General features: G+C 43.5%; 4 protein-coding genes across 4 annotated transcripts; all 4 read left to right on the top strand.

Annotated features, from left to right (window-relative positions):
• The first annotated feature begins 34,319 nt into the window (after positions 1 to 34,319).
• LOC136632351 (cornifelin homolog B-like) lies at positions 34,320 to 38,212 on the top strand. Its single transcript, XM_066607155.1, has 4 exons — positions 34,320 to 34,456; positions 35,894 to 36,008; positions 36,507 to 36,643; positions 37,578 to 38,212. The coding sequence occupies exons 2-4, from the start codon at positions 35,900 to 35,902 to the stop codon at positions 37,668 to 37,670; spliced, it is 339 nt and encodes a 112-aa protein (XP_066463252.1). The 5' UTR covers positions 34,320 to 34,456; positions 35,894 to 35,899; the 3' UTR covers positions 37,671 to 38,212.
• A 3,350-nt stretch (positions 38,213 to 41,562) lies between these two features.
• Positions 41,563 to 45,785, top strand: LOC136632352 (cornifelin homolog B-like). The gene is made up of 4 exons (XM_066607156.1): positions 41,563 to 41,682; positions 42,776 to 42,890; positions 43,542 to 43,678; positions 45,216 to 45,785. Exons 2-4 carry the CDS (start codon positions 42,782 to 42,784, stop codon positions 45,306 to 45,308), a joined length of 339 nt encoding a protein of 112 aa, XP_066463253.1. The 5' UTR covers positions 41,563 to 41,682; positions 42,776 to 42,781; the 3' UTR covers positions 45,309 to 45,785.
• Positions 45,786 to 50,140: 4,355 nt separating this feature from the next.
• LOC136632353 (cornifelin homolog) lies at positions 50,141 to 54,397 on the top strand. Its single transcript, XM_066607157.1, has 4 exons — positions 50,141 to 50,156; positions 51,570 to 51,684; positions 52,337 to 52,473; positions 53,826 to 54,397. The coding sequence occupies exons 2-4, from the start codon at positions 51,576 to 51,578 to the stop codon at positions 53,916 to 53,918; spliced, it is 339 nt and encodes a 112-aa protein (XP_066463254.1). The 5' UTR covers positions 50,141 to 50,156; positions 51,570 to 51,575; the 3' UTR covers positions 53,919 to 54,397.
• A 4,479-nt stretch (positions 54,398 to 58,876) lies between these two features.
• On the top strand, positions 58,877 to 63,041 carry LOC136631388 (cornifelin homolog). The gene is made up of 4 exons (XM_066605667.1): positions 58,877 to 59,006; positions 60,366 to 60,480; positions 61,133 to 61,269; positions 62,834 to 63,041. Exons 2-4 carry the CDS (start codon positions 60,372 to 60,374, stop codon positions 62,924 to 62,926), a joined length of 339 nt encoding a protein of 112 aa, XP_066461764.1. The 5' UTR covers positions 58,877 to 59,006; positions 60,366 to 60,371; the 3' UTR covers positions 62,927 to 63,041.
• The last annotated feature ends 8,598 nt before the right edge of the window (positions 63,042 to 71,639 follow it).

Genomic DNA, 71,639 nt, shown 5'->3' with positions numbered 1-71,639 from the left:
TTCCTCAGACTCGTAAGCTTGCTGGGATGCGGTGGTCTGATACAGAAGGTGACAGCTCTAAGGGTTTAAAGGAACTGCTTGAGATATATCTAGCGTATCTCCTCACATCCAAATTTGAACCAATCAAAATTCAGTGAAGGTCTCGTATTCACTTCTTTTTTCTTTTTAACTGTTTTAGCTTTGTATTGTGCTTCGTTTTTACATCCCCTTTTTTAACTTTAGTCCCTGTTACTCTATGAGAGCCTTTAGTCCCTGATAAAAGTTTCAACGTTGACGAGTACGATGCTTAGACATCTAGCTCACTCTGCAATGAGCAGTGCTAATTTTAAAAAATATTTCTCAAATGATTAATGCCTTGTTTTTGGTAAAATTCACCTTTTTTTTAGCTTTTTTTCATATTTGGAAATTGTTACATTTTGCTACATTTAGTTCCATAAGGGGACTTGAAGATGCAATCATTTGATCTTTTGCCTAATACAGGTCCATTTAAGGACATCGTTGGTTTATCAGAAACATCTGCATGACAACTGCACAGGAATCTCCTCACATAGGTCACATTTTTTACTTGTTTGCAACTATTTCAAAAACGATTCTCGCGAAGAGTATTCAGTGATTCATTAATAAAACATTAGGCTAAAATTACCAATGGCTCAATGTCACTCAACAATCTCAGTATAACAAATGTTTGATTAATGTATCATTCATTACTATGTATTGCGCAATCAAGTAATGCCCTGAAACTGAGAAGAATTCCTTTTGCCCATTATGCTGGCAACACACAGGAATAGTCATAATGTGGAAAATTGTATTGCATAACATAAAATAACACACCATAGAAATAGATAAGAGGGTGGGCTAACAAAGTGGACTATAGAGTACCCTGGTGTCAAAAAAATAAATTAACAGTCTTGTGTCTTGAGCAAGTCCTATCCTTGAGCTAAGACACATCCAGCCTTATCACTTCTTTTTGGTAGAAAAGAAGTGCCAAGCACTCTGGGCACCACAAGATGGCAGCCAGTCATCCCAGTTTTATAGAATAAGCAATATAGTGTGGGTAATACCATATCATACGCTCCATGTTGTATAACCTGAATTACAGTATACCTACATGCATTATATATACAACCAGATGGAGGAGCTGTATTACTATATGCTTAATGCATGTCAAATGGGTATTATAGTGGCAGCCATCATTTGTTATAGCTGGAAGACAGAGATCAAATTACTTTCAAATTCGAATTCAAAGACATTAAAATAAAATTCCTGAGATTCGAATACCCCTTTATATACTCCATAGGACCTTGGCTGTTACCACGCACCCCCTAGTAGTTAGCAGAATCCAAACAGGCAGCCAGCAACAAGATGCAGGGCAGCAAGTAGACAGCTGAGAATGCTGGAGGGGGATGCAATGTAGAAGAGATGGCATGGTGCGGTGTGTTGACAGGTTGGCGGGTTCAAACCTGTATAGATTGGAAGCGCCGGTCTGCCAGGAACACATGACCATCGGCCCCCTTATCTCTAACTGTGCATGATACATGCCAACTGGATGGCTAATAATGATCAGTGTATTAGTACTATTTCAGGTGGATTAGCCGTCGGGCAGCTGCCCAAGCTACTATTTTATAATTTGCCACTGCTGGAAGAGACCAAGGAGACTCAAGGCACTGAATAAAATATTAAACAGATCAAACTTAGTAATTTTGTGAGCTCTGAAGTAACAAAAGTTTATTGGTTACTATTACTACTGGGACTACTGTAGGGGTCACTGTTACTACTGGGGTCCATATATAGGGGACACTATTAGCAATAGTGCCCCTTATATGAGCCCCAGTAGTAATAGTATTACCACTCAGGCCACTGTGGGAGTCACTATTACTACTGAGGCCACTGTGGGGGGTCACTATTACTACTGGGGCCAACATAGGGGACACTATTACTACTGGGGCCTACATAGGGGACACTATTACTACTGCACGTGGTAGCATACCTGAAACTGACTTAGGATATGTTTACACATGGCAAAAATGCTGTGGAATATCTACTGTGTAAATTTCCGCACCAAATTTCACAACATTTCCACATCTACAAACCATTTTGCTGGTATGCATCTGATTTTATACTAAGCGGTGCTCCCCCTAACCTCCTCCGTGGGCTTCCTGCAGTCAGCGCTCCCTGGCTTCTAGTTCCCAGTAGCTTGGTCAGCTGCGGTGCCGTTAGTCAGGTGGGGCTTGTCATGTGTGACCACTACAGACCGCTGGGAATAGGAAGGAATGAAGCCTTTGGAGTAGGTGAGAGGGAGCGCCGCATGATGTGTGGATATGCAGCGGATTTCCAGTCAATGCGTGAAACTGTATGGGATCCCTCCTGGCTTTGATCTACGTATGTTAGCCACCTAAGGGCGGCTAGTGGTGCCCCTGAGCCTGTTGGTACAGTTGGGAGCAAGGTTCTATTAAGTATTTTAAGCACCAGATCTTTGGGGCTCTAAGGACCTCCCTCTGGTTTTTATATTGTAGGTTAAACTGCGGTTATTATTATAATTTTTACTGTTAGTTTGTTAATAAAATGTCTGCTGTGGCCAACTTATCCAAAAGAAATCTTTTGTTTGTGTTTTACTGGGTGGTAAGGGGGTGGTTGACTACAGTGAGTCTACTCTAACCTACCGGGTCATGTAGCTACTGTGTATTTGTGTACCACTTAAAATAACAGCAACAGCAACTTCAGCCGAAAATCCCAACCATCTGAACTATTCCAATGCATTAACCCCTTAACGACCAGCCCATAGTCTTTTTACGTCCTGCTCAAGTGGGCTTTATTCTCTGAGGACGTAAAAACATGCGTCCTACAGAGAATAAAGCCCCGTGGGCTATGGACGTGACAGCTCCATGCTGTCGGTGCCCGCAGGTAGCCGACAGCATGAAGCTGTCATCCCAGGCTGCGGGCAGTCCCCCCCGACATTGCGATCGGCGCTATCCAATGGATAGCACCGATCGCAAAAAAGTAAACAAAAGTGCAAAAAAAGTTAAAGATTCAGCTGCCCTGATGGATTGGATCCATCAGGGCAGCTGAAAGTACTTACCCGGTTTCCCCGATGTCTGACGCGGAGAATGGGTCCTCCGGGACCCGGCGCGGCTCTTCTGCGCATGCGCGCCAGACGAATGACGTCACGCGCATGCGCAGAAGAATGGGAGCCCCGGGGAGTTTAAAATCTCCTGGTTTCCAGCTCCTGAAGGTAGCCGGGAACCAGGGGATATCCCTGGGGACCGCGGCGAGCGGTCCCCAGGCCCGCAATCGCCGCTTTCCAGTAGAGAGCGGCGATCGAGAAAAAGTTTTTTAAAAAGTAAAAATAAGGTTAATTTCACCTCCCCTCATCGATCGGATCCATGAGGGGAGGTGAAAATACTCACCCCCGGTCCTCAGCGGTGTCCCGGTCTTCCGGGACCTGAGTCCCCCTCTGCGCATGCGCGCCCGGTGATTGACATCGGGCGCGTGCACAGAGAGGCTCAGGACCTGGGAAATTTAAAATCCCTCTGCTCCTGGCTGCCATGTGTAGCCAGGAGCAGAGGGATGTCACTGCAAATATGATCACTGTTATCCAATGGATAGCAGTGATCATTTAAAGTAAAAAAAAGTGTAAAAAAGTAATAAAGTGTAAAAAAGTTTAAAAAAAAGTTTAAAACGCTTACATTTCATCTCCCCTCACGGATAATATCCGTGAGGGAAGATGAAATTACGTACCTAAGGCCCCCAGATTTATCCACGGACCTTACCACAGCTTCTCCGCACGTGGCCGTCGCCAAAGCGGTGGACGCATGCGCAAAAGCCGTGGATTGCCAGGATAATTTAAAATCTCCCTGCTCCTGGCTACAAAACTTAGCCAAGAGCCTGGAGATTTCACGGGGGGCCGCGGTGAGCGGTTCCTGATCACGTGTTCGCCGTTATCCAATGGATAATGGCGATCACATAAAAGTTTTTAAAAAAAAGTTAGTTTCATCTCCCCTCACCGATGCGATCGGTGAGAGGAGATGAAACTTTTTACCGGAGGCCTCCGTATTTGCACCCCGACGCGATCCTCATCCGTGAACTTACCCGGATTCTGCGCATGCGACCGTCGGCAAAACACCAGACACATGCGCAGGAGTCGGGGAGCCCAGGAAATCTAAAATCTCCTTGCTCTCGGCGACCAACAGTCACCGAGAGCCTGGAGCAGTGACAGGTCGCCTCGTTGAGCGGTCCCCGGTCACGTAATAAAAAAGTAGCGATCTACCTTAGGCCGGTCTCACATGACCGGATAGGAATTATGGATTCCGCATGTGTCTGATCCGCGGTAATACGCAGATCAATCGCATTGGATTACACATTTCCGCTCCCATTAGTGGGTTGGAATTGCATAATCCACTCGCAGAAAAGAGAACGCAGCAGGTTCTATTTTACCGCGGATATCCGCAGCATAGAGCCTATTGTGCTCCATGGTCGTGGATATACGCGCTGCCCATATGCAACTACGTTGTGTACGGGCTGCGGGTACCCGCGTCATCGCTAAGCGACGGTGCGGGAAATACAAACAAAAAAAAGATGTACTGCGAATGACCGCCTGCGTGAGTAGGCAGTTATGCGCAGTACATTACGCGTCCGTACACAGGGTCACAGCCGAGCTCACAGCTGGGATCCGCTGCGGGCCTCCGCAAGCAGATTCCACCTACAGCTGCGTGAGCCCAGCGTTATTCAGACCGCTACCTGTGATACGTATTTTACAAGAAGCCCCGGGAACGCTCGCCTTCCTGCAGTTCCAGGAGCAGCTTGTTGAGCGTCTTCTGTGTGAGACCACTGCACCTCCGCAAGCTTACAAAGACTCACAGAACGCTACTTTTTACACCCCATACCCGCTACTGAGGTCACGAAATACCCCCCAAAAAGCATAAGAGGAGGGGGGATACCCGGTTTTCTTCCCCCATGTGCCTAACCCAACCAGCCTCCGTAATTTCCCCTGTCTTCGGACATAAAACGCAGTTTATATTATTACCTTTATCTAATAATTAGGGAATGCCAAAAAATGGGGATGGCGGGGGGGGGATTATTTTTAGGAAGTCAATTTTTTTCCCGTATAAGTGGGCAATGGGGCCTGGAATTTATTCAGTTCTGCCCTGAAATCCAGAGGGCATTCCCTCCATTACAGGCCTTGCCATGTGTCCTGTAAGTAGATTAGGGCCACAATGGGTATGTTTCTGAACACGGGGCAAACGGGGGTATCCATTTTTGGGTGAACCTTTTTTATTCCTATGTACGCTGTACAAAAAAACCTGTTTTTAAATTGACAAAATTGCCAAAAAAATGAAAATCGTAATTTTTTCCTTCTGCTTTGCTTAGATTCATTCAAATACTGTGGGGTCAAAATACGCAGTACACCCCTAGATGAATTTGTTAAGGGGTCTAGTTTTCAAAATGGGGTCATTTGTGGGTGTTCTCTATCGTTTTGGCCACTCAATGGCTCTACAAGTGGGCAATGGGGCCTGGAATTTATTCCGTTGTACACTGAAATCCAACGGGTGCTCCTTCCATTATAGGCCTAGCCATGTTTCCTTTAAGCAGATTAGGGCCACAATGGGTATATTTCTGAACACAGGACAAACAGGGGGACCCATTTTGGGGTGAACGTCTTCATTCCTATGTACACTGTACAAAAAAACCTGTTTTTAAATTGACACAATTGCCAAAAAAATAAAAATCATAATTTTTTCCTTCTGCTTGGCTTAGATTCATTCAAAAACTGTGAAGTCAAAAAAGTCATCGTACCCCTAGATAAATTCGTTATGGGGTCTACTTTTCAAAATGGAGTCACTTGTGGGGGTTCTCCATCGTTTTGGTCACTCAATGGCTCTACAAGTGGGCAATGGGGACTAAATCTGCTTCAAGCAAAATTTCTGTTCCGAAAGCCACCGGTTGCTCCTTTCATTTTGGGCCCCATTGTGCATCCCGACATAAGATTAGGGCCACAATGGGTATGTTTCTGAGCACAGGACAAACAGGGGTATCCATTTTGGGGTGCAAGTCTTCATTCATATATGTGCTGTACAAAAAAACTGTTTTTAAAATGACAGAATTACCAAAAAAATGAAAATCGTAATTTTTTTCCTTCGGCTTGGCTTAAATTCATTCAAAAACTGTGAAGTCAAAAAAGTCATTGTACCCCTAGATAAATTCGTTATGGGGTCTACTTTTTAAAATGGGGTCACTTGTGGGGGTTCTCCATCGCTTTGGTCACTCAATGGCTCTACAAGTGGGCAATAGGGCCTAAATCTCCTTCCAGCAAAATTTCTGTTCCAAAAGCCACCGGTTGCTCTTTTAATTTTGGGCCCCATTGTGCATCCAGACATAATACTAGGGCTACAATGGGTATGTTTCTGAGCACAGAACAAACAGGGGTATCCATTCTGGGGTGCAAATCCTCATTTTCATGTGTACTATAGAAAAAAGTCCTGTCTTTAAAATGACATATTTGCAAAAATATGAAATTTTAGTTTTTCTCCTCTAAATTGCATTGACTCCTAAAAAAAACCTGTGGGGTCAAAATACTCATGACAGTAGTCTTTAAAATGGGGTCATTTGTGGGGGTATCTATCATTCTGACTACTATGAGCCTTTCCAATCTTGGCTTGGTGTAGGAAAACAAAGTGTTCCTCAAAATGCTGAAAAGTACTGTTAAATTTGTACGTCTCCTAAATGGTTAAAAAAAATGAAAGTTTTTCCAATGTGCGCCCAAAATAAAGTAAACGGATGGAAATATATATCTCAGCAAAAATTTCTATATTATGTTTGCACATATTTTAGATATTGCAGTTGGAGATGTGAAAAAAATGACGATTTTTTCAAAATTTTCCCAATTTTGGCGCTTTTAATAAATAAACACAAATTCTATCGGTCTTTTTTTTCCGCCTAAATGAAGTACAACATGTGGTGAAAAAACAATGTCAGAATCGCTTGGATATGCAAAACCTTTCTGGTGTTTTTCCATGTTAAAGTGACACGTGTCAGATTTGCAAAATTTGGCCTGGTCATTAAGGCGCAAACAGGCTTGGTCACTAAGGGGTTAATATAGAAAGACGCCTTTTAGCCACGCGTCAAAACATTGTGGCCACGATGATAGGACATTGCGGCCGAATACGCTGGTCAGGTAGGATCTGTCTTGCCCTATTTTTCTGCCGTAATCAGCTGGCGGCTTCCATAGGCAAAAGGCGTAGAAATGAGTTTAGTAGCGGCCAGTGTTGCTAAACCATGTTAGCTGGCTCTATTTAAATGACTAAATTGACCTGATGTTCGCTACGAACATAAAATGTTTTAAAAGTGGTGGCTGTGAACTTCTAAATTTGTGTCACTTTGTATTTGGAGCAGATATCTAATATAAAAAAGCCTACAGGTCTCTCTCTGTCTGTCTTTCTCTCTGTTTGTTTGTCTCTCTCAGTGTTTGTCTCTGTCTGTTTGTATCTCTCTATCTGTCTCTTTCTGTCTTGATATCGCTCTGCCTCTTTCATTCTCTGTCTTTCTCTGTCTGTCTCTCGCTCTCTCTTTCTGTCTCTATTGCTCTCTCTCTGTCTCTCTATCACTCTTTCTATGTTTATCGCTTTCTCTGGGTCTCTATCGCTCTCTCTCTCTCACTGTCTTTCTATTGCTCTCTCTGTCTGTCTATCACTCTCGTTCTGTCTGCCTATCTCTCTCTGTCTATTGCTCTCTATCGCTCTCTGTCTATAGCTCTCTCGCTGTCTTTCTATCGCTCTATGTCTGTTTCTCTCTGTCTCTCTATTGCTATCTCTCTATTTGTCTCTCTATCACTCTCTGTGTTTCTCTACGCTGTTTATCTGTCTCTCTGTCGCTATCTCTGTCTCTCTATTGCTCTCTCTTTCTCTCTGTCTAGGCTTCTATGGGAGCTTATATTGCCACGACCAGTCAGCAAAGGGAGGGAGTTTAGCAATCGCTAACCTCTCTCTCCCCAGACTGATAGAATTTTGGGCTGTGTCGTGCCCCCCATCTTCTGAATGGCAGGAAAACGCGATATTTAGCAGCAACTTGTTTGTGGCTTCCTGTCAGCCATGCGATTTTCGACCACGGGCAGCCAGAAAATCGCAACACCCATGTGAAAAAGACCTGAGAGGGTTGTGCATCTACGTGAGAAAAGAAATAGTTCCTGTTTGCCCTAACAAGTGTCATTCCAACAGGACACACTCTGTTTATCCCAGAACAGAAGGGCCCGGGCAGGTCTGCGAACCCAGAGAAAAGGACAGCATGACCATAGGGCTGAATGCCATCACATTTACCCATGTTGTAGTGACTGGCACGGAGGTATTAAGGGCCCATGTGACCTGCCCCATCCTCTCCAGGATTTACAGAATATATAATCTTTTACAGAAGCAAGGTGGTTTCCCCAAGGACAAGTCCCAACACAAACTGCATGTCTGTAGGTTTTATCAGGAGCTGATTAATTTCTTATTAAAGGCGTTATACAACCAATTGCAATATTAGAGAGACTTCAATCTACTATTGGTCATTCATGCAAATGAGGATGTTGTATCAAGTAATGAGTCACAAGATTGCAGTCCTGATAACTTTTGTTAACGTAATCACTTAATTTAGGCGATACTCAAGGGGTATCATAGCCTTATCAATCAGGTATGCCTAATTATTATTATGATGCATCAGACAGAGGTTTTATGCACACGGGCGTATATATGCAGCTATTAATCCATGTAAATATGCCGGCCATCTGAATGAATGCATTGGATTCAATGTATTCACTCAGATGGCCCGGCGTATTTAGGCAGGTGAATAGTGGCATATATATGCTCCCATGAATAAAGCCTGAGGCTAGTTTCACACAAGCGTTTATCGCGGTGATTTTGCCAAAATAAAATGCCAGACAAAAATTGTGACCATCGGATCGGACCATTGGATGCCAATGCATTTCTTCAGATGGGCGATTTTTGGGTGCATCCGGTTGGGAAAGATAGCGCATACAGTGCGCATTCCGGGCATCCGCTTGTACGCCGACTGGAAAAGATAGGTATTGTCCTATCTTTGGCCAGAATACGATGGCTGTTCACATAGGCTCCTATGGGAGTCTATGAGGGTCATCAGGAAAGGGAAGGGGAAGGGAGTTTAGCAGCCGTTAAAGTCCATCCCCTTGCTGGAAGCTCCCATAAGCTGTGGAAGAAGTTTAGCACGAGTAGCTCTGCTAAGCTCCTGCCCCCTCCCTTTATTGGCAGCCAGCAATAGGTAGAGAGGGGGAAGGTATGGGGGAGGGGGTTTAGCAGAGCTCAACTCTCTCCCCCGGCTGGAAGTGGAGGTATTCCGGGCTGAGGCATATATATGCCGCAGCCTGGAATACCACTGGCCAGGGGAAAAGAGTCTATCTGATTGGGAGAGAAAACGGGAGATGCAGCCATGGCGGCCTCTCATGCATGCGATTTTCATCTGCGATTTGGGTGGCTGAAAATTGCAGCACCCGTGTGAAAGAAGCCTTAGAAACACTCAAGTGATGTTTTCGAGCTCTTCCGTTTTATTGTTGCAATGTGAGAGGTTATATAGTAAAACAACCCCCACATCCCCTACATTCCCCACAAGGTTAAACAGTTCAAAGTCTACAGCAGTTGTGATTACAAAGGTTAATTATGACAAAGCTGCATGCTCTGCATCTGGGACCCTGTTAGTAAAACTACAATATGTGTCTTTTGTTCACGTACTTTTTGCTATGCACACAACACAAATATTATGCACACAACACTACTGCATAAAATATAATTCAATACTTTCGCATTTTCAGCTATTTTCTTGGAGTTTATGTTTCTCCTTATCTTGTAGCTATTTCAGTAGTACAAGCATAATCTATACTGAAAGGTATCACTGCATGAAATAAATTGCATATAACTTATCAGATCTAAATAATGCATCTATCATTCAGGATGTTCTACCGTCACTGGTCTCTGGTTGTGTCACATACAGTCACAAGTAGGGTGTGCCGCATTATAGCACTGGGTGTGTGTATGAGTAGTCTTATAGATAAGGAATACATCAGATCTGCCACGTGAAATAAATAAACTATTGAATGCTTATGCGTTGATGAGAGTCCTACAATAGTCATAACCATATCCACCATGATTTTGGGTGTTCCTTAAAACCTATGAGTGCGTTAGGGACCTTCCACACAAGACGGAATATGCTGTCCCTGAATTCTGCACCAAAATCTGCATGATTAACTGCAGATGTTGCTGCGCAATTGCGGGCAGGATTTTATCATTTTCAATCCCACGCCAAAATCCATATATTTGCAGTGCGGAGTTTGGTGCCAAATATTCTGCAACGCTGTTACGCAATATTCCGTCCTGTGTGGAAGGTCCCTTATATCCCCCATCTTATAGTAAAACTGTTTTTCCCCCTTTTACCTTGCCTATTGAGATTTTGTTGTGGGATCCCCACGCCATTATTCTGTTGTCTGCGCAAGACTTTGGGGGTGGCCATCTTTCCTAAGCTACATTTAACAGTATATAGAGCATTTAGAAGATATGCTTTACAGCAGCCTTAGGGCTCCTGCCCAACTTGCGTTTGTTTGACGTTGCGTTTTTTTTAATGTGAACGTCAATGGGACTTTCTAATGTTAAAAACGCATCGCATAAAAATCGCAAAGCACAAACTTGCGATGCGTTTTTAACATTAGAAAGTCCCATTGACATTTGTGTTAAGTTAACGCAGCCTTAAAAAAAATGCAAGTGGTTAGAAGCCCTTAGGCTTCTTTCACATGAGCGTATATCGGCCCTTGTTTTCATGGCTTCATCGCTCATCATTTATGCAGCATGAAAGATCAGCGGTGAAGCTCATCGCTCATTGTGCAGTTTAAACAGCGGCTGGTTAGTAGCGAACGGCCGCTGTGTATCTCTATGGAGAGGGGTGGGGGAGCGAGAGGAGAGAACTCTCCTGCACTGCCCAGCCCCCCTGCTGGTCACTCCATGAACAAGCCTGGTGAGCTAGCTCCCGTGCAGGAGCATGGGAGCGCGGAGACACAGGGACGAGTGTCAAGCATCTTTTTCCCGACACTCGTCCTCTCTAAACGGGCCTTTATGGGCAAAATAGGCCGAGTTAACAAAAGGCGGTACCAACTTGCTTAGGCATCCTCTTAAAGGTTGGGGGGCATGCCAAACATAGTCAGCGCTGTGTGGCTATAGGTTGGGGAAGGATTAGCAGGACATATGCTGGCCTTTCAAGTACGGGGGAGGGTGCATGCACACACCATACAGGTAAAGGCTACAGATTAGGTGCTGGGAAGAACACCGTGGCTGACATGTCCTACTACGGTGACTGGCAGCTAGAGGGCTCGTCTCTTGTCCGCTAAAGGTCGGTACAAGAGTCAGGGTAGGCCCAGGCATGGAAGCACCTGTGTGATTGTGATGCTGGAGTGCTTGCCCACAATGCTTATAGGAAAGGCAGAAAGGGAGTGATTAAAGGTTGTGGTTTTGGCCCTGAGGGGCTGAGCGCTGATGATTTGCATGAGGAGCATGGAAAGCTGTGATTGGCCTACATGATGGTTAGGCCTGAGTTTGTCCATCGCGAAAGTGTTTGTGTTCTGGATGCCAGGAAAAGTGTAATGTAGACCCTATTGGAATACTGTGTGGTGGGTCACCTGGTGATCTATAGGAAGATCCATTGGTGAGGGGAGCCATCATGGTGATCTGGAGAAAGTTTACATTCTACACTTTAGTGACAGGGAATTGTTGCTGCTTAGAGAAGTGGACCGAGATTGCCTTCAGATGTGGAAAAGGACATCTTGTAGCCTTCTGTGGAGTATTTTGCTTAACGGGAACCTGTCACATCCTATAAGAACCATAAAATAACTTATGATATGTATAGAATATGAGTCAAAGAGTCTGGTGTATACTTCTTATAGTTACCTCCCCATTCGTGCATGGTCGTGCTGCAAAGTTCACATTCCACTGCTCTCTTTGGGACTGTGCGCACACGGACTGAAGAAAAGGGTCACACTGACAGACTGAGTGCCGACTTCTTGGGGTGACAGAATAGCAGCGAATTGGGAGCATGGGAATTTTATGAGAATAAAAGTATACCCTCAGACTACTCAGCCCCTGTACTGTAATTTATGGTGCTTATAGGACATGACAAGGTGGGCCTGGGCTGAGCATGTTGTCAGCCCCTGGAGGAGTCAAGAGGACTATGAAAGATGTCCTCCCAGATCGGGTGTCATAATGAAATATATACCCAGTACACTGAAACAACGACAGAATGCGTCAGGTCTTCGCAGTAAGCGCAACTTATAGAGAAGCTGCATGCAAACACAGCGCCCATTGCCAGGCAGACATAAACAGTGACAGGTGCCTTTAGTGAGGCGTTTAAAAGTGTTTATTAGTAGTTCTGCCGACCAAGAGTTTTCGGGGCTGCGTGTATTTTACCTGCAATACGCCGCAGCCGGCCATGTGAATGGCCAAAAAAATTGTAACTAATAGTCACAGCTATTCTTCGTTCTTGTGATTTTCGGCAGAGATATGGGTAGCATTAAAACGCAACGGCCATGTGAAAGAGGCCTTATAGGGATAACATTGTGATGCAGGAATGTTCATGTGGACTAATTTGGAATGAAAGTGGGGGAGACAGCCTGGCCCGGTCGCAGTGTGTGATCTCCCCATTGAGTAATTTTTACCTCATTGGTTTATAGCAAAATTACAGACTTTGGTGTCTGGTAGGACTGGGAATTGAAGAAAAGGTGCCGTTACGCTTGTCTTCATAGCCTTCACCACTGGTTGTCATATGTATGAGGAAAAATGTGCATGGCGGCTTTGCTTAGAGATGTTCTTGTCTGCACGTAGCGGAGGCAGCTCCTGCGAGGTACAGTGACCAGTGAGGCATGTAAGGAATCTGTCTTCAGAAACAAGTAGTCTCGGCTGAGAAGTCATTTACATGGATTTCCTCACTTAAACCTGTTTGAATACAGACAGAAATAGACATACATTTACATTCCAGTTCCAAGTAACCTCCCAACTACAACCGATGCTCTGATGAGCGTCATACAGCAACCTCACATGCAGGCTGTGTAGAGCACTGGGGCCCAGGAGCTTTAGGGGGCATATAAGGCCTCTTTTCTCCATATAGGGAGCCCAGTACTATGAATAAAGCATTAAAGTTGGGGGCCCTGTTACAGGTTTTGCATTGGGACCCAGGATCTTGAAGTTATGCCTCTGACGTAGACACTCTGGTGAAGGGATTCTCCAAAGTGCATGGAATCATATATTGAGAACTGAGAAGCAATTCCTTAAATAGCACGGAGTTTGGATATAGTTCATTGACCACTAGCATTCTGTTTCCGCACTCATCTGTCATTGCCCCTCTTCAATCATGAATTATTGATCACTGAATTTAGGTTTCACCATTCATCAATCTTATTTAACGCTTTACATTCTGCTTACAGCAATTTATTAATACAATTGTCCCCCCCCCCCTTCCATATTCTCAGTATCTCCCATTTCTTGCAGTTTACACACAGCCAGAGACATTTCCCAGAGCTGCCCCTGCAGCACAACAAGTTTTCGCAAGAATTTATGATTGCCAGATTTGGAGCTGGAAATGATTTAATTTCTTCCCCCCCCCCCCCCTTCACTACCTCCCCTAAGAGGGGGCAACATATTTTGCTCTTTGGCTGGGCTCACCCGAGAGGGTCAGATTCCATGTGCGAATATCTTCGGTGGAAGACCTGTGAATGGTCGCGGAAGCAAATCAAGTATGGTTGCGTATGCATGCTGATTCAACATTGTAGGATACTACGCTGCCACTGGATGAACTTATGTCCTTTATTTTTCGGCTTACAACTGAAAACAAGCGTGCAGAGTTTGGGTATTGTGAGTTCTTCACCTTTAACCCCCCTGGATGTACTCTATATGTACGCCCTAGGTGCGTGGGGTTTATACGGCACAGGTTTAGAAGCCAAGACCACTCCAACACGGCTGGTGTCTGCAGTCTTTGACAATTGGCCACAATAGCCACAATAAGTGTTCATGCCAATCACGGTTGTTAACCCTTTAAAGGGGGTTTTCTGCCCTCTTTTTCATGGATGACCTATCCTCTAGATAGGTCATCAGCATTTGATAGACAGGGGGTCCGCTGCTCAGGACCCTCAGCTAACCTGCTGTTCAGTGCAGCGGGCTGGATGTTGTTATCAGCGGACAGGAGAGGAAGTGATCTCCTCACCAGCAGAGAAGCAGGGCAGCTTTCCCATTGATTTCAATGGGAGTGAAGCCAGTGCCCGCCTTTCCTCCTGTGTCAGCTGATGGCAACATTTGGCCCACTGCACTGGATAGTGGGCTGGACAATCAGCTGATGGATGGGGGTCTAGATAGCTCATCAGTGAAAAAGAGGGCAGACAATCCCTTTAAAGGCCACTTTTAATTCTGAGGTCCCGAACAGTCCGCCTGCAATGAGATCGCAAGGTGCCATCTAGGTGTCAAGGCAGCTGGGGGGCTTTCTCAAAGTCCCAAGGGCTGCCATAGATTTCTGCCTGTTAAGACATGCCTGCGGCAGATCTTTATATATTCCGTAGAAATACATGGTGTAAACCACAAGTTCAAGTCCCCTTAGGGGCTTAAAAAATTATTTCATTAAAAAGGCTGTTGTTGTACTAAAAGTAAAAAAAAAATTCACATATTTATAATAAAAATATCAAAATGAAAATAATTTGATATCGCAGAATCTGTAAAATACTAATCTATCAAAATAACGCATTATTTATCTCACATGTTGAATATTGTCATTTAAAAAATGCCAGAACTCCGCTTTTTTGGTCACTCCAAAAGAAAAAAATTAATAAGCAATCAAAAAGTCATATGTGCTCCAAAAATGATACCAAGAGAAACCACAGATTGTCCAACAAAAACAATCCCCTACACAACCCCATCAGCAAGGATAAAGTTCTGATAACTTATGTTTTGAAAATAGTACAGCAGAAAAGAACTAAATAATCTTGCTATTGCCATAATCATGTTGAGCCACAGAATAAAGTTATCATGTCACTTTTGTCACGGTCTGTACACCATAAAAACAAGACCACGCTAAAGATGGCACAAATATACTTTTTTTGCTTTCCACTCCACTTACATTTTTTTAAAGTTTTTTTTTAAGTACATCATATGCTACATTAAATGGTTCTGGTTAAAAATACAACTTGTTTCGCAAAAATAAAGCCCTCAGGCAGCTTCATCAACAGGAAAATAAAAGGGGCTATGATTTTTTGAAAGTGGGGAGAAAAAACAAAAATGAAGAAAGAAACGTTGGTGTTCTTAAAGGGTTAATGTCTGCAAGAGGTTGTAGACTTTCCCACAGGGATTTCCCAGATTGCCACCTTCATTTAAACAGTGGTTATACCACTATTGATCTAATATTTATCACCCAGCCAGTGGTTAGGTGATGATAACCTATTACCGGAACACCCCATTAAGTCTGCTGACTATATCACAATCAAGAGATAATCTAATGTGAATGGGATTGTCCAGATTGACCCCCGTTGGGCAACAGCTGATACTGTAGAGTTTCAAAGTTGCGACTTAAAGGCAGAAGGCAGGAAATATAGTCAGCACAGCATGGGGCGAGGCCGGCAGAGGTTCGGGTAGATGGCAAACAAGATGATGAGGTCAGGAACATAAATGCATGGAGCAAGAAGCAACGGACTGTTGCAGATATCAGATATGTCAACCTAATGGACCTTAATGCTAAGAGTGCTATGGGAAGTACAGGGCAGATGGGCCCTGGTTGAATTCAGGAGCTTTCATTGTGTACTGGCCCTTTAAGTCTACCTTCTCACAAGGCAGAATCGCTGCAGTCGCTCTGCAATGGAACTCCCGCAGAAAATCCCCGATGGCCAAATTCACGTTTTGAATTGTGGAGCAGATGCAGAATTTAATTCAAGGGTTGAATATGCAGCCTAGATATGCTATAAATTTAGAATCTGTAGCATTAAGGGCGCCCACCCACTGGCGTTTGCGATTTCCGTGCGTGAAAAACGCTGCGTTTTTTGCGGCGTTTTCGCGGCTTTTCCGTTAATTTCCATTGCCATTCATGGGTGCATTAAGAGAAAAATAAGGACACATGCAACTGACAGTTCCTATGTTAAAAATCGCAACGGACCGAAAAAAAAAACGCCAGTGGACAGGAACACATGTTATCTCTATGCCTGTGCAGGAAAAACGCAAAACGCAAAACGCAAACGCAGGTAAAAAAAACGCCAGTGGGTGGGCGCCCTAAAAAATAGAAAAAATGCCGCGGATTCGTCGTGGAAAATTTCCACACCATATGAAGGACGTTTCTGATATTTCCTCCACACGGCTTGCACTATAAACACTGCAGAATTCTACAGCAATTTTGCTAGTGGAAATTTGGCAGAATTTCTAGCCTATGGGACATCTGCCTTAGAAATGGGATCCAGCACAAGTGTGTTATCCAGAAGCTGAGTGGCAATATAACTGGCAGCAGCTAAACTCCCATAGGAACAATCAAACATGTCTGAGCGATCTCACCCCCACCCTCTGACATCACAACAACCTGTTTTTGTCCACCCTCTGACATCACATCAGGGGTCAGTCTAGATAATCCCATGTCATCTGCACCTTTTCTGCATGTAAATTGACCTGTGATACAGATTCTGAATCTGCAACATGTCAATTCTTTCTGCTGATTTTCACCACGACGTTCACCCTTTGCAAAGCATGAGATGGATTTCACAGCAAATCCGTGAAAAATTCTGTTTGCTGGAGAAAAATCGCACCAAATCTGATGTGCACGTACCCCAGGGCATCCAGATCAGTTTAATATCTGATTATAAATTGGTCTGATTTTTTGTCTTAAACAGTCGAACGTGTTAGGGTGGAGTCAGACGAGCGTGTTTATGTGCGCACAAAACCACGCGTCTATTAGAACCATTGGTTCTCTATGGTGTGTTCACATGTCCGTGTTTTACAGGTGTGCAAACGCACATACCTGTAAAACATAGGACATGTGTGCACCATAGGTCCGTGGTGCGTGTCAATATTCCCTTGGGGAAGTCTCCTTGTCACTGAACACTGAGACAGCATAGTCACAGTGTTCAGTGACAAGGGGACTCCCCATGGGGAATAAAGAATCTGCTGACACAGCTGTGCAGGGAGAAGACAGGCTGGATGCGCCTGATCCCCGGCAGCTGAGGAGAGGTGGGTATATTTTTTATTTTTAACACATTCTATGGATGATTTTCCGTTTTGTGCGCACCTACGTACAGCACACGCACACGCTCGTGTGAATGCACCCTTAAGCTGTACTGCTGTGCAAGGGATTTTCCCGTAAACGTAATAGTAACATAGAAACATAGAATGTAAGGCTGAAAAAAGACACATGTCCATCTAGTTCAGCCTATTACCCCCCAATGTTGATCCAGAAAAAAGAAACATGGAGGCAGACGCCAATTTTTCCAATTTAAGGGGGAAAAAAATCCTCCAACTCTAATCTGACAATCGGAACAATCCCCTGATCACCGACCGTTCTGAAGTAATCAGTGACTATATGATGTAATATTGTTACACACAAAAGGCGTCTAGGCTTCTCTTGAATTCTTTTATTGAGTTCTCCATCATCCAAGTGTAATTGCGTATGGGCTGCAGGTTCATCAGTGACCATAGAGAACAAGGGGCATTATGTCGCAGATATATATGGTAAAATAGAATATGCTGCGTTTTGTGATCGGAACTATGTAATTCATTGCATTCGATTGAATCGTGTATTACCGCGGATCATACGCACGTGGAATCTGCAATTCAAATACGGTCATGTCAGACCGGCCTACTTCTGATGAAAAAAAAAAAAGTTGAAACATTTGTTGGATTGTGTCCATATTTATGCCTATGCAGTGGCAGAACTATAGGCGGTGCAGAGGTAGTAGTTGCAGCCAGGCCATTTAAATCCAATACAGCAAGAACATTCTAAGCCTTCCTGTGTGTTTACCCTAATGTTACGTGGGTTCATCAGGGAACCCTAGAAGGGACTATCCCAAATCGCAGATCTAAGCAAAGGAAATGCCTCTAAACCAATTCAGATAATAGCGCATGAATCAGTAAAAAAAAAGGTGTGCTGTAACAATCAATTATGAATTCTAAGAAGCCGAAAACAAAAAACAAAAAGACGTGATGTCACTGCCATATAATTACTCCCAATTACTACTCAAAAGAGCTGCTACTGTCAATTCCCACCGGCGTTACTATCCATATGGGAGCAAGACCTTTCTGCACCTGAGATCTTGTGCGAACATCTTCTCGCACTAATGACTTGGCAGCATTGAAACCTTGGCGGCAGCATCTCCGTGATGGCAGTATTGGTTTCCTGAATCACAGACGGCAGCCATACAAACTGATGAACAACCCCTCACCAGACCGACTCACAAGCCCAGTCGAATCAAGAGGATAGGGATGATCCTTAGCTCAAGCCCTGGTCCTTCCCAAAAAATACAAATTGCTATATGGAGGAGCATTGCATGGGTGCAATATACTGTGAACCACCGCTCACATACTTATCATATATTGATGGAGTGGCTGCTTAGGAAGTCCAGGACAGCCTGCTAGGATTTAGTTTATGGGGTGTTATAGGCTGTAAGCCTGCAACATGTGCTACATGTATTGATGGGATTGGCACCCTTTGTATGCCTTCTCTATGTTGTTGTTGGCCGTCTAGTTGTTCATGATCCCCAGCGACCCTAAAGGTGAGCTCTCTCCATGTTTTTCGGTTTTGCACTGCTTCTTTCAGTTATGTGATATCCATGCCAGTATCAGCTTTGACAGTATCAGCCATCGTGTTTTTTTTGGCAGTCGGGTCTTCTTTTGCCACTGATCTGTCCAAGCATTATAGATTTTTCTAGTGACTCTGCTCACAATTCTTGGCCAAAATCCGTGAGTCTGAGTCCGGTCATCTTCCCCTCCAGTGATATATATTGGGTCTTATACGATTCAGGACTTCTCTGTCTGTTCCTCTCGCCATCCAGGGTATATGCAGCAGCTTTCCCCAGCACCACAGCTCAAACACATCAATCCTCCTTCTATCAGCTTTTTTTCGCAGTCCAGCTTTCACATCCATACATGGCTATGGGGAAAACGATGGTTTGCACTATCCTGTGTTTATTTGCTATGCCGATATCCCTACTTTTCCAGATTTTGTCCATGTTTAGCATCGCGCTTCGCCCCAATACTATCCTATGTTTTATCTCTGGCATAGATTCTCCAGCCTGGTCAGTTTTTGAATCAAGGAAGATGAAGTCTCACACACATTCTATGCCTCATTGATTTGATTTGAATTTGGCCATTTTTTGTAGTCAACATGATTTTAGTCTTCTTTAAACACAGGTAGAGGCTCATTTTTTCACTTTCAGTTTTTGAAACTGCTTCAGACCTGCTTCTGTTTCTGCAACAAGTGTAATACTAAGTAGCCACTCTCCCCCCCAACATGTGGTAGGTATGTGAGTGGTTGTTCACAGTATTTGTACCTGTGCAATGCTCTTCCATATAACAATTTGTCTCTATTGGGAAGGCCCGGGGGTTAAGCTAGTGATCATCCCTGTCTTCTTGATTGGATCGGGCTGGTAAGTTGGTCTGGTGAGGGGTTAGGAACGAAAGGCATACCTCAATTTGGGACACAGTGAGTCAGGGCTGGAGCCATGGTGGCCTTATGCTCATAACTTGGCAGCAATAGTAATAAACTCTCCTATGCCCTGGATCTAGCCATGCAAGGTTGGCCATGGGTTGGGATCACTGTTTGTTGTAATAAGCATGTGGTGAACTATATACCAGAGTCCTCAAGTAAACACAACATAGCCAGACATTGTGGTTTGGATGCTCAACAGAATTTCTAGTAAACTTCTCAGGAACAAAGAATAGCCAGAATACAATCAGGTCTGGCACTTTCCCATGCAATGGGTGCTGACAATAGGAAAAGGGCCAAGTCTTTTGTTATTAAGGTTTTAGTAAACCAAAAGCCTTAACACCAATGTAACCAGCCTAAACAATATCTATACACCTGTGTTCCAAGTACTACTCGGTCTCCGTAACGGTTAGGCTCTGAGCAGTCACTATATCATGCTCTTTTCATGTTTTCTGCTTGTCATAGCACACGCCTTTTTTTTAAAGTATTTATTGTTTTGAAGCATTTTCTTTGCTCATATTTGTGATTGTCTAATTTTTAGCTTGGGGATAGACCCTTTTATAATTCCCTGATGAACCTGTGTATCTATCACTGGGGGAAACATGTAGGAACTTCTAGAACTTGCTTGCTGATTTGGACTTCATTATCTTTTTTTAATCCAGTGCATGTTATTTATTTGATCAATGACTTTTACCTCTGTATTCATGCATCGGCTAGGCGATCTGGGTGGCCCGACTGTGTGTATAATTATTATATGACTGTATCTGATAGTTCTTATACCATATCCTCCCACTTGATATAGATTTCTGCCTCATATAGAAACTTCTAGGGGTTTACAGGAATAGATCGTTGTCACCCTTGTCAGGGCGAGTGCTCTGCTTAGGTGGTAATATAACAGAGACACATTATAATATTTTTTTTCTTAATTCATGCTTAATCCGTTTTATATATAAAAATAAAGGATAGATACTCTGTGATTACTCAAAATGTCATGAACCTTATTGATTAATAGCCAGGGGTTGCATTTTAATGATAAAGTTGTTTAAGATATACACATAAGAAAGAAGTTCCATAAATGGTACATGGCAGGCCGGCATCTGTTAGAGATGATGTTTTGAGGCTCAGAAATGTGAAGTTACAGCTCTGCATCTCTGGCAAATTTTAGAAATCTATGCATCTAAATGTAACTTAATGCTGCTCATAACTCCCATATAAATATAATACATATAGTCAAGCATTCAGTTGACAGCAAATATTATATGTAGAACCAGCTAGTATATAATAAATTAATATTTTCAATTTTAATCACATAACATCATATTTCCTAGCATTGTAGCACATAAGTATGGTGACATGTTTTTAATCTCTTAATGTCACAGGACATAGGTTTATGTCCTGGATAAGTGGTGCTTAACGCAACAGGATGTTTAACGCTGCAGGATGGCACAGGTTTAGAAGTAAGCCATCCTGCAGCGGAAGCCTGCTGCGACTGACTGACGGTCTCATGCTACAACAGCTGGGATGGGTAAGAACACAGCCCCCTGCTGTTAACTCCTTACATGCCACAATAAAAGTAGATTGCAGCATGTGTAGGGTTCACAAAGGGAGCATACTCTGCTATGTAATAGCAGAGGGCCTATGAGTTGTCAGGGCCTATGTTTGCTATTGTAAGCTATATTGCATTGCAATACAAAAGTACTGCAATACATTATCTTAGCGATCATAGCCTTTCTGGTTCAAATCCCCTAGAGGGACAAAGCTACACTTTGTCGCTCAAAAGACAAGCCCTCACAGAGTTCTGTCGATTGAAAAAGTAAACAGAACCTGGTATCCCAAAAAAATAATAATTTCCCAAAAACTTTTATTGGGCAAAAGTGGAAAAACCTAAAAAATATATATCATTTTGGTATCATCATAATCGTACCAATTATACAGAAAATTTAGGTAATTTAGGGTGACTACACATTACAGCTTTTTTTCACTGCGAAAATTCGCAGCATTTTTTTTTTTGCAGGGGTCTATGGGACTTGTAATGTTAAAATCGCGATCGCACAAAATCACAGTTTTGCGGTAAACTGCGATTTTGCGCGATCGCGATTTTAACATTACAAGTCCCATAGACCCATGCAGAAAAAAAAACGCTGCGAATTTCGCAGTGAAAAAAAACTGTAGTGGGTAGTCACTAGAGATGAGCGAACACGTTCGGCTCCGCCCCTTTTTCGCCCGAACACCGAACTTTGCGAACACTTCAGTGTTCGGGCGAAAAAGTTCGGGGGCCGCCGTGGCAGCGCGGGGGGGTGCGGCGGGGAGTGGGGGGGAGAGGGAGAGAGAGAGGGCTCCCCCCTGTTCCCCGCTACTGCCGCCCGCGCCGCCGCGCATCTCCCCGCCCCCCGGCGGCACCCGGACACTTACGCGCGAACACTGCAGTGTTCGGCAAAGCCGGTGTCCGGGTGCGGATGTGTCCGTAACGGACACGTTCGCTCATCCCTAGTAGTCACCCTTATGCTGTCATGTTTTCAGTACTGTCTGCTGAAATGTCTTTATACAGGCAGAAGGGTTTTTTTTTCTGTTCAATCAGTTGTAAATTTCTTGACCTCTTATATTGAGGTTCTTTCCTGAAAGATCTCTACTAGCATGTGAGTTTTTATATTTCTTTATGAGCATCTGATAATGCAAACTATTTAATCATTTGCCAACTATCAAACCCAATTGACAAAGGACTGAAAAACTGTTACTGCCTAGTGTTAGCAATACACTCCTATCAGACAGGACATGAAAGATTTCATTGTACAGCTGGTAACGGACATTCGGGGACAAAGCGGGACATTCATTAAATGTAGTTTTTTGTCAGTTTCTGGAGTAAAAAAGTTGCAAAATTTAGTGTAAAGTTTGCGCAAAACTTTTGTGACTGTTGGCATTCTGGGCCATCATCCGTAACTTACCCAAAAAGGGGTAAATTGTGCTTCGACCAACACATTTATGTATAATTTATGCTGGAAACGTGCGTAAATTACACCAGAAATGTACGCCAGGTCGGACCTGGAAGGTGTAATCCTCTTTATATATCAGGCACGCCATGTAATGGGAAAATATTAAGACCAGCTTTTGAAATGCTGATGTTAATTAATTCACCCCAAAATTTTAGAAAAACGTTCTTCAAACTCCTTGGCCCAGAAATTACAGACCCTTGACTAACAGTGTTGTAACATGTTGCACTGACCAAGAACAACATCTGCACGGGGTTTATGTTCTCCCCGTGTTTGCATGATGTTCATTCCAGGCACTCATTCCCCCCCCCCCCCCACACACACACACACACACAGTAAATACATGCTCAAAGATGTAATTGGCTTCCTATTAAGGAAATTTAGTCCGTGAGCCACAACAGGGACAGGAACTGATGTTAATAGTGACAAGTTCTTCACAGCACTTTGGATATCTTGGAACCCTAAAGGAAATGCAAAGTTGGCAGCCCAGAATGTAGGCAGATGCGGTGACACTTACAGATTGATCTTTGTACTTAAATATGTTTCGCCTCAAAAACAGATTTCACAATGCAGTCAGTTCCGAGGGAAACATTTCGTTGTACAGTAAATGCAAATAAGCATCAAGTAAAACGTGACTGCCCTATAGAGGAGGAATGCATGGCACCTACACACCTGCAAGAGCATTTCCATTATGTGAAGCTAGACTCCCACGTACAGGGAAGTGTCTCGTGTCAGGACGCCACCCAGGATGTTATCAGACAACTTTACTACGTTGCAATCCTGCAATTCCAGTTATTCTGAATCATTTGTACTTTCTTAGTGCCGGGGGTTCAATGCAATCTAGAAAAGTTTTGTAACATCGGAATAGGTTACAACATGTAAAGTCCATTATTGCTTTCTGTATTCTGCGTTTGTCTTCTAGTGTTCACAAAAAAACCCATCAAGACGATGTACATTCTAACTCATGTACTATAGTTATGGGAAGCCACAATTCTCTGGTCTCTGGCTGTTCACCTTAGGTAACCGATAGACAAACTCTTATTTGGCCAACGGCTATTCCTCCTGACTGCTGTCGTGCGAGCAGGTTTGTGTTCTCAATAGCGGGAGGGCAATAAACCCCTGCCAGACACCACTGGCGACGGCATATCTCCCGTGAGAATAAAAGATTGGAAATGTTAATATTCAACACGTCCACTTCTCCTCTCTCCTGGCATTGGAGGAGAGTTGAGACACCCCAATACACACTGGATATTGGCTTGTCCTCCCAGAATTATCTGGTTTGGCTGATGTCAGTCTAATGCGTATTGGCAATTAAATCAAAGCAGGAAGAAAATGCTGAATACAATAAGTCAATCCTATTCAGGCACTAAAGGCCCTTTGATACACAATGAATATCACTCAAAATTCGCTCAAAAGCCATCTTTTGAGCAATAATCGTTGTGTGTAAATGTGTGCCTATCGTGCACTTACCGTGCACTTTTTGTCCATCACTGACTTCAGGTCAGCATGGAATCCTTGTCCCCGATAAGAGAGATGGGCAACACTGATAATTTTCTTTAACAGCTTTTAACAGCTGATGTCCTGCTGGAGAACAATAGCGGTGTATTTAGAGAACAGACCACCCAATGTTCTCTAAATATATGCAAATGAAGTACTAAAGAGCTGATTAGCCCATTAGTACCTATGCCAAATAATAGTTTCTGGTGAATTTTGAGCGACCATCTGCGTGTGTAAATGCACCTTAAGAGTGCTAACTACCCCTAAATCATCAGGGGTATTATCATTAGATCTTTCAACCTCCATAGACCACCAGAGATAAAAATGCAATAACCCCTAAAGGTGGCCATCTTGGATAGATTTTGGCCGAATGCTTGTTCAGTCAACAGCTATTTCTTCAGACCTTCCATCCCCATACACATTCGACCTGCTCTGGTCAGCAAACATGTTTTTTTCAACCAGGAGAGGAGCACAGACACCTTTTGGCAGTGTATTATATCCCGCGGAGACAAAGGAATGGCCATGCTGTGGGGAAGGTCTTGTAATCCCTATACACACTGGACAGTTGGACAATGCTGCCAAGATTGGAGGGATTGGCCAACTTTTAGCTATTCTGAAAACCTCAAAATCCTATCATGCCAGAAAGCTCATTATTGAAATAAATGGATTTACTAGAGATAGGGAATTTCTGTTCATGAGATTCTTCATGCTTACTCACTATCAGTATCGCTTGGTTTAGATGTAGGAATGCTTCCATGAGCACTGCTGACAACATCCACATTCCCTATGGTTGCCATGAGACTGCATCAGCATACTACAGGCTGCAGTATATGAGATCTGTAAGATTACAGACTGCCATAAAATATTCTGTTCCCAGAATCACTAATATACAGTTCCCAGGAGCAAGATTATACAATTGCTTTTTATTCTGTACAATCGTCCGTCTAGATCCAAACTAAAGAATACAAGTGAATTTCCTACAACAATCTAGTTGTAACTATCAACGATGTGGCAATATCCACACTAAAACAAAAAAAAAAACTTGTCTTTTTCTCATCTTGGCCAGAATCCAAAATAGAACTCAGGGAGTAGTTACAACCTATTTGCAATACAAGGAAATTCATAAAGAGGGAGGTGCAGAAACGGTTAATGACACATGAATTTTATTGGTACTGTACCTTGTAAAAGATTAAACCTATTTTGACCTCAAGGATATGAAGTATTTCACTTGTCCGCATGCCAAGAGCTATAACAATTTTTATTTTTGTCTGCGCAACTTTATGGGGTTTATTTTTTTGTGGTCACAGCAACCTGCGACTTGCAGTGCAACTCCATTGAGTTCAATGGTATATGTGGTCGTAGGGCTACAGAGAAACCTTTGGGCGTGCAACCCCTATTGTTGCCAAAGTCTCCATTCAGCCTTCAGGGCCCTTTTACATAAGCCAATGAATTGTCCAGGAATTCCGCACTCTGAATCTGAATGCGTATAGTTCAGTGTAAATGCATGCCCCGACTGAACGAGGAACAAGAATTTGTTTGCTTTTTGCTTGTGCAGTTTCTGCATGACGAAAACTGAATGACGGATCGTTCCATGTAAACAGGCAGTTGTTCACTTATGAACGACTGCCTGTTTATTGTGAATGGAGATGGGTGGGCCGAAACGATCCCCATCCTGCTTCCATTCACTAGTGATGATCGTATTAAAGCACAGGAATGGGTATCGCTGAGATGACCTGTTGGGCTTCTGCCCCCCACAGGTCATCCTATGTAAAAGGGCCCTCAGCCTTATTGAGAGACAGCATTGTTATTAGACCATTCCACCAATCAGCCATAACAGTAAAGCTCTTTTCACACCCTGTTTTTACAATCCAGCATTTGTTCGATTCCAGTTTCCGTCTGGAAACTGCATAGATGATAACTAGGCCAGAAGCATAGGTGTCAATATTTGAGACGGACATCTTTCATATCTGTTTCATATAGTTTCTGTCCCTGACGGTCCGTTAAACTGGATAGAAAAGTGCCGAAGACACTGTATAGGGTTGTATCACCGTATAATGCACAATGTGGCAGGTGCTTTTGATGTTATAGATGATTGGTATTTATGAATGTAGCTGTTGTTTGATTACTGCATGTTGGCATTTGGGCTCTGCATAATGGTATTTACTTTGGTATTGTGTGGCACGGCTACTTAAGCACTGTACGACATATTTGTGGAGTGTGCAATGATTATATTGATTAGCTACTATGTAGAAGTGTTTTGCAAACATAAGGCATTAATGATGAAATCACACTGGGTGAAACTTACAATAACAGTACAGCATGTTGGAGGAAAGGGGGGTGGGGGAAGCTATTGTACAGATCATCATCCAACATAAAGTGCTTGAGGACTAAGGACTTGCCTGTAAACTGTGGAATTCATGGGTGGTTGAATTTTTCCTGAACTAGCCAATAAGAAATACCTTAACAGAAGTTTTCTAATGAGCAGCAGAGATAAGGTGTGGACCATTCAGTAAACAGCATTAGTCAGTGTTTGCCTCTTTTGTTGAGGCGTATCTGGTAGAAGACAGTAGTCTATAAAGAGTTATTACTCCTTCAGACAATGCAACTGAAAATTGCGTAAATAACAAATCTGTGCGAGACGTGTTCCATTATTTGTTGAGGGAACATGAATGGCGGGTCAAGCACAAGGCCTTCACAGAGTAGACTTAAAAAATATATATCTTTATTAATGCACAGATTAAAAGCATACAAATGGGCTGACGAACTAACAAAAATACAACAATGACAAAAATATTAACTGGGGGGGGGGTTGGGGGAGAGTAACTGATTGCTGAATAGCAACCAGAATCGGTGGGAGCCAAGGAGTTGCCCTGTGGGCCAATAAGGACCTTCCAGGTCCACGAGATAACAATGATGCTACTGATAGTGTCAAAAGGACCACCCAACACATAGGAGGTTCAGAAATGATATATCTGAAGCAACACAAGATACACAGTCCAAATTAAAAAGGACGACCTCTATACAGTTGTGCTTATCTTCATATGAGAGGGGCACAACAAGGTGCATAGAGACAGAGATTCATTGATGGAGGCTATGTCTCTCCTTGTAAAAGAATTAGAGAAGAAGGATATATTTATATTCAGTCTGTAATTCTAGCCCTGAACGAATCTAAAACTAGACTCAACTCAGGTGAACAGTTCATTGATAGTTGTAAATGGTATAATTATCAATATATTTATAAGCATTCAGATGTCTATTCAATATTAGAAACCACTTAGTGTTAATTCGATATTTAGGAAAGCTCAGATGTCTATTCAATGTTAAGAACAACTTGATGTTTATTAGATATTTAGAACGGCTCAACGTGTTTCCTTGTCTTATTTCAGACTGTTCATCAGGAACCAATGTTCTAAAGCTTCTATCTATAAGAGTGCCCAGATGTATCAGCAATGAACTGGAAAGGAAGGCCAACACGGCCGAAACGTCGCTGTTCTGTGTAATGGGGCAATAAAAAGTCTTTATACTTTTCTACATCCGCTTATGCTGCCAGTCATTGCTCTTGTGGACGGTTGTTGGGAACCTTTCTGGTTTAGGTTCCAATCTGGCTCTTGCATTTACTGGCCTGACCCTGGAACAGGAATACTTTGTGCTGCTGGTGGGACTTGTTATATTCTCATGAACTGGAAAATGGTTGACACAGACTTCCGTCAAAGAGGGATCATGAACTAGTCTGAACCACTTGTATCAACCATAGTATCTTATTTCTTGTTCGTTTATGTCAGGGTAAACTACTTGTGCTTGTGTTTAGATGTAGATATCATAGGTAAGATGTCCAGCAATAGTTGCCCAAACCAGCGTGTGTTAGAGCCTGATTTGAGTCTCCGCATGGGTATAGATGCCGAGTAAAACCAAACTGCTATATTGCAGGTTCAGTATTGTGAAAAGATGACAGACTGAGGGTCAAGTACAAGCCCAAGCTTCAAGGAGTCCATCATTACTTTCCAGATCCTAAAACATATGAAGCAGTATGTGGTTGTGTACCTAGAAGATGTGCCAAGTGTTAGGGCGCTTCTGGACAGAACCATTAGTGTTCAAAAAATGATTCAAACGAGCGAAAGTGATATCATCGTCCAGTCTAAACGCAGGCCAACAAATGAATGACAAATTAGAATTGTTCACTTTTTGTTTGTCGTTCATTTCATGCAGGCATAAAATTAATCATTGGCTCGTTCGATTTAAACAGCCCTTGTTCAGTCCCTTTCATTCACCCATACAGGAAATATGAAAGATTATGAACAATTTCTCATTTGAACGAGGCAACGATGTATCTGCTTTTATAAACAGGCTGCGTGAGACCAAATGAGCCAGCGGTGACATCACTCACCTGTTTGCTTGTTGAAATGATAATTGGCTCATCTAAAAGGACTCAGGTCTTCTTTAGACGGACATATTTGTGCGCAATACGCAGAGAATAGAACCTATTGATGTTAATGAGTTCTCTCACATGAATTGGACCTGCTTTTTCTTTCTGCGTATTTGTACAGCAAAGGTCTCCATTGATTGCAATTTTCATAATTGCGGAAAGGTCGTGGGATCCGCATCATCCCCTAGAGACAGCGCCGCCTATTCTGTACTGCGCATGCGTGCCAGCCCCCACATCCGCAGAGCAGGATAGAAGATGCCGGACAGGTACGCCGGAGTCACAGTGTGCAGGCAGCCTTACTCAGTAAAACCATTATATATGTTTTTGTTAAAAAGATACATGGTATCACTACCATCATAACAACCCATAAAGGGGAAAAAGCACTTTATTTAAACTGCATCCACTGGAAAAAATGTATAAACAATGGCAATATTGCTGTTTACTTCCCAGTCTCTCATAAAAAATGAATATTAGTTATAATGTACTCTAAAGCAATGCCGAAAGAAAACGAGAACCTGTCCTGCAAAACACAAAACCCCATATGGCTAAGTCAGGAAGGAATTTTTTTTCATCAAATGGGCTAAATTGGCTCTTTGGGGGGTTTTTTTGGCTTCCTCTGGACCAACAAGGAGGGGAAGGGGGTTAAAACAGGCTGAACTAGATGGACATTGTCTTCATTCAGCCTAACATACTATGTTACTAAAATCTAAAATAATGCACAGTTTTGATACTCACATTAAGAAATAAACGTTGTAAACTGCACTGTTCTATTTCTATTGTTTGTAAATGATTTGGGTCGGCACTGCTAACATGGAAGAACAACTCCGGTGGATGGCTAGGTCCAGCATAAATGGTCATGGTCGGGCTCAGCATGAAAGGCCACTTGTAAATCTAGAGTAGGAAAGAGAAGCAGCACTCAACAATCAATAAAAACACAGTGTTTACGGTGCAAATAAAAGCAACAGCTCTTCGCATGCAGCCATGCTTCCGCTATGCTCATGTGTCAAACTCAAGCCCCGCAGGCAGAATCCAGGCCACCATGTCATTTTATGTAGTCCTGATGCAGAAGTACCAGCTCTCCTATTTCCCCGAAGGACGCTGCCAGCACTTGGCCAAGGGGGGGACACCAGCACAGGGAGAGGGTGCTATCTCGGGTAGTGAGCTTCAGCGTATACCTGCACTCCGCTCTAACAGCCCTACGCAGACACCATAGTCACCTTTGAAGGTAGAAAGCTCGGTGCTAAAGAGGTAGAAGGGGAGAAACACCATCATAGTGCATAGAGCTCCATAGCCATATTAAGGAGTGGTTACAACAAGGGCTCATTCACACAGACATATACAGTTTTGGTCCATGAAATACGCAGCATTTTTACAGACCAAAACTGTGTACTTGGACCTTCTTGTATTTTTCACATGTGTAAAAATTGTGTTTTGCGCAAAAAATGCATTTTTTCCGTACATGTAAAATACATGTGTAAAACATGCATGACTCAATACTCCAATGCAAATCACTTGTGATTAAGCTTTCCATATTATGCACATAAAAATATGCGCGTAATACAGAGAACAGATACGCTAGTGTGAATGAGCCCTTACAAATAGCCTCCTTTCAACAAAAGTCAGAAAAAACTGTCAGAGACTATCAAAAAACACGATAGATGTGGCGCAAGCATTTAAGACAGTTTACTGTTGTAATTTGTGCCGTGTTTGAAGCCCCTTTCTGTTTATGGATTGGGTGCCACTTCTTATCTTCTACTCTGGATCTGCTTTCATCATTATTGTATCATCAAAGAGAACTCCCTCCTCTACTCATTGGGAGACCTGATGCTCCATGTGATGGGTCTATCCGTAGAATGGTCTAGACTTCCATAAAACTCAACATTTCCCCTGCCCCCATCACATCAATTCATGTAATCAATCCTTCCTTTGCGATGTAACATAGCCTGTGTCACACTGAGACTCCTTTACCTGTTTGACCAGTTTGCTGCAATGCTGAGAAGTACTAAACTATGAAAATAAACTATTTTTAGACTTCAGAAGTTTAAAGTAATGTTTTATTCATAAGGAAGTTGAAAATAGGACAATGACTACACGGCATTCTATGCTGTCACAATCCTGCTCCATCAAACCACTGGCTATTTCCACTACATTGATGACATCCTAATCATCTGGATCAGCTCTGAACAAGAACTAATAAAATTCCATGAAAGATTCATTGCATTCTACCCCACCATAAACATAACATCCAACTACTTGTACGCAGAAATCAACTTTTTGGACACCCCCATAAAAATTTTAAAACACTCAATACAGACATCCCTATACGGAAAACCCATTAGTCAACCCTCAAACCTCAGATGGGACAGTATCCACCCCAAACACAATTAAAAGTGAATAGACAGGGATGAATATTTACAGCATCTTAAAAGAACATGCTTAAATCAGGGCCACCATTCTACCTTAACCCCTTGAGTGGCACGCCCGGAAAATTTCCGGGGACGAGCTCCACTGCTCATAGCAACATAGCCCGGAAGATTTCCGGGCTATGTATCACTATGGGAGCTGCAGAGTACAATGCCACAAGCTGTGACAGTGTGCTCTGCCTGCACAGACCCACACAGAGCAGTGCAAGGGCTTTGAAAAACCAGCAGAAGATATTGCCGACATGTCGGCAACCTCCTGCTTTGTTTACAGGTTGCCATAGAGACCATCGGCTTGTCAGAAGCAAGCCGATGGTCTCTGTGGCAGGGAGAGCTGGTTGTTAGCTGTCAGAGGACAGCTAGGTACCAGCTCTTACAGCAGAGATCAGAGAAAACCTTCGATCTCTGCTGTGTTAACCCTTTACATGCTGCAGTCTATGTGACTGCAGCATGTAAAGGGTTGTCACTGCAGCATGTAAAGGGCTGTCACCATCGGACCCCCGGAATGTGATCAGGGGTCCTGATGGGTCCCTGTGGAAGTCCACTAAAGGGACAAAAAAAAAAATGTAAAATTTTTTTTTTAAAAAAGTTAAAAAATTATTAAAAAAATAAAAAAAACACTTGTCTCCCTTTACTTTGTAAAAAATCAAAAATACAATCACACATGTGGTATCCATGCATCGTAATGACCCAGAGAAGGAAGTTAATACATTATTTAACCCCTTAATGACATGGCCCCTTTTTTTCTTTTTTCCCCATTTCTTTTTTTCCTCCCCCCTGTTTAAAAAATCACAACTTGTCCCGCAAAAAACAAGCCCTAATATGGCTTTGTCAATGGAAAAATGAAAAAGTTATGGCTCTTGAGACGCAACTGCAAAACTAGTTGAAATTCAATGATTAGATCATTTTAAAAAACCTGCCCTGGTGGGCACGACAGGGTGGTAGGAAACCTGCCACTCAAGGGGTTAATTGATGATAACATGACCAGAGCCACCAGGAAAGAATAAAACAATTGTGTACCTCTAGTATGGATCTTCAAATCAAGTGGCTATAGATACTAAAGGAAAACTGCAAGGAAACTCCATCATACCCTACACAAGGATGACCATCTGAAAACCATATTCCCGGACCCTTCCCTCCTATGTTACAGCCAACTTCCAAATTTGAGGAACTTAATGATTGGGAGTGCAACACATTAAAAGGAACGTATCCCTGCAAAAAGGTGCTGCAAAACCTGCTCACATGTACTAACTACTGACAGGATACAAATCCTCAACACATAACATTTAATTAGAAATCATACAGAAAATAGGACAACCTTTCCAAATCGGTTCATGGTCATGCCGGTGGGGAAAAGTATACACCAAAAAAGACAAAGAACTGTCCACAGGAGCTCAATGCATAAAGCCTGTCATAGGTAGAATAGCTTTTCATCTAGTCATTTTGTCAATAATCATCTACAGTATAAGAATCAATACATTTATTGTATCTAAGGAACCGGATCCAGCAGTTCAAAATATTCTAGGTATTGCATCTATGGCCAGCTCAAGAGCAAAGTTTACATGAATATTAAAACAATGTTAATTGATGCAAGTACAGAAATTCTTCTGCATAATATTACCTTAAGTTATAATAGTTGGGCGAGTGAAGAGTGGTAGTGGGGGGGGGGGGGGAATACCAAGAAACAACTCTTTTTAAAGATACTTCAGGAAGGGTGGTCCATGATCAACCATGTGTGTAGAAGATACCGCAGAACTACTTCAGGGTTAATTCATAACGGGACAATTCAAAAACAGACTTTGACTTTCGTGAATCGTAGAATTCTAGTCTTTGGATTAGTGATATAAATACAGATATCTAACGTTTCTGTCATGTATGTGGGGAATTTTCTCATCTTTCTTTATAGTAAGAAATTAACAAAGTCCTTACGGGTTTACTTACATAGCTATTTACTCTCCAAGTATTTTTTTGACCAAATCCAGAATGAATCTTAGGTGATCCTCTTCTTTTCTGCAAAGATGTGCATAGTAGTGTGTTCATACCATTGCAGAGGTTAGAATGACGCACATTCTTGGCTACCCAAGATCTGACGACTAGGTGCTTGTTTGCCACATCTCCTTTCCATGATCCTTTGGTCAGGGAAGTTGTCCCATAAAAATGAAGTTCTCTCTTATCCATATAGTATGCGATAACTAGCCAATCAGTGGGGTTCTGACCATTGAACTCCTATGATCATCAGAATGGGGTCCTAAATGAATGGAATGGTGGTCACGCATGTGCCCTACAGCTCCATTAATTGTAATGGGATGCTGGAGATTGAAGAGCACTTGAACGCTATTATCTCCAGTCCTATTGAAATGAGATGCACAGTGGTGTGTATGCTTGACCATCACTCCATTCATTTAGGGATGCTCATTCATGATCATTGGGGTCCCAGCGGACCCCCATGATCAGATAGTTATCCCCTATCCTGTGGATAACTTAATTATGTGGGACAAATCCCTATTGCCTCATTTGTTAGACCCATGGAAAGGTGATATCTGTACAACTCATTACCATCCATTACAATAAGAGATGTAGCCCACGTAATCTGGACCCCTTCTCTCAAAGGGCCCCATAGCAGTCACATTTGTTGTCTCTAAGATATGTATGACCTTGTCTCTGTTAGGATCAAAACAGGTTTATAGTAAAAGATTTACCAAATGAATAAAGACCAAAAATCTGGACATTTACATAGCTTTAAGAAAATGGTCATAACCAGTAGGTGACTATACAGGATCTGTATGCTGCCATAACACTGGTGGCAAATACGAACGATTCTTCACCTGCACTTCGCCCCATAAAAGTCTCAATTTAGGCTGGCCGCCAGTCAGTCGAACTTGACTATTTTTTTTAATTTGGTAACTGCCACTTGATACTAGAATAGGAGTAATGATACAGTAGACTAGGTGAACCATGTGGGCCTTTTTCTGCAGTCCAATTTTTGTTTCTAGGATAGACCGGTTCTCTTCATTGATCATTTAAAACTGTATTGTGAGGAAATCATTAAGCAGATACATAAGTTCTGGACTGTGGAAAAAGCTTCCTAACCATAGTAGAGGATATCAGAGACATGGCTAAACTTTTCTTTATTGGGAGCAATGATTCCATTTGCCACTTTAACTCTGATCTTACCGAAACCATTGGTGCCCAGTTTTGGAACAAGCAGAAGAGTTGGGGGGTATAAGGAAAGGTGAAGGGATGGAAGGAGGAGCAGGTACAGACAGGTGATGTAGGAGAAAAAAGCTAGGAAAATTAATGAGGGAGGTGGCGGTGATGTCACACTTCAATGTATTGTGTCCTCCCAATATCAGCTATTGGATCTGTATAAATATCTTTAAGCTGACCTGAATTGTCACAGCTCACAGAACATCCTCACCTGAGACAGCTCTGCAGATCAAGTAAGTGTCAGCTCTTCAGACCAATGTCCTATGCGTGTGCTCCAGGCTTCACTTTTACATTGGATGAGACTCCTTACAGAATTGCACTTTCTGAGCTGAGAATTATCTTCTGTTGTTCTACATTTTCTGATCTCTTGGAATCACGGACCCTTGGATAAAAACTCCGGATCAGAAATTGTGGCATTTTACAAATCATTTGAAGATTTTGTGGCCAGATCTATAGAAACTGGAGCAGTTGCCAACAGCAACTTTTTTTTTTACCATGAAAGCTGCAACCTGATTGGTTGCATTCGGCATCTGTTTTACTATTCATCTGCACCAGTTTTGAGTAATCTCCTCCTTCCAGGCCATACTGTAGAAGTATATTAGAGAACTTCTGCGCTCTGATTTTTCATCTTCGTATAGCTAATCAGTGCTGGTTGGCAAATGCATTATTTTACATTTATGGTTGGATTGGATTGCTTATGATTAGAATTTTCTTAAGACCCTGTTGGTTGCATCATGTTGTAGGGTGTAGAGTCATAAGTAGGTTGTGTATACAGTATGTGACTTTGTATTTGTAAAGATCTCCGACTGCTAACTCTTTACAATGAATCACATTTTCAATGATTTTTACTACTATGGAACAATCCAGATCAAAAGTAAAATATTTGGATTATTGATTGCTGTAAAGATATGGCATATTTTTTCCTGTCTAATTGCTGAGTACCATGACAGAAGTCCTAACGAAGCCCATTGTAAACTAAAGTTCAGTTGGGCACTATTGGACCTGTCATACAATGGTTCCAGCAGAGCATTGTGGCTTCTAAAGCAATCTATATGACACTCATGTGAACAGAACCTTAGATAGATGTTGTTCTCCTATATTGATGAGCAAAGGAATATATAAAGAAATGTTATCATATGTAATTATCCTCTATATCGAAATATTTCCATTATATTCAACAACAAATGCAGTAACGGCATAGAAATATATAGATATCTTAAGTACCCATGTAACAACTGTAATAGTTATGAGCTCATCAGTTACAATTTTGGTACTCTAGCTTAGTCCTGAAGGACTTTTTATCTGACTCCATTTATGTTCACTCTATTACTTACCAGGTCGTTGCGATTACAGTAGTTACCATAGCTATTTGAGTTGTTCAATGGGAGTTAATAATAAGCAGTGTAGTTCCGTTGGCAACTTTCAACTGATCCCTACCAGTAAACATTTTGTTATATGATAGATTTCTCACCTTCCTCTATACTTTTTCTCTCAGTAATCGGGAATCTAGATACTTCTGTCAACCAGTGGGGTATGAAGAAGAGAGGTGGTCTCCATTATTTATAGTACCACAGACCATGTACAGGACAACCTGGTTGGGGTTTGTGCTGTACTTCTCACTAATGTATAAAAGGTAAAGGCTGTTAATTTACTTTGTTGTTGTCTTACAGATCACAATGTCTTATCCAATCACTGCTCAACCCCAATGCACGCAACAAGGATATGCTGCCAGTAGCAGTCTGTGGAGCTCTGAAGTCAACGACTGCTGTCAGGACACGAGAATCTGTAAGTCATAATGGTTGGATATTCAAAAAAGTCATTTTTTTTTGTAATAGCTAAAAACGTAGGTGAGTCACCATACTGGAGGCAAATCAAGTAGACTGCATGCTCAACACACCATAGTCATTCTTAATAGACATGGATAGCCAATAGTGTGAATCTATTATCAAGTCTCAAGTAGGGCTTCATATATTGTAAATGTGGCCACGTTGAGAACAGCAGACTTGTATGAAAGTCTTTATCTGCCATACATCATCTTTACACCATAACCTTATATACATATTGTTAGATGTTAACCAAAATATTACTTGATCCTTGTACCAAGAAGACCATGGTTCGTCAAAGTTTATACTGGGAATCTGCAAATTACACTTTCTATCATTTTTAGACTAGAAGATGGTATTGTTGGAGGGCCCAACAAATCAGATTCTTCATATATCTTAATGTGACCACTTATAGCCAGATATATTGTATTTAGACCATTCTGTTTTTGCTTTTGTTTAGGTCTTTGTGGAGCATTTGTTCCTTGCATTCTGGCATGTAATGTGGCCAAAGACTTTGGAGAGTGCTGCTGCTTGCCATGCCTACCAGGTACTATGGTTGCCCTGCGGACAGGCATGAGGGAAAGATATGGCATCCCGGTAAGTTTCTGTTTGACAAGTAGCTCTTACATGTCTGGCCATAGCTGTGGCATCTACTAAAAGCTTGAGTACAGCCACACATGAAATGCATGCTGCTGATTTGTGGGTGGGAAATCCATAGCATTTACAGTAGCAGCAAAGTGGATGAGATGTTCTTAAATCCTATCTACATGCTGTGTAACAAATCTGTGTGGAATTGACCTGTGGTTCGAATATGAACTCCGCAACATGTCCAATCATGTTGTGAACTTTCACCATGGATTTCATCCTGTATAATGCATAGGGTGAGTTCCTTGGCAAATCCATTGCTAAATTCATCACATCCCCTACTGATTCCTGCAGTGTTTTAGTTAGCCCCTTCACCCCCCCAAAAAAGTGATTTCTTTAACTGGTCATTTTCTAGTGACACATTTCCTCTTAAAGGGCTTGTCTGGTTACAGGACAATAATTCTACTATAGTTTCAGCACCACTTACCCATCCTTTGTCATGGGGCTCCAACACAGTTGCCCCCCTGCCTTCTTGGTGATTGTTGTAAAGATGTCATCACAGGAAATCATCTGACTGCTACAGCCAATCAGAGGCAGCAGCATCACTGCCTGCTTTCCTGGCATCAATGGGTGCCATGATGCCAGGAGTTTAGAACAATGATACTGCAATCTCTGATTGGCTGCACTGGTTAGGTGACTTCCTGTGATGACATCTTTCGCAACAATCAACAGTACAGGATCCCGCGGCAGAGGATGGGCAAGTGCTGCTCTTTTTCTCTTTTTTGACAGTTTGAGCTGTAGCAGAAGTGTTTTTTGGTAGTCGGACAACCCCTTTAAATGAACACTTGCAACCATGTTTTTCTATCCTGTACAATTCCTTTAAAACAAAAATGCTACTTATGGTTCCAATTTCTCTTTCTAAAGTGTCTCTTGTTTTGCTTTACAGGGAAGTATCTGCAACGATTGTGTATGTCTCGCATTCTGTGGACCGTGTACACTTTGTCAAATGGCCCGTGAGATGCAGCGAAGGAAATGCTAAGACCGTATAAGATGCACCAAGTATCAATGGACTGTTGTGTCACTAGATAGAGAGCTGTGATATCGTCTTTGGTTGGAGTGATCCGACCACTCAATCATTACATACTCCAATGTAGAAGGAAGCAGAGTCATACTATATAGGTTCTATGCATTACAAAGGAAGCCCCTATACATTTACTCATACATATCTCATTACTCCAATAACAGTTATTAGAATATTTAGAAAGATTCCTGAACTTCTGATCTCTCCATATTATGTTAACATTGTCCTGTAGTGCAATAGACTCTAACGTGGATCTTCAGCTGTGGTCAAACTCCAACTCCCAGAATGTGTCTTAGGGCATGCTGGGAGTTGTAGATTCACAAGAGCTGGAGAGCCACTAATTGAAGACCCCTGTTGCAGTGTATTGTCGACATGCAGTAAAAAGTTATTTTCCTGTGTATAAAATTAATTTTATTTTTATTTACTTTTTGTAATATCCATTTATTTACACTGTATGAACCTCTAATGAATGTACAGAATAAATATATGTAGAAACTGTTCATTGAATCAGTTGTGCTTTTTTTGGAAACTACTACAGAAAGATGAATATATATAGCAATTCCCTAATAATCCCTAATAATCCTATAGCAGCATCATGCCCTAGTATTAATCAGATGGAAATTTTCCGTTGGTGCGGCTTTTGACAGGAAATCAGCTGCGAATCTATACTTTGCGTTGCTCCCCCTCACCTCCTCCGTAGGCTTCCTGCTGTCAGCGCTCCTCAGCTTCCGGTTCCTAGCGGCTTGGTCAGGTGCAGGGCCACTGGTCAGGTGATACTGGTCAGGTGAGGCCACTACAAGCCGCTGGGAACCAGCAGCTGGGGAGTACTGACAGTGGGAAGCCTACGGCGGAGGTGAGGGGGAGCACCGAATAGTTTGAAATCAGGTGTGGATATGCAGCTGATTTCCAGTCAAAATCCACACCAATGGAATGGATTTTGACTGTTTTGAGGATGACAAAATGCTGCGGAAATTTCTGCAGTGATATTCCACAGCCTTTCCATCATGTGTAAACATACCCTAAGTCAGCAAGAGGTATGCTGCCACATGCAGAGTGGCCTCAGTAGTACTAGTGTCCCTTAAATGAGTCCTAGTAGTAATAGTGGCCCCAGTAGTAATAGTGTCCTATATATTGAACCCAGAAGTAATAGTGTCCTCCAGAGTGGCCTCAGTAGTAATAGTACCCTCAGCAGTAATAGTGTCCCCTATATTGGCCTTAATAGTAATAGTGTCATCCAGAGTGGTCTCAGTAGTAATAGTGTCCCCTATGTTGGTCCTAGTAGTAATAGCAACCCCCACCATGGCCCCAGTAGTAATAGTGACCCCCACCATGGCCCCAGTAGCAATAGTGACCCCCAACATGGCCCCAGTAGTCATAGTGTCCCCTATATCAGCCCCAGAAGTAATAGTGTCCCCCATAGTGGCCTTAGTAGTAATAGTGATCTCAGTAGTAACAGTGTCCCACCATATAAGGTCAAAATGTTGCCTTTTAATGAATATAGAGGAAGAAATAAAGAAAATTCTTTTTGTACCATATATGCTGCCACAAACTCTGTTATGTCAGTAGTAATAGTGTCCTCTATATTGGCCCTAGTAGTAATAGTGACCCCTATATCGGCCCCAGAACTAAAAGTGTCCCCCAGAGTGGCCTTGGTAGTAATAGTGACCACAGTAGTAATAATGTCCCTCAACAGTAGCATCAGTAGTAATAGTGTACCCTATATCATCCCCAGTGGAGATAATGCCCCACACAGCAGCCCCAGTAGTAATAGTCTCCCCTGTATTGGCCTCAGTAGTAATAGTGACCCCTACAGCAGCCTTTCCAAATCAGTTCATGGTCATGCTGGAGGGGAAAAGTATACACCACAAAAATACAAAGAATTGTCCACTGGAGCTCAATGCATAAAGCCTGTCATAGGTAGAATAGCTTTGCATCTAGTCATTTTGTCAACGATCATCTACAGTATAAGGATCAATACATTTATTGTATCTAAGAAACCGGATCCAGCAGTTCAAAATATTCTAGGTATTGCATCTATGGCCAGCTCAAGAGCAAAGTTTACATGAATATTAAAGCAATGTTAATTGATGCAAGTACAGAAATTCTTCTGCATAATATTACCTTAAATTATAATAGTTGTGAGAGTGAAGAGTGGTAGTGGCGGGGGAGAGGAAAAACTACCAAGAAACAACTCTTTTTAAAGAAATGTCAGGAAGGGTGGTCCATGATCAACCATGTGTGTAGAAGATACCCCAGAACTACTTCAGGGTTAATTCATAACGGGACAATACAAAAACAGACTGACTTCTGTGGATCGTAGAATTCTAGTCTTCGGATTAGTGATACAAATACACATACCTAACTTGTCTGTCATGTATGTGGGGAATTTTCTTATCCTTCTTTATAGTGAGAAATTAACAAAGTCCTTACGGGTTTACTTACATAGCTATTTACTCTCCAAACATTTTTTTGCCCAAATCCAGAATGGATCTTAGGTGATCCTCCTCTTTCCACGATCCTTTGGTCGGGGGAGTTGTCCCATAAAATAAAGTTCTCTCTTATCTATATAGTAGGAGATAACTAGCTATTCGGTGGGGTTCTGACCATTGAACTCCTATGATCATGAGAATGGGATCCTGAATGAATGCAATGGTGGTCACGCATGTGCCCTACAGCTCCATTAATTTCAATGGGACTGCTGGAGATTGAAGAGCACTTGAACGCTATCATCCCCATTCCCATTGAAATTAATTAAGCAGTGGTGCGCATGCTTGACTATTACTCCATTCATTTGAGGACGCTCATTCATGATCATTGGGTCCCAGCAGACCCACACGATCAGATAGTTATTCCCTATCCTGCGGATAACTTAATTATGTGGGACAACATTTTTTTTTCTTTTATTCAAATAGAAGTAAACCTACAACGAGAAAAAGTCATTTGGTCCCTGTTTACAACATAACATATGTTTTTGGTGCATTTTTGGGTATTTACCGCAGTTATAAAGGCATGGTTGGTAAAAACATCAACGATAAAACAAAATTGGTGTCTGAAATTGATGGAGATTTACTACATGAACAAAGAAAGTAAAAATAAACATAGATATTGTTTGGGAGTTGGCAGTGAACTGAGGATACAAAATGGAAGCATATTGGTATTATTAATCCTATAATCATTTAAAAAACTGGAACAAATTTGAGAAAACTTTTTCTCCTTTCTGACATCTTGTAACTAAAGGGTTTATCTTACACAGCTGAAGTGTTTGAAGTAGTCGGAGACATGGGTTTGTTTTTAGTCTTTTAATTCTGAGCATTTTGTTTTAGCATCTCACTGAGGAAAGCGGAGATTCCTCACCTGCCCTTCACCCCATAAGATTCTCAATTTAGGCTAACCACCAGTCAGTAGAACTAAACATTTTTTTTTTACTTGGTAGCTGCCACTTGATGTTGGAATTGTAGTAACAATAAGGTAGACTAGGTGAACCATGTGGGCCTCTTTCTGCAGTCCATTTTCTGTTTCTAGGATAGACTGGTTCTCTTTATTGATTATGTAAGATTGTATTGTGGGGAAATCATTAAATGTGGATACATACATTTTGGACTACGCAAAAAGCTTCCTAACCATAGTAGAGGATATCAGAGACATGGCTAAGCTTTTCTATATTGGGAGCAATAATTCTATTTTCCACTTTAGCCCTGATGCTACCGAAACCATTGGTGTCCAGTTTTGGAACAAGCAGAAGAGTTGGGGGAGATAAGGAAAGGTGAAGTGATGGAAGGAGGAGCAGGTACAGACAGGTGATGTAGGAGAAAAAAAGCTGGAGAAATTAGTTAGGGAGGTGGCGGTGATGTCACTTCACTGTCTGGTGTCCTCCCAGTATCAGATACTGGATCTGTATAAATAGCTTTAAGCTGACCTGAATTGTCACAGCTCACAGAACATCCTGACCTGAGACAGCTCTGCAGATCAAGTAAGTGTCAGCTCTTCAGACCAATGTCCTATGCGTGTGCTCCAGGCTTCACTTTTACATTGGATGAGACTCCTTACAGAATTGCACTTTCTGAGCTGAGAATTATCTTCTGCTGTTCTACATTTTCTGATCTCTTGGAATCATGGACCCTTGGATAAAAACTCCGGATCAGAAATTGTGGCATTTTACAATCATTTGAAGATTTTGTGGCCAGATCTATAGAAACTGGAGCAGTTGCCAACAGCAACTTTTTTTCTTTTGCCATGAAAGCTGCAACCTGATTGGTTTCAATCAACATCTGTTTTACTATTCATCTGCACCAGTTTTGAGAAATCTCCTCCTTCCAGGCCATACTGTAGAAGTATATTAGAGAACTTCTGTGCTCTGATTTTTCATCCTCGTATCGCTAATCAGTGCTAGTGGGCAAATGCTGGTTGCATCATGTTGTAGGGAGTAGAGTCATAAGTAGGTTGTATGTATGTGACTTTGTATCTGTAAAGATCTCCGACTGCTAACTCTTTACAATGAATCACATTTTCAATGATTTTTACTACTTATGGAACAATCCAGATCCAAAGTAAAATATTTGGATTATTGATAACTGTAAAGATATGGCATATTTTTTCCTGTCTAATTGCTGAGTACCATGACAGAAGTCCTGACGAAGCCCATTGTAAACCAAAGTTCAGTTGGGCACTATTGGATCTGTCATACAATGGTTCCAGCAGAGCATTGTGGCTTCTAAAGCAATCTATATGATACTCATGTGAACAGAACCTTAGATGGATGTTACTCTCCTATATTGATGAGCAAAGGAATACATAGAGAAATGTTATCATATGTAATTATCCCCTATCTCAAAATATTTCCATTATATTCAATATGGAAATGCAGTAATGGCATAGAAATATGGGATATGAAGAAGAGAAGTGGTCTCCATTATTAGTACCACAGACCATGTACAGGGGCTGGGTGGGGGGAGGGTTCAAGATAAACCTTTGTACCCGGGCCCATGAGCCTTTAGCTTCCACCCTGCATCTCACTAATGTATAAAAGGTAAAGGCTGTGAATTTACTTTGTTTTTGTCTTACAGATCACAATGTCTTATCCAATCACTGCTCAACCCCAAGGCATGCAACAAGGATATGCTGCCGGTTGCAGTCAGTGGAGCTCTGAAGTCACGGACTGCTGCGCGGACACGAGAATCTGTAAGTATTAATGGGTGGATATTCAAAAAAGTCAATTTTTTATTTGCAATAGCTAAAAAAGTAGGTGAGTCACCATACTGGAGGCAAATAAAATAGACTGGGTGCTGAACACACTATAGTAGTTGTTAATGGACATGGATAGCCCATAGTGTTAATCTATTACCAAGTCTCAAGTAGGGCTTCATATATTGTGTATTTTGCCACGTTGAGGACAGCAGACTTGTATGAAAGGCTTCTCCGCCATACATCATCTTTACACCATAACCTTATATGATTACTGTTAGATGCTTCAAGAGTCCGTAATACAAAGCAAATAGAGATGAGCGAGCACGCTCGGATAAAGCGGTTACTCGAGCGAGCATTGCTCCTCTCGAGTAACTGCTTACTGGTCCGAGCAACCGGTTTATCCGAGCGTGCTCGCTCATCTCTAAATGCAAAAGTAACCAAAATATTACTTGATCCTTGTACCAAGAAGCCCATGGTCCTTCAAAGTTTATACTGGGAATCTGCAAATTACACTTTCTATCATTTTTAGACTAGAAGATGATATTGTTGGAGGGCCCAACAAATCAGATTCTTCATATATCCTAATGTGACCGCTTATAGCCAGATATATTGTATTTAGACCGTTCTGTTATTGCTTTCGTTTAGGTCTTTGTGGAGCATTTGCTCCTTGCATTCTGGCATGTAATCTGGCCAAAGACTTTGGAGAGTGCTGCTGCTTGCCATGCCTACCAGGTACTATGGTTGCCCTGCGGACAGGCATGAGGGAACGATATGGCATCGAGGTAAGTTTTTGTTTGACAAGTAGCTCTTACGTGTCTGGCCATAGCTGTGGCATCTACTAAAAGCTTGAGTGCAGCCACACATGAAATGCATGCTGCAGATTTGTGGGTGGGAAATCCATAGCATTTACAGTAGCAGCAAAGTGGATGGGATGTTCTAAAATCCTATCTACATGCTGTGTAAAAAATCTGTGTGGAATTGACCTGTGGTTCGAATCTGAACTCCGCAACATGTCCAATCATGCTGTGAACTTTCACCATGGATTTCATCCTGTTTAATGCATAGGGTGAATTCCTTGGCAAATCCATTGCTAAACTTATCACATCGCCTACTGATTACTGCAGTGTTTTTAGTTATGGTAACCCCTCCACCCAAAAAAATTCACCTGTTGTGCCTCCTATTACTATTCTATTATCAAGTGGGCAGTCCTCACTGCCAAGTATTAATGATCAATGGCTAAAGTGGAGACTGCTTACTTGTCATTAATTAGCATCTGGCTCTGAAATAGCAGCCACAGTGAGTGAATGGGGGAGCTAAAAACAATTAAAGTGCAAGACTCAGCAGGGTTACAGCTGCAAAAGGTATGCAGCTCTTCTGCCAGTTAAATGGGACCTAACAGGTCCTATTTAAAGGAACTATATCACAATTTCTTATTGTATTGAAACCAGATAGACATTTTTCCATTTTTCTAATTAGTTTTTATTTTCTGAGTGTAGATTTTTTAAAATTCTGCTGTCTGTACAATACTATGGGGGTGGCCATCGTTCCTGAACTACCCTCTCAGTGTGATCCTACCTGTGATATTAGTGAGATGACAGCTGAAAAAGTTTTCTCTACTGATCAGGAAGTGACAGACTAGTATTAGGCTCTGTGCTCATTGGGAAAAATGCAGGATTTACACACACACACACACACACACACACACACATATATATATATATATATATATATGTTTGTGAAAAAAAATAAAAAAATATAAAATCACCAAAAATTCTTCAATGTTTACCACGAAAATGTGATTTCAAGACAAAATTTCTACTATAGTTCTAGCAGTTTTAAAATAAGAAAAAGAGCGGCACTTATGAGTCCTTTGCCATTGGGATCCAACACAGTTGCCCCGCTGCCTTCTAGGTGATTGTTGCAAAAGATGTCATCAGAGGAAGTCACCTGACTGCTGCAGCCAATCAGAGGCAGCAGCATCACTGCCTGCTCTTCTGGCATCAGCGATTACAACCTGGTGCTAGGATGCCAGGAATTTGGAACAATGACACTGCAACCTCTGATTGGCTGCACTAATCAGGTGACTTCCTGTGATGACATCTTTCACAACAATCAACAGTACTGGATCCTACGGCATAGAATGGGTAAGTCCTCTTTTTATTTAAAGACAGTTGGAGCTATAGTAGAAATGTTTTCTGGTAGCTGAACAACCCCTTTAAATGAACACTTGCAGCCATGTTTTTCTATCCTGTACAATTCAAAAATGCTACTTATGGTTCCAATTTCCCTTTCTAAAGTGTCTCTTATTTTGTTTTACAGGGAAGTATCTGCAACGACTGGCTATGTATCTCCTGCTGTGGACCGTGTACACTTTGTCAAATGTCCCGTGAGATGCAGCGAAGAAAATGCTAAGACAGTATAAGATGCACCAAGTATCAATGGACTGTTGTGTCACTAGATAGAGTGCTGTGATATCATCTTTGGTTGGAGTGATCCGGCCACTGAAGCAGAATCATACTATATAGGTTCTATGCATTACAAAGGAAGCCCCTATACATTTACTCATACATATCTCATTATTCCAACGACAGTTATTAGAATATTTAGAAAAATTGTCCTGTAGTGCAATGGACTCTAACGTGGATCTCCAGCTATAGTGAAACTCCAACTCCCAGAATGTGTCTTAGGGCATGCTGGGAGTTGTACATTCACAAGAGCTGGAGAGCCACTAGTTGAAGACTCCTGTTGCAGTGTATTGTCGATATGCCGTAAAAAGTTATTTTCCTGTGTATAAAGTTCATTTTATTTTTATTTATTTTGTAATATCCATTTATTTACACTGCATTAACCTCTAATGAATGTACAGAATAAATATATGTAGAAACTGTTCATTGAATCAGTTGTGCTTTTTTGGAAACTTCTACAGAAAGATGAATATATATATCAATTCCCTAATAATCCTACAGCAGCATCATGCCCTAGTGTTAATCAGATGAAAAATTTCTGTTGGTGCGGCTTTTGAATGAGTATCAGCTATGTATCCATACTATGCGGTACTCCCCCTCACCTCCTCCGAAGGCTTCCTGCTGTCAGCACTCCTTGGCTTCCGGTTCTCAGCGGCCTGGTCAGGTGCGGTGCCACTGGTCAGGTGAAGCCACTACAGATGCTGGGAACCAACATCTGGGGAGTGCTGACAGTGGGAAGCCTACGGAGGAGGTGAGGGGAAGCACCGAATTGTGTTAAATCAGGTGCGGATATGCAGCTGATTTCCAGTCAAAATCCACACCAATGGTACCAATTTTGACTGTTTTTTGGATGACAAAATGCTGCGGAAATTTCTGCTGCAGAAATTCTGCAGCATGTCCATCATGTGTGAAACATGTAAGACAGCTAGATGTATGCTGCCAGTATGCGGACTCAGTAGTAATAGTGTCCTCTAAATTAGCCCGAGTAGTAATAGTGGCCCCTGAAGTAATAGTGTCCTCCAGAGTGGCCTGAGTAGTTATAGTGTCCCATAATCAGAAAAAGTAATTTGCTCTCTGTTCACAACTAGAGATGAGCGAGCACCAAAATGCTTGGGTGCTCGTTGCTTGAGTTGAACTTTTCGTAATGCTCGAGAGCTCGTTTCAAGGAACAAACCCCATTGAAGTCAATGGGAGACTGGAGCATTTTTCAATGTGACTCATGCTCCGCAAAGGGAAGGTTGTGTGAATCACCTGAAAACATCAGAAAGTGATGAAAACACCACAGAAATGGATAGGGAACAGCAGGGACAGGAAGCATGGATGCATCTGAGGCTCCCAGGTCGCACTATTAAGCCAAATTGTGGGCAAGAGCCTGGCGGTCACCCCCCTAACAATTTACTTGAGATAGACCAGAATCAGCAAGGCACACGTGCTGGCACATCTTAGCTAAGCACCACACTAGGTGGAACGAAGGCCAATCACCGCCTACGCGTGACACCACTGCCTCTTCTCCTGTGTTACATGCTGGCATTGCAGTCCGATCCCCCCCAGGACGCAGGCACGGGCCTGCGTCCCCATTGTACTCAAATTTTTCCCAGCGCAGCGTTCAGCTGTCCTCATGCCACATGGTCATGTGATAGCCACACCACCCAAATGTCTATTTATAAGGGCGTAATGGATGAGGAGGAACCAGAGGCACACACTGCAGAGGGTTGGCAGGTCCTAGCAGCGATCCCCTTTGAAATTGTGGGAAATATCCCACTATGCTGATAAGAATTGATGATAAATTAACATATCATCTGAAGTCCAATCCCGTGCCACCTCCGTGACAATATTGTCAATAAAGGGGACTCAGATGCCAGTACTTCTACCCACTTCCACAATTCAACAATGCATTCTAAAACCAAAGATTGGTTTGAAGCAGGAGGTGTCGCACAAGTAGCCACCACAGGTATACAGTGAACCTGTGAAAGTCTCATTAAACCAATAATGCTTCCTTGAATCACTACAAGGACAGTGTGATCCATGAAGAACTTTGAGTGGCCAAAGCAGGACCCCGCGCTACGCTGCAGATCTGGAGCAGATTCTACATACCGACCAGTGCTGACCCCCAGGGATGTATGCGTTTATCAGACCCAAACCAAACTGGCTGTTTACCACTCACAGGGTATTTTATGTCCGCTTAAATCCAAAAATACACAATGTGCAATAAGTTCTATCATGCTATACAGTGCTGATCAGAATTCCAATGCCCATGTCACCTCTGTCACAAAATTGTCAGGAGACACAAACGTGGCCATAAAGCGAACTCGGATGCTAGTATTTCTAACCACCTGCACAATTCTGCAATGCATTCTACAACCAAAGATTGCTTGGAAGCAGGAGGTGTCCCACAAGTAGCCACCACAGGTATACAGTGAACCTGTAAAAGTCTCATGAAATCAGTTACGCTTCCTTTGATCGCTACAAGGACAGGATAAACCATGAAGAAATTTGAGTAGCCAAACCAGGACAATTCATTCTGTCTATGTGTCAGACAGCTGAACACCACGCTGGGAAACCTTTGTGTACCCAGATTATATGCGAACCCGTGAAACATTTGTGTACCAAGAGTATAGGCGAAGCCTGGGAAAATTTGTTTGCTAAGAGTATAGGCGAAGCCAATAAAAAATTGTGTACCAAGTGTATAGGTGTACCCCTGAGAAATTTGTTTACCCAGAGTGCAGGTAAAACCCAGAAATTTTTTTTTAACATAGAGCTCGTACTTGCTTAGTTTGCTAACAGAGCCTGGAGGCAGCCCTCTGAAAAAAATAGTTTTTACAGAGCCTTTTGGCCCTCTGAAGAATTGCCTGTTCAGCCTGATGACATGCTGGTTTAGGAGGAGGAGGAAGATCAGAGAAGGATAGAGCAAGCTACTTCTACCCTTCTTTGGGGTGATAGAGGGTGCTTGGTTCCCCTGTTCCAGCTTAAAGACTCTTTATGTTACGCTCCTTTCCACCAGTGGTGGAGGCAGTGGAAGACCGTGCAGGTGAGGGTGAGGGTGTGGGTGTAGGGCGGAAGACACTCGTGCCTGCGTCCTGGGAGGGGGAATGCATCTCGGTGTCAGCATGTAAAACAGGGGAAGAGGTAGTGGTGTGACCAGCAGTCGGTGAATGGCCCTCGTTTCCTGTTGTCGGGTGCTTAGCTATGTTATTGCCTCCCCCTCTGAAACAGTGTCTTCAGTAGGCTTACCAACCCAGGTCGGGTCAGTCATGTCATCATCCACCAACACTTCCTCAGAATCCTCAATCTGCTCCTCTCTCAGACTTACGGCCCTAACAACAATCTGACTGACAGACAACTATGTCTCATCATCATTCTCATCATGCCCAAATACCTCTTGAGACACTACTTTGAAGTCCCCACCCTCATCACCCTGAGACAGATAAATGTCCAAATTTTGGGCATCGCTCACGACAAACTCCTCAGGTGCCTCTGGAACTGTTGTTTGTGACTCTGGGAGGCCACCTGAGATCAGTTCCTGTGAGTATGCCTGTTCATAATCTCTCCTTTTCCTGTAGTGACCAGGCTGGGAGGAAGGAGGAGCAAACTGAGAATTCAGAGGTCCAGTCCCTTGGCTAGTGTGAGTGGACAGTGTGGAGGACTGGGTGGTGGATAATTTAATGGACATGTTATCCGCTATCCACGTCATCACCTGATCGCATTGTTGTGCTTTTAATAATGCTTTACCACGCGAACCTGCAAAATGTAAGATGAAGCTAGGGAGCGTAAATATGCGGCGTTCTACTACTCCCTCAGCAGCAGGCCCTGTTTCACCCCGCCCAGGACCTTGGCCTCTGCCCACACCCTCATTCGGATGCCCACGTCCACGTTCTCGACCTCGACACTTACCCGTAGTCTTCATCATGTTGAATAAAGCACTTGGAGTAAATGCTACACAAAATGCTAGTTATTTTGTGTACGCTTATAGGCCAAAATAAACACAGGAAACGGTGTATACTGCTTTTAGCTAGGGCTAATTCACTGCCCACAGAGACTGGTAGATACAGGAGGGTCTGAGCAGGCCAAGAAAATATTAAAACAGTGTATACTGCTTTTAGCTAGGGCTAATTCACCGCCCACAGAGACTGGTAGATGCAGTAGGCTCTGAGCAGGCCCAGAATATATTAAAACAGTGTATACTGCTGTTAGCCTGGGCTAATTCTCAATTTAGGCTAACCACCAGTGAGTAGAACTAAACAATTTTTTACTTGGCAGCTGCCATTTGATGCTGGATTTGGAGTAACGATACAGAAGACAAGGTGAACCATGTGGGCCTCTGTCTGCAGTCCATTTTCTGTTTCTAGGATAGACTGGTTCTCTTTATTGATTATGTAAGATTGTATTGTGGGGAAATCATTAAATGTGGATACATAAATTTTGGACTACGCAAAAAGCTTCCTAACCATAGTAGAGGATATCAGAGACATGGCTAAGCTTTTCTATATTGGGAGCAATAATTCTATTTTCCACTTTAGCCCTGATGCTACCGAAACCCTTGGTGTCCAGTTTTGGAACAAGCAGAAGAGTTGGGGGGGGATAAGAAAAGGTAAAGGGATGGAAGGAGGAGCAGGTACAGACAGGTGATGTAGGAGAAAAAAAGCTGGAGAAATTAGTTAGGGAGGTGGCGGTGATATCACTTCACTGTCTGGTGTCCTCCCAGTATCAGATACTGGATATGTATAAATACCTTTAAGCTGACCTGAATTGTCACAGCTCACAGAACATCCTCACCTGAGACAGCTCTGCAGATCAAGTAAGTGTCAGCTCTTCAGACCAATGTCCTATGCGTGTGCTCCATGTTTCACTTTTACATTGGATGAGACTCCTTACAGAATCGAACTTTCTGAGCTGAGAATTATCTTCTGCTGTTCTACATTTTCTGATCTCTTGGAATCACGGACCCTTGGATAAAAACTCAGGATCAGAAACTGTGGCATTTTACAAATCATTTGAAGATTTTGTGGCCAGATCTTTAGAAACTGGAGCAGTTGCCAACAGCTTCTTTTTTTCTTTTGCCATGAAAGCTGGAACCTGATTGGTTGCATTCGGCATCTGTTTTACTATTCATCTGCACCAGTTTTGAGAAATCTCCTCCTTCCAGGCCATACTGTAGAAGTATATTAGAGAACTTCTGTGCTCTCATTTTTCATCTTCGTATCGCTAATCAGTGCTAGTGGGCAAATGCTGGTTGCATCATGTTGTAGGGTGTAGAGTCATAAGTAGGTTGTATGTATGTGACCTTGTATCTGTAAAGATCTCCGACTGCTAACTCTTTACAATAAATCACATTATCAATGATTTTTACTACTATGGAACAATCCAGATCAAAAGTAAAATATTTGGATTATTGATCGCTGTAAAGATATGGCATATTTTTTCCTGTCTAATTGCTGAGTACCATGACAGAAGTCCTGACGAAGCCCATTGTAAACCAAAGTCCAGTTGGGCACTATTGGACCTGTCATACAATGGTTCCAGCAGAGCATTGTGGCTTCTAAAGCAATCTATATGACACTCATGTGAACAGAACCTTAGATAGATGTTGCTCTCCTATATTGATGAGCAAAGGAATACATAGAGCAATGTTATCATATGTAATTATCCCCTATATTGAAATATTTCCATTATATTCAATAGGAAATGCAGTAATGGCATAGAAATATATAGATATCTTAAGTACCCATGTAACAACTGTAATAGTTATAAGCTCATCAGTCATTGGTACTTTAGCTTAGTCCTGAAGGGGTTAACACCTGAAAATCCATTTGGAAATATTTTTTTTTATCTGACTCCATTTATGTTCACTCTATTACTTACTGGGTCATTGCCATTACAGTATTTACCATAGCCATTTGAGTTGTTAAATGGGAGTTAATAATAGATTTCTCATCTTCCTCTATACTTCATCTCTCTGTAATCGGGAATCTTGATACTTCTGTCAACCTGTGGGGTATGAAGAAGAGAGCTGTCTCCATTATTTATAGTACCACAGACCATGTACAGGACAACCTGGTTGTGGTTAGTGCTGTACCAAGGGGTTAAGAGGAGGTGGGGGGGCTCGAGATAAACCTTTGCACCCGGGCCCATGAGCCTTTAGCTTCCACCCTGCTTCTCACTAATGTATAAAAGGTAAAGGCTGTGAATTTACTTTGTTTTTGTCTTACAGATCACAATGTCTTATCCAATCACTGCTCAACCCCAAGGCATGCAACAAGGATATGCTGCCGGTTGCAGTCAGTGGAGCTCTGAAGTTACGGACTGCTGCGCGGACACGAGAATCTGTAAGTATTAATGGGTGGATATTCAAAAAACGTCAATTATTTATTTGTAATAGCTAAAAAAGTAGGTGAGTCACGATACTGGAGAAAAATAAAATAGACTGGGTGCTGAACACAGTATAGTAGTTGTTAATTGAGATGGATAGCCCATAGTGTTAATCTATTACCAAGTCTCAAGTAGGGCTTCATATATTGTGTATCTGGCCACGTTGAGAACAGCAGACTTGTATGAAAGGCTTATCTGCCATACATCATCTTTACACCATAACCTTATATGATTACTGTTAGATGCTTCAAGAGTCCGTAATACAATGCAAATAGAGATGAGCGAGCACGCTCGGATAAAGCAGTTACTCAAGTGAGCATTGCTCTTCTCGAGTAACTGCTTACTGGTCCGAGCAACTGCTTTATCCGAGCGTGCTCGCTCATCTCTAAATGCAAAAGTAACTAAAATATTACTTGATCCTTGTACCAAGAAGCCCATGGTCCTTCAAAGGTTACACTCGGAATCTGCAAATTACACTTTCTATCATTTTTAGACTAGAAGATGGTATTGTTGGAGGGCCCAACAAATCAGATTCTTCATATATCCTAATGTGACCGCTTATAGCCAGATATATTGTATTTAGACCGTTCTGTTATTGCTTTCATTTAGGTCTTTGTGGAGCATTTGCTCCTTGCATTCTGGCATGTAATCTGGCCACAGACTTTGGAGAGTGCTGCTGCTTGCCATGCCTACCAGGTGCTATGGTTGCCCTGCGGACAGGCATGAGGGAAAGATATGGCATTGAGGTAAGTTTTTGTTTGACAAGTAGCTCTTACGTGTCTGGCCATAGCTGTGGCATCTACTAAAAGCTTGAGTGCAGCCACACATGAAATGCATGCTGCAGATTTGTGGGTGGAAAATCCATAGCATTTACAGTAGCAGCAAAGTGGATGGGATGTTCTAAAATCCTATCTACATGCTGTGTAAAAAATCTGTGTGGAATTGACCTGTGGTTCGAATATGAACTCCTCAACATGTCCAATCATGCTGTGAACTTTCACCATGGATTTCATCCTGTTTAATGCATAGGGTGAGTTCCTTGGCAAATCCATTGCTAAACTTATCACATCGCCTAGTTATTACTGCAGTGTTTTTAGTTATGGTAAACCCTTCACCCCCAAAAAATTCACCTGTTGTGCCTCCTATTACTATTCTATTATCAAGTGGGCCGTCCTCACTGCCGAGTATTAATGATCAATGACTAAAGTGGAGACTGCTTACTTGTCATTAATTAGCATCTGGCTCTGAAATAGCAGCCACAGTGAGTGAATGGGGGAGCTAAAAACAATTAAAGTGCAAGACTCAGCTGGGTTACAGCTGCAAAAGGACCTAACAGGTCCTATTTAAAGGAACTATATCACAATTTCTTATTGTATTGAAACCAGATAGAGAGACATTTTTCCATTTTTCTAATCAGTTTTTATTTTCTGAGTGTTGATTTTTTTAAATTCTGCTGTCTGTACAAGACTATGGGGGTGGCCATCTTTCCTGAACTACCCTCTCAGTGTGATCCTACCTGTGATATTAGTGGGATGACAGCTGAAAAGTTTTCTCTACAGATCAGGAAGTGACAGACTAGTATTAGACAAAATTTCTACTATAGTTCTAGCAGTTTTAAAATAAGAAAAAGAGCAACACTTATGAGTCCTCTGCCATTGGGATCCAACACAGTTTCCCCGCTGCCTTCTAGGTGATTGTTGTAAAAGATGTCATCAGAGGAAGTCACCTGACTGCTGCAGCCAATCAGAGCCAGCAGCATCACTGCCTGCTTTCCTGGCATCAGCGATTACAACCTGGTGCTAGGATGCCAGGGATTTAGAACAATGACACTGCAACCTCTGATTGGCTGCACTAATCAGGTGACATCCTGTGATGACATCTTTCGCAACAATCAACAGTACTGGATCCTATGGCATAGAATGGATAAGTCCTCTTTTTATTTAAAGACAGTTGGAGCTATAGTAGAAATGTTTTCTGGTAGCTGAACAACCCCTTTAAATGAACACTTGCAGCCATGTTTTTCTATCCTGTACAATTCAAAAATGCTACTTATGGTTCCAATTTCCCTTTCTAAAGTGTCTCTTATTTTGTTTTACAGGGAAGTATCTGCAACGACTGGCTATGTATCTCCTGCTGTGGACCGTGTACACTTTGTCAAATGTCCCGTGAGATGCAACGAAGAAAATGCTAAGACAGTATAAGATGCACCAAGTATCAATGGACTGTTGTGTCACTAGATAGAGTGCTGTGATATCGTCTTTGGTTGGAGTGATCCGGCCACTGAAGCAGAATCATACCATATAGGTTCTATGCATTACAAAGGAAGCCCCTATACATTTACTCATACATATCTCATTACTCCAACGACAGTTATTAGAATATTTAGAAGAATTGTCCTGTAGTGCAATGGACTCTAACGTGGATCTCCAGCTATAGTGAAACTCCAACTCCCAGAATGTGTCTTAGGGCATGCTGGGAGTTGTACATTAACAAGAGCTGGAGAGCCACTAATTGAAGACCACTGTTGCAGTGTATTGTCGACATGCCGTAAAAAGTTATTTTTCTGTGTATAAAGTTAATTTTATTTTTATTTACTTTTTGTAATATCCATTTATTTACACTGCATGAACCTCTACTGAATGTTCAGAATAAATATATGTAGAAACTGTTCATTGAATCAGTTGTGCTTTTTTGGAAACTTCTACAGAAAGATGAATATATATATCAATTCCCTAATAATCCCCAATAATCCTATAGCAGCATCATGTCCTAGTATTAATCAGATGGAAATTTTCTGTTGGTGCGGCTTTTGATTGAATATCAGCTATGTATCCATACTATGCAGTACTCCCCCTCACCTCCTCCGTAGGCTTCCTGCTGTCAGCACTCCTCGGCTTCCGGTTCTCAGCGGCCTGATCAGGTGCGGTGCCACTGGTCAGGTGAGGCCACTACAGATGCTGGGAACCAACATCTGGGGAGTGCTGACAGCGGGAAGCCTACGGAGGAGGTGAGGGGAAGCACCGAATAGTATTAAATCAGGTGTGGATATGCAGCTGATTTCCAGTCAAAATCCACACCAATGGTACCAATTTTGACTGTTTTTTGGATGACAAAATGCTGCGGAAATTCTGCAGCATGTCCATCATGTGTGAGACATGTAAGACAGCTAGAGGTATGCTGGCAGTATGCGGCCTCAGTAGTAATAGTGTCCTCTAAATTAGCCTAGTAGTAATAGTGGCCCCAGAAGTAATATTGTACTCCGGAGTGGCCTGAGTAGTTATAGTGTCCCATAATCAGAAAAAAGTAATTTGGTCCCTGTTCACAACTAGAGATGAGCGAGCACCAAAATGCTTGGGTGTTCGTTGCTTGAGTCGAACTTTTCGTAATGCTCGAGAGCTCCTTTCAAGAAACAAACCCCATTGAAGTCAATGGGAGACTGGAGCATTTTTCAAATTGACTCATGCTCCGCAAAGGGGAGGTTGTGTGAATCACCTGAAAACATCAGAAAGTGATGAAAACACCACAGAAATGTATAGGGAACAGCAGAGCCAGGAAGCATGGATGCATCTGAGGCTCCCAGGTGGCACTATTAAGCCAAATTGTTGGCAAGAGCCTGGCGGTCACCCCCCTAACAATTTACTTGGGACTGACCAGAATCACTAGGGACACGTGCTGGCACATCTTAGCTAAGCACCACACTAGGTGGAACGAAGGCCAATCACCGCCTGCGGGTGACACCACTGCCTCTTTTCCTGTGTTACATGCTGGCATTGCAGGAAGGCCAATCACCGCCTGCGGGTGACACCACTGCCTCTTCTCCTGTGTTACATGCTGGCATTGCAGTCCGATCCCCCCCCCAGGACGCAGGCACGAGCCTGCGTCCCCAGTGTACTCAAATTTTTCCCAGCGCAGCGTTCAGCTGTCCTCATGCCACACGCTCCCTTCATAGCCACACCACCCAAATGTCTATTTATAAGGGCGTAAGGGATGAGGAGGAACCAGAGGCACACACTGCAGAGGGTTGGCAGGTCCTACCAGCGATCCCCTTTGAAATTGTGGGAAATATCCCACTATGCTGATAAGAATTGATGATAAACTAACATATCATCAGAAGTCCAATCCAATGCCACCTCCATGACAATATTGTCAATAAAGAGGACTCAGATGCAAGTACTTCTACCCACCTCCACAATTCAACAGTGCATGCTAAAACCAAAGATTGGTTTGAAGCAGGAGGTGTCGCACAAGTAGCCACCACAGGCATACAGTGAACCTGTGAAAGTCTCATTAAACCAGTAATGCTTCCTTGAATCACTACGAGGACAGTGTGATCCATGAAGAACTTTGAGTGGCCAAAGCAGGACCCCGCGCTACGCTGCAGATCTAGAGCAGATTCTACATACCGACCAGCGCTGACCCCCCAGGGATGTGTGCGTTTATCAGACCCAAACCAAACTGTCTGTTTACCACTCACAGGGTATTTTATCTCCACTTAAATCCAAAAATACACAACGTGCAATACGTTCTATCATGCTATACAGTGCTGATCAGAATTCCAATGCCCATGCCACCTCTGTCACAAAATTGTCAGGAGACACAAACGTGGCCATGAAGCGAACTCAGATGCTAGCAATTCTAACCATCTGCAGAATTCTGCAACACATTCTAAAACCAAAGATTGCTTGGAAGCAGGAGGTGTCCCACAAGTAGCCACCACAGGTATACAGTGAACCTGTGAGAGTCTCATTAAATCAGTTACGCTTCCTTTGATCGCTACAAGGACAGGATAAACCATTAAGAAATTTGAGTGGTCAAACCAGGACAATTCATTCTGTCTGTGTCAGACAACTGAACACCGCGCTGGGAAACCTTTGTGTACCCAGATTATATGCGAACCCCTGAAACACTTGTGTACCAAGAGTGTAGGCGAACCCCTGAAACATTTGTGTACCAAGAGTATAAGCGAACCCCTGAATCATTTGTGTACCAAGAGTATAGGCGAACCCCTGAAACATTTGTGTACCAAGAGTATAGGCGAACCCCTGAAACATTTGTGTACCAAGAGTATAGGTGAACCCCTGAAACATTTGTGTACCAAGAGTATAGGCGAACCCCTGAAAAATTTGTTAACCAAGAGTATAGGCGAAGCCTGGGAAAATTAGTTTGCTAAGAGTATAGGCGAAGCCAATAAAAAATTGTGTGCCAAGAGTATAGGTGTACCCCTGAAAAATCTGTTTACCCAGAGTGCAGGTGAAACCCAGAAATTTTTTTTTACCATAGAGCTCATACTTGCCTAATTTGCTAACAGAGCCTGGAGGCAGCCCTCCGAAAAAATAGTTTTTATAGAGCCTTTTGGCCCTCTGAAGAATTGGCTGTTCAGCCTGATGACATGCTGGTTTAGGAGGAGGAGGAAGATCAGAGAAGGATAGAGCATGCTACTTCTACCCTTCTTTGGGGTGATAGAGGGTGCATGGTTCCCCTGTTCCAGCTTAAAGACTCTTTATGTTACACTCCTTTCCCCCAGTGGTGGAGGCAGTGGAAGACCGTGCGGGTGAGGGTGTGGGTGCAGGGCGGGAGACACTCGTGCCTGCGTCCTGGGAGGGGGATTGCATCTCAGTGCCAGCATGTAACACAGGGGAAGAGGCACTGGTGTGACTAGCAGTCGGTGAATGGCCCTCGTTTCCTGTCGTCGGCTGCTTAGCTATGTTATTAGGACATAACTTGCTCTGGACCTGCTTCTCCCTCGACCCACCCCACTGCCTCTTCCAAGCTGTTGTGGTGCTGCACTTGCCTCCCCCTCTGAAACAGTGTCTTCAGTAGGCTTACCAACCCAGGTCGGGTCAGTCACGTCATCATCCACCAGCTCTTCCTCAGAATCCTCAATCTGCTCCCCTCTCAGACTTACTGCCCTAAAAACAATCTGACTGACAGACAACTATGTCTCATCATCATCCTCATCATGCCCAAATACCTCTTGAGACACTACTTTGAAGTCCCCACCCTCATCACCCTGAGACGGATAAATGTCCAAATTTTGGGCATCGCTCCGACAAACTCCTTAGGTGCCTCTGGAACTGTTGTTTGTGACTCAGGGAGGCCACCTGAGATCAGTTCCTGTGAGTATGCCTGTTCATAATCTCTCCTTTTTCTGGAGTGACCAGGCTGGGAGGAAGGAGGAGCAGACTGAGGATTCAGAGGTCCAGTCTCTTGGTTAGCATAAGTGGACTGCGTGGAGGACTGGGTGGTGGATAACTTAATGGACAATTTATCCACTATCCAAGTCATCACCTAATCGCACTGTTGTGCTTTTAATAATGCTCTACCACGCAGACCTGTAAAATGTGAGATGAAGCTAGGGAGCATAGATATGCGACGCTCTACTACTCTCTCAGCAGCAGGCACTTTTTCACCCCACCCAGGACCTTGGCCTCTAACCACACCCTCATTCAGATGCCCACGTCCATGTTCTCGACCTCGACACTTACCCCTAGTCTTCTTTATGTTGAATAAAGCACTTGGAGTAAATGCTATACAAAATGCTAGTTATTTTGCATACGCTTATAGGCCAAAATAAACACAAGAAACGGTGTATAGTCGCCCACAGAGACTGGTAGATACAGGAGGCTCTGAGCAGGCCCAGAAATAATTAAAACAGTGTATACTGCTGTTAGCTATGGCGAATTCTCAATTTAGGCTAACCACCAGTCAGCAGAACTAAACAAATTTTTTTTTTACTTGGTAGCTGCCACTTGATGTTGGAATTGTAGTAACAATAAGGTAGACTAGGTGAACCATGTGGGCATCTTTCTGCAGTCCATTTTCTGTTTCTAGGATAAACCGGTTCTCTTTATTGATTATGTAAGATTGTATTGTGGGGAAATCATTAAATGTGGATACATACATTTTGGACTACGCAAAAAGCTTCCTAACCATAGTAGAGGATATCAGAGACATGGCTAAGCTTTTCTATATTGGGAGCAATAATTCTATTTTCCACTTTAGCCCTGATGCTACCGAAACCCTTGGTGTCCAGTTTTGGAACAAGCAGAAGAGTTGGGGGGGATAAGAAAAGGTAAAGGGATGGAAGGAGGAGCAGGTACAGACAGGTGATGTAGGAGAAAAAAAGCTGGAGAAATTAGTTAGGGAGGTGGCGGTGATATCACTTCACTGTCTTGTGTCCTCCCAATATCAGCTACTGGATCTGTATAAATAGCTTTAAGCTGACCTGAATTGTCACAGCTCACAGAACATCCTCACCTGAGACAGCTCTGCAGATCAAGTAAGTGTCAGCTCTTCAGACCAATGTCCTATGCGTGTGCTCCAGGCTTCACTTTTACATTGGATGTGACTCCTTACAGAATTGCACTTTCTGAGCTGAGAATTATCTTCTGTTGTTCTACATTTTCTGATCTCTTGGAATCACGGACCCTTGGATAAAAACTCCGGATCAGAAATTGTGGCATTTTACAAATCATTTGAAGATTTTGTGGCCAGATATATAGAAACTGGAGCAGTTGCCAACAGCAACTTTTTTTTTTACCATGAAAGCTGCACCAGTTTTGAGTAATCTCCTCCTTCCAGGCCATACTGTAGAAGTATATTAGAGAACTGCTGCGCTCTGATTTTTCATCTTCGTATCGCTAATCAGTGCTAGTGGGCAAATGCTGGTTGCATCATGTTGTAGGGTGTAGAGTCATAAGTAGGTTGTATGTATGTGACCTTGTATCTGTAAAGATCTCCGACTGCTAACTCTTTACAATGAATCACATTATCAATGATTTTTTACTACTATGGAACAATCCAGATCAAAAGTAAAATATTTGGATTATTGATCGCTGTAAAGATATGGCATATTTTTTCCTGTCTAATTGCTGAGTACCATGACAGAAGTCCTAACGAAGCCCATTGTAAACCAAAGTCCAGTTGGGCACTATTGGACCTGTCATACAATGGTTCCAGCAGAGCATTGTGGCTTCTAAAGCAATCTATATGACACTCATGTGAACAGAACCTTAGATAGATGTTGCTCTCCTATATTGATGAGCAAAGGAATACATAGAGAAATGTTATCATATGTAATTATCCCCTATATTGAAATATTTCCATTATATTCAATAGGAAATGCAGTAATGGCATAGAAATATATAGATACCCATGTAACAACTGTAATAGTTATAAGCTCATCAGTCATTGGTACTTTAGCTTAGTCCTGAAGGGGTTAACACCTGAAAATCCATTTGGAAATATTTTTTTTTATCTGACTCCATTTATGTTCACTCTATTACTTACTGGGTCATTTCCATTACAGTATTTACCATAGCCATTTGAGTTGTTAAATGGGAGTTAATCATAGATTTCTCACCTTCCTCTATACTTCATCTCTCTGTAATCAGGAATCTTGATACTTCTGTCAACCTGTGGGGTATGAAGAAGAGAGGTGGTCTCCATTATTTATAGTACCACAGACCATGTACAGGACAACCTGGTTGTGGTTAGTGCTGTACCAAGGGGTTAAGAGGAGGTGGGGGCTCAAGATAAACCTTTGCACCCGGGCCCATGAGCCTTTAGCTTCCACCCTGCTTCTCACTAATGTATAAAAGGTAAAGGCTGTGAATTTTTCTTTGTTTTTGTCTTACAGATCACAATGTCTTATCCAATCACTGCTCAACCCCAAAGCATGCAACAAGGATATGCTGCCGGTTGCAGTCAGTGGAGCTCTGAAGTTACGGACTGCTGCGCGGACACGAGAATCTGTAAGTATTAATGGGTGGATATTCAAAAAACGTCAATTTTTTATTTGTAATAGCTAAAAAAGTAGGTGAGTCACCATACTGGAGAAAAATAAAATAGACTGGGTGCTGAACACACTATAGTGGTTGTTAATGGACATGGATAGCCCATAGTGTGAATCTATTATCAAGTCTCAAGTAGGGCTTCATATATTGTGTATCTGGCTACGTTGAGAACAGCAGACTTGTATGAAAGGCTTATCTGCCATACATCATCTTTACACCATAACCTTATATGATTACTGTTAGATGCTTCAAGAGTCCGTAATACAATGCAAATAGAGATGAGCGAGCACGCTCGGATAAAGCAGTTACTCAAGTGAGCATTGCTCTTCTCGAGTAACTACTTACTGGTCCGAGCAACTGCTTTATCCGAGCGTGCTCGCTCATCTCTAAATGCAAAAGTACCCAAAATATTACTTGATCCTTGTACCAAGAAGCCCATGGTCCTTCAAAGTTTACACTCGGAATCTGCAAATTACACTTTCTATCATTTTTAGACTAGAAGATGATATTGTTGGAGGGCCCAACAAATCAGATTCTTCATATATCCTAATGTGACCGCTTATAGCCAGATATATTGTATTTAGACCGTTCTGTTATTCCTTTTGTTTAGGTCTTTGTGGAGCATTTGCTCCTTGCATTCTGGCATGTAATCTGGCCACAGACTTTGGAGAGTGCTGCTGCTTGCCATGCCTACCAGGTGCTATGGTTGCCCTGCGGACAGGCATGAGGGAAAGATATGGCATCGAGGTAAGTTTTTGTTTGACAAGTAGCTCTTACGTGTCTGGCCATAGCTGTGGCATCTACTAAAAGCTTGAGTACAGCCACACATGAAATGCATGCTGCAGATTTGTGGGTGGGAAATCCATAGCATTTACAGTAGCAGCAAAGTGGATGGGATGTTCTAAAATCCTATCTACATGCTGTGTAAAAAAAATCTGTGTGGAATTGACCTGTGGTTCGAATATGAACTCCTCAACATGTCCAATCATGCTGTGAACTTTCACCATGGATTTCATCCTTTATAATGCATAGGGTGAGTTCCTTGGCAAATCCATTGCTAAACTTATCACATCCCCTACTGATTACTGAATTGTTTTTAGTTATGATAATCCCTTCACCCCCCAAAAATTCACCTGTTGTGCCTCCTATTACTATTCTATTATAAAGTGGGCCGTCCCCACTGCCGAGTATTAATGATCAATGGCTAATGTGATATTGAACGCCACTAGGAAGTGGAGACTGCTTACTTGTCATTAATTAGTATCTGGCTCTGAAATAGGAGCCACAGTGAGTGAATGGGGGAGCTAAAAACAATTAAAGTGCAAGACTCAGCAGGGTTACAGCTGCAAAAGGTATGCAGCTCTTCTGCCATTTAAATGGGACCTAACAGGTCCTTTTTAAAGGAACTATATCACAATTTCTTATTTTATTGAAACCAGATAGAGAGACATTTTTCTAATCAGTTTTTATTTTCTGATTGTTGATTTTTTAAAATTCTGCTGTCTGTACAAGACTATGGGGGTGGCCATCTTTCCTGAACTACCCTCTCAGTGTGATCCTACCTGTGATGTTAGTGAGATGACAGCTGAAAAGTTTTCTCTACAGATCAGGCAGTGACATTAGGCTCTGTGCTCATTGGGAAAAATGCAGGATTTACACACACACACATATATCTATATCTATCTATCTATCTCATATCTATCTATCTATCTATATATTAGTTTGTGATGAAAATTTTAAAAAATATATAAAATCACCAAAAATTATTCAATGTTTACCACGAAAATGTAATTTCAAGACAAAATTTCTACTATAGTTCTAGCAGTTTTAAAATAAGAAAAAGAGCGGCACTTATGAGTCCTTTGCCATTGGGATCCAATACAGTTGCCCCACTGCCTTTTAGGTGATTGTTGTAAAAATGTCATCAGAGGAAGTCACCTGACTGCTGCAGCCAATCAGAGGCAGCAGCATCACTGCCTGCTTTCCTGGCATCAGCGATTACAAGCTGGTGCTAGGATGCCAGGAATTTGGAACAATGACACTGCAACCTCTGATTGGCTGCACTAATCAGGTGACATCCTGTGATGACATCTTTCACAACAATCAACAGTACTGGATCCCACAGCATAGAATGGGTAAGTCCTCTTTTTATTTAAAGACAGTTGGAGCTATAGTAGAAATGTTTTCTGGTAGCTGAACAATCCCTTTAAATGAACACTTGCAGCCATGTTTTTTCTATCTTGTACAATTCAAAAATGCTACTTATGGTTCCAATTTCCCTTTCTAAAGTGTCTCTTATTTTGTTTTACAGGGAAGTATCTGCAACGACTGGCTATGTATCTCCTGCTGTGGACCGTGTACACTTTGTCAAATGTCCCGTGAGATGCAGCGAAGAAAATGCTAAGACAGTATAAGATGCACCAAGTATCAATGGACTGTTGTGTCACTAGATAGAGTGCTGTGATATCGTCTTTGGTTGGAGTGATCCGGCCACTGAAGCAGAATCATACCATATAGGTTCTATGTAGAGATGAGCGAACGCGTTCGTCCGAGCTTGATATTCGTGCGAATATTAGGGTGTTCGGGATGTTCGTTATTCGTGACGAACACCATGCGGTGTTCTGGTTACTTTCACTTCCTTCCCTGAGACGTTAGCGCGCTTTTCTGGCCAATTGAAAGACAGGGAAGGCATTACAACTTCCCCCTGCAACGTTTAAGCCCTATACCACCCCCCTGCTGTGAGTGGCTGGCGAGATCAGGTGTTCGCCTAATATAAAAGTCGGCCCCTCCCGCGGCTCGCCTCAGATGCGGTGTGAGTTAGATGAGGGACAGTGCTGTTTATACCGGAGCTGCTGTAGGGAAAGAATTGGTAGTTAGTGTAGGCTTCAAGACCCCCCAAAGGTCCTTATTAGGGCCACTGATAGCTGTGTGTTGGCTGCTGTTAGCAGTGGGATTTTTTTTTTTTTCTCAAAATCGCCTCTGCAGACCGTTGCACCTGGCATTAGGGACAGAAGTGCTGCATAGGCAGGGAGAGTGTTAGGAGTGAGTGTAGCCTTCAAGAACCTCAACGGTCCTTTCTAGGGCCATATTTATCCGTGTGCAGTACTGTCCAGGCTGCTGTTGGCTGTGCTGCATTTTTTTTGGGCTTCTCAAAATCGCCTCTGCAGAGCATTGCACCCTCCATTGATACTGCAGGGAAAGAATTGTATAGGCAGGGCCACAACACAGTTATTATTCATAGAATATACGCAGTGCTGCCTGTTGGTGGGAAAAAACTGAAAACAAATCTATTTGTCCAGCCTGTGTCCGTCCTTACGCCTGTGTAGACGTGTGAGCTGCGTGAAAAACATTGCTAAATCATACGCAGCCAGCTACGCTTTACTGCTGGGTTCGCCATTTGCTTTCCTTAATTGGGAAAAAAAAATACCTGCTCTCCAAGAGTTATAATAACTCTGCTACCCTCACGTTCTGTGACACATAAGCAGGGACACAGCGCAGTTATTAAACTTCGCAGGTTCATTGAATATACGCAGTGCTGCCTGTTGGTGGGAAAAAACTGAAAACAAATCTATTTGTCCAGCCTGTGTCCGTCCTTACGCCTGTGTAGACGTGTGAGCTGCGTGAAAAACATTGCTAAATCATACGCAGCCAGCTACGCTTTACTGCTGGGTTCGCCATTTGCTTTCCTTAATTGGGAAAAAAAAATACCTGCTCTCCAAGAGTTATAATAACTCTGCTACCCTCACGTTCTGTGACACATAAGCAGGGACACAGCGCAGTTATTAAACTTCGCAGGTTCATTGAATATACGCAGTGCTGCCTGTTGGTGGGAAAAAACTGAAAACAAATCTATTTGTCCAGCCTGTGTCCGTCCTTACGCCTGTGTAGACGTGTGAGCTGCGTGAAAAACATTGCTAAATCATACGCACCCAGCTACGCTTTACTGCTGGGTTCGCCATTTGCTTTCCTTAATTGGGAAAAAAAATACCTGCTCTCCAAGAGTTATAATAACTCTGCTACCCTCACGTTCTGTGACACATAAGCAGGGACACAGCGCAGTTATTAAACTTCGCAGGTTCATTGAATATACGCAGTGCTGCCTGTTGGTGGGAAAAAACTGAAAACAAATCTATTTGTCCAGCCTGTGTCCGTCCTTACGCCTGTGTAGACGTGTGAGCTGCGTGAAAAACATTGCTAAATCATACGCACCCAGCTACGCTTTACTGCTGGGTTCGCCATTTGCTTTCCTTAATTGGGAAAAAAAATACCTGCTCTCCAAGAGTTATAATAACTCTGCTACCCTCACGTTCTGTGACACATAAGCAGGGACACAGCGCAGTTATTAAACTTCGCAGGTTCATTGAATATACGCAGTGCTGCCTGTTGGTGGGAAAAAACTGAAAACAAATCTATTTGTCCAGCCTGTGTCCGTCCTTACGCCTGTGTAGACGTGTGAGCTGCGTGAAAAACATTGCTAAATCATACGCACCCAGCTACGCTTTACTGCTGGGTTCGCCATTTGCTTTCCTTAATTGGGAAAAAAAATACCTGCTCTCCAAGAGTTATAATAACTCTGCTACCCTCACGTTCTGTGACACATAAGCAGGGACACAGCGCAGTTATTAAACTTCGCAGGTTCATTGAATATACGCAGTGCTGCCTGTTGGTGGGAAAAAACTGAAAACAAATCTATTTGTCCAGCCTGTGTCCGTCCTTACGCCTGTGTAGACGTGTGAGCTGCGTGAAAAACATTGCTAAATCATACGCACCCAGCTACGCTTTACTGCTGGGTTCGCCATTTGCTTTCCTTAATTGGGAAAAAAAATACCTGCTCTCCAAGAGTTATAATAACTCTGCTACCCTCACGTTCTGTGACACATAAGCAGGGACACAGCACAGTTATTAAACTTAGATAATTCATTCACTAGAGGCAGTGGGGCCTTTCGTTTTCCAAAAAGGGCAAAAATTATATTTGGCCTGCAGTCTTGCGCCAATTTATTTCCTGCCTGGGAAATCTAATCACTGGTAATACAGCATGCTGAGGGGTAGGGGTAAGCCTAGAGGACGTGGACGTGGACGTGGCCGAGGACGCGGAGGGCCAAGTGAGGGTGTGGGCACAGGCCAAGCTCCTGATCCAGGTGTGTCGCAGCTGTCTGCTGCGCGATTAGGAGAGAGGCACGTTTCTGGCGTCCCCACATTCATCGCCCAATTAATGGGTCCACGCGGGAGACGGTTATTAGAAAATGAGCAGTGTGAGCAGGTCCTGTCCTGGATGGCAGAAAGTGCTTCGAGCAACCTATCGTCTACCCGCAGTTCTGCGCCGTCCACTGCTGCCAATCCGAATCCTCTGTCTGCTGCTCCTCCTTCCTCCCAGCCTCCTCAGTCCACTACAATGACACCTGCTCAGGAGCGGGAACACTCCCAGGAACTGTTCTCGGGCCCCTGCTTAGATTGGGCAGCAGCGGTTCCTCTCCCACCAGAGGAGTTTATCGTCACTGATGCCCAACCATTCGAAAGTTCCCGGGGTCCGGGGGAAGAGGCTGGGGACTTCCGCCAACTGTCTCAACAACTTTCTGTGGGTGAGGAGGACGATGACGATCAGACACAGTTGTCTTGCAGTGAGGTAGTAGTAAGGGCAGTAAGTCCCAGGGAGCAGCGCACAGAGGATTCGGAGGAAGAGCAGCAGGACGATGAGGTGACTGACCCCACCTGGTGTGCAACGCTTACTCAGGAGGACAGGTCTTCAGAGGGGGAGTCAAGGGCATCAGCAGGGCAGGTTGCAAGAGGCAGTGCGGTGGCCAGGGGTAGAGGCAGGGCCAGACCGAATAATCCACCAAGTGTTTCCCAAAGCGCCCCCTCGCGCCATGCCACCCTGCGTAGGCCGAGGTGCTCTAAGGTCTGGCAGTTTTTCACAGAGACGCCTGACGACCGACGAACAGTGGTGTGCAACCTTTGTCGCGCAAAGCTCAGCCGGGGAGCCAACACCAACAGCCTCACCACCACCACCATGCGCAGACATATGATGGCCAAGCACCCCGCAAGGTGGGACAAAGGCCGTTCACCGTCTCCGGTTTGCACCCCTGCCTCTCCCCCTGTGCCCCAACCTGCCACTGAGATGCAACCCCCCTCTCAGGACACAGGCACTACCGCCTCATGGCCTGCACCCACACCCTCATCTCCGCTGTCCTCGGCCCCATCCAGCAGTGTAGTTCAGCGCACCGTTCAGCCGTCGCTTGCGCAAGTGTTCGAGCGCAAGCGCAAGTACGCCGCCACGCACCCGCACGCTCAAACGTTAACCGTCCGCATCGCAAAATTCATCAGCCTTGAGATGCTGCCGTATAGGGTTGTGGAAACGGAGTCCTTCAAAAGTATCATGGAGGCGGCGGCCCCGCGCTACTCAGTTCCCAGTCGCCACTACTTTTCCCGATGTGCCGTCCCAGCCCTGCACGACCACGTCTCCCGCAACATTGTGCGCGCCCTCACCAACGCGGTTACTGCCACGGTCCACTTAACTACGGACACGTGGACAAGCACAGGCGGGCAGGGCCACTACATCTCCCTGACGGCACATTGGGTGAATTTAGTGGAGGCTGGGACAGAGTCAGAGCCTGGGACCGCTCACGTCCTACCCACCCCCAGAATTGCGGGCCCCAGCTCGGTGCTGGTATCTGCGGAGGTGTATGCTTCCTCCACTAAAGCACCCTCCTCCTCCTCCTCCTCCTCTGTCTCACAATCAAGATGTGTTAGCAGCAGCATGTCGCCAGCAGTCGGTGTCGCGCGGTGTGGCAGCACAGCGGTGGGCAAGCGTCAGCAGGCCGTGCTGAAACTACTCAGCTTAGGCGATAAGAGGCACACGGCCCACGAACTGCTGCAGGGTCTGACACAGCAGACCGACCGCTGGCTTGCGCCGCTGAGCCTCCAACCGGGCATGGTCGTGTGTGACAACGGCCGTAACCTGGTGGCGGCTCTGCAGCTTGGCAGCCTCACGCACGTGCCATGCCTGGCCCACGTCTTTAATTTGGTGGTTCAGCGGTTTCTGAAAAGCTACCCACGCTTGTCAGACCTGCTCGTAAAGGCGCGCCGGCTCTGCGCACATTTCCGCAAGTCCCACACGGACGCTGCCACCCTGCGCACCCTGCAACATCACTTTAAGCTGCCAGTGCACCGACTGCTGTGCGACGTGCCCACACGGTGGAACTCTACGCTCCACATGTTGGCCAGGCTCTATGAACAACGGAGAGCTATAGTCGAATACCAACTCCAACATGGGCGGCGCAGTGGGAGTCAGCCTCCTCAATTCCTTTCAGAAGAGTGGGCCTGGTTGGCAGACATCTGCCATGTCCTTGGTAATTTTGAGGAGTCTACCCAGGTGGTGAGCGGCGATGCTACAATCATTAGCGTCACCATTCCTCTGCTATGCATCTTGAGAAATTCCCTGCAAACCATAAAGGCAGCTGCTTTGCGCTCGGAAACGGGGGCGGGGGAAGACAGTATGCCGCTGGATAGTCAGGGCACCCTCCTGTCTATTTCTCAGCGCGTACAGGAGGAGGAGGAGGAGCATGAGGAGGATGAGGAGGAGGGGGAAGAGACAGCTTGGCCCGCTGCTGACGGTACACCGGCTGATTGCCTGTCATCCTTTCAGCGTGTATGGCCTGAGGAGGAGGAGGAGGAGGATCCTGAAAGTGATCTTCCTAGTGAAGACAGCCATGTGTTGCGTACAGGTACCCTGGCACACATGGCTGACTTCATGTTAGGATGCCTTTCTCGTGACCCTCGCGTTGCACGCATTCTGGCCACGACGGATTACTGGGTGTACACACTGCTCGATCCACGGTATAAGGAGAACCTGCCCACTCTGATTCCCGAAGAGGAAAGGGGTTCGAGAGTGTTGCTATACCACAGGACCCTTGCGGACAAGCTGATGGTAAAATTCCCAGCCGACAGCGCTAGTGGCAGAAGGCGCAGTTCCGAGGGCCATGTTGCAGGGGATGTGCGTAGATCGAGCAGCATGTACATCCCAGGCAGTGCAACAGTCTTTAAGGGCCTGGCCAGCTTTATGGCTCCCCACCAAGACTGTGTCACCGCTCCCCAGTCACGGCTGAGTCGGCGGGAGCACTGCAAAAGGATGGTGAGGGAGTACGTAGCGGATCGCACGACCATCCTTGGTGACGCCTCTGCCCCCTACAACTACTGGGTGTCGAAGCTGGACACGTGGCCTGAACTAGCCCTGTATGCCCTTGAGGTGCTTGCTTGTCCTGCGGCTAGCGTGTTGTCGGAGAGGGTGTTTAGTGCGGCTGGGGGAATCATCACAGATAAGCGTAGCCGCTTGTCAACCGACAGTGCCGACAGGCTAACACTCATCAAGATGAACAAAGGCTGGATTTCCCCAGACTTCTGTTCTCCACCAGCGGACAGCAGCGATACGTAAGCAATACGTAGGCTGCACCCGCGGATGGAAGCTACGTTCTCTCTCACCATCCAAAACGGGGACATTTCTGCTTCATCAATCTGTGTCTAATATTCCTCCTCCTCCTCCTCCTGCTCCACCTCCTGAAACCTCACGTAATCACGCTGAACGGGCAATTTTTCTTAGGGCCACAAGGCTCACTCAAATAATTTTTCAGAACAATTTTTATAAGTTTCAATGCGCTTAAAAGCATTGGAACTTTAACTTGAACCAATTTTTCGTTACACTGGGCTGCCTCCAGGCCTAGTTACCACTTAAGCCACATTAACCAAAGCGATTAATGGGTTTCACCTGCCCTCTTGGCTGGCCATGGCCAATTTTTGGGATGTACATTAGTACTGTTGATACAGCAATTTGTGTGGGCCCTCGCCTACAGTGTAATCAAATTAATTTTTAGCCCACCTGCATTACAGCTGACGTTACCTCAGCTGTGTTGGGCAATGCAATGGGATATTTTTGTGTACCGCCGGTGGGTTCCAGGGAGCCACCCATGCTGTAGGTGCACACTGAGTTTTTAATACATCTGTACACTTCTAAAGAACCCGTCTGACCGGGGCATGCAGTGTGGGCCGAAGCCCACCTGTATTACGCACGACATTACTACCTCAGCTGTGTTGGGCAATGCAATGGGATATTTCTATGTACCGCCGGTGGCTTCCTGGCACCCACCCAGGCAGTGGGTCCACAGGGAGTTAAACCTACATGTGTCCACTTGTAAAGAATCCCAGTCTGACTGGGGCATGCAGTGTGGGCCGAAGCACACCTGTATTACGCACGACATTACTACCTCAGCTGTGTTGGGCAATGCAATGGGATATTTCTATGTACCGCCGGTGGCTTCCTGGCACCCACCCAGGCAGTGGGTCCACAGGGAGTTAAACCTACATGTGTCCACTTGTAAAGAATCCCAGTCTGACTGGGGCATGCAGTGTGGGCCGAAGCCCACCTGTATTACGCACGACATTACTACCTCAGCTGTGTTGGGCAATGCAATGGGATATTTTTGTGTACCGCCGGTGGGTTCCAGGGAGCCACCCATGCTGTGGGTCGACAGGGACTTCACAATAGGGAGTTGTACCTGCCTGTGTCTATGAATTAAAAAGCCCGGTCTGACTGGGGCATGCAGACACCTTGACAGAATGAATAGTGTGTGGCACATAGGTTCCCCATTGCTATGCCCACGTGTGCAGCTCCAGATGGCGGTGGCACAGGATTCTATTTCTCATTGCTTCTGTACAGCATTGTGGGCTATCGCTCCGCCACTTTTAAAGAGGGTCGCTGCCTAGCCGTGCCAACCTCTGCAGTGTATGCCTGCGGTCCCTCGTCATGGCAGACGCAATTCTAAATAGACATGAGCGTGGTGTGGCATGAGGGCAGCTGAAGGCTGCGCAGGGACACTTTGGTGTGCGCTGTGGGGGGGAGGGGGTGCGGTTGGGCAGCATGTAACTCAGGAGAAGTGGCAGTGGAGTGTCATGCAGGCAGTGATTGTGCTTTGTTGGAGGTAGTGTGGTGCTTAGCAAAGGTATGCCATGCTAATGAGCGCTTTTCAGAAGTAAAAGTTGTTGGGAGGGGGGGGGGGCCCACTCTTGCCGCTATTGTGGCTTAATAGTGGGACCTGTGAACTTAGGATGCAGCCCAACATGTAGCCCCTCGCCTGCCCTATCCGTCACTGTGTCATTCCCATCACTTTCCTGAATTGCCCAGATTTTCACACATGAAAACCTTAGCGAGCATCGGCAAAATACAAAAATGTTCTGGTCGCCCATTGACTTCAATGGGGTTCGTTGTTCGAAACGAACCCTCGAGCATCACGGGAAGTTCGTTACGAATAACGAACACCCGAACATTTTGGTGTTCGCTCATCTCTAGTTCTATGCATTACAAAGGAAGCCCCTATACATTTACTCATTCATATCTCATTACCCCAAGGACAGTAATTAGAATATTTAGAAGAATTGTCCTGTAGTGCAATGGACTCTAACGTGGATCTCCAGCTATAGTGAAACTCCAACTCCCAGAATGTGTCTTAGGGCATGCTGGGAGTTGTAGATTCACAAGAGCTGGAGAGCCTCTAATTGAAGACCACTGTTGCAGTGTATTGTCGACATGCAGTAAAAGGTTATTTTCCTGTGTATAAAGTTCATTTTATTTTTTATTTATTTTGTAATATCCATTTATTTACACTGCATGAACCTCTAATGAATGTACAGAATAAATATATGTAGAAACTGTTCATTGAATCAGTTGTGCTTTTTTGGAAACTACTACAGAAAGATGAATATATATATCAATTCCCTAATAATCCCTAATAATCCTAGAGTAGCATCATGCCCTAGTATTAATCAGATGGAAATTTTCAGTTGGTGCGGCTTTTGACTGAATATCAGCTGCGTATCCATACTATGCAGTACTCCCCCTCACCTCCTCCGTATGCTTCCTGCTGTCAGCACTCCTCGGCTTCCGGGTCTCAGCGGCATGGTGAGGTGCGGTGCCACTGGTTATGTGAGGCCACTGTAAGCCGCTGGGAACCAGCAGCTGGGGAGTGCTGACAGCGGGAAGCCTACGGAGGAGGTGAGGGGAAGCACCGAATAGTATTAAATCAGGTGCGGATATGCAGCTGATTTCCAATCAAAATCTACACCAATGGTAC

Source organism: Eleutherodactylus coqui, chromosome 6 (genome assembly GCF_035609145.1).
Source record: "Eleutherodactylus coqui strain aEleCoq1 chromosome 6, aEleCoq1.hap1, whole genome shotgun sequence".
NCBI classification, from domain to species: Eukaryota; Metazoa; Chordata; class Amphibia; order Anura; family Eleutherodactylidae; genus Eleutherodactylus; species Eleutherodactylus coqui.
The sequence above is the reverse complement of the archived record's forward strand: the minus strand, read 5'-3'. Positions and strand labels throughout refer to the sequence as shown.

Excerpts from the sequence above, each read along its gene's own strand:
- LOC136632351 (XM_066607155.1), top strand. The coding sequence starts at position 35,900 with ATGTCTTATCCAATCACTGCTCAACCCCAATGCACGCAACAAGGATAT. Across the intron at positions 36,009-36,506 it reads CTGTCAGGACACGAGAATCT|GTCTTTGTGGAGCATTTGTT; the intron begins GTAAGTCATAAT and ends GCTTTTGTTTAG. Across the intron at positions 36,644-37,577 it reads GGGAAAGATATGGCATCCCG|GGAAGTATCTGCAACGATTG; the intron begins GTAAGTTTCTGT and ends TTTGCTTTACAG.
- LOC136631388 (XM_066605667.1), top strand. The coding sequence starts at position 60,372 with ATGTCTTATCCAATCACTGCTCAACCCCAAAGCATGCAACAAGGATAT. Across the intron at positions 60,481-61,132 it reads CTGCGCGGACACGAGAATCT|GTCTTTGTGGAGCATTTGCT; the intron begins GTAAGTATTAAT and ends CCTTTTGTTTAG. Across the intron at positions 61,270-62,833 it reads GGGAAAGATATGGCATCGAG|GGAAGTATCTGCAACGACTG; the intron begins GTAAGTTTTTGT and ends TTTGTTTTACAG.
- LOC136632352 (XM_066607156.1), top strand. The coding sequence starts at position 42,782 with ATGTCTTATCCAATCACTGCTCAACCCCAAGGCATGCAACAAGGATAT. Across the intron at positions 42,891-43,541 it reads CTGCGCGGACACGAGAATCT|GTCTTTGTGGAGCATTTGCT; the intron begins GTAAGTATTAAT and ends GCTTTCGTTTAG. Across the intron at positions 43,679-45,215 it reads GGGAACGATATGGCATCGAG|GGAAGTATCTGCAACGACTG; the intron begins GTAAGTTTTTGT and ends TTTGTTTTACAG.
- LOC136632353 (XM_066607157.1), top strand. The coding sequence starts at position 51,576 with ATGTCTTATCCAATCACTGCTCAACCCCAAGGCATGCAACAAGGATAT. Across the intron at positions 51,685-52,336 it reads CTGCGCGGACACGAGAATCT|GTCTTTGTGGAGCATTTGCT; the intron begins GTAAGTATTAAT and ends GCTTTCATTTAG. Across the intron at positions 52,474-53,825 it reads GGGAAAGATATGGCATTGAG|GGAAGTATCTGCAACGACTG; the intron begins GTAAGTTTTTGT and ends TTTGTTTTACAG.